The sequence below is a fragment of the Mus caroli genome, unplaced genomic scaffold (assembly GCF_978045245.1).
Source record: "Mus caroli unplaced genomic scaffold, Mus_caroli_1 scaffold_16, whole genome shotgun sequence".
Lineage (NCBI taxonomy): Eukaryota > Metazoa > Chordata > Mammalia > Rodentia > Muridae > Mus > Mus caroli.
In genome coordinates, this window is record NW_028227271.1 from 4,639,450 (window position 1) to 4,708,891 (window position 69,442).

At 50.4% G+C, this 69,442-nt stretch overlaps 2 protein-coding genes, 1 long non-coding RNA gene and 1 pseudogene across 6 annotated transcripts; 2 read left to right on the forward strand and 2 right to left on the reverse strand.

Annotated features, from left to right (window-relative positions):
* The first annotated feature begins 3,710 nt into the window (after nucleotides 1-3,710).
* On the forward strand, nucleotides 3,711-8,897 carry Bcdin3d (BCDIN3 domain containing RNA methyltransferase). Its single transcript, XM_021183937.2, has 2 exons — nucleotides 3,711-3,961; nucleotides 7,904-8,897. Exons 1-2 carry the CDS (start codon nucleotides 3,725-3,727, stop codon nucleotides 8,522-8,524), a joined length of 858 nt encoding a protein of 285 aa, XP_021039596.1. The 5' UTR covers nucleotides 3,711-3,724; the 3' UTR covers nucleotides 8,525-8,897.
* Nucleotides 5,283-19,711, reverse strand: LOC147000705 (uncharacterized). The gene is made up of 3 exons (XR_015045571.1): nucleotides 19,521-19,711; nucleotides 15,035-15,204; nucleotides 5,283-5,536 (listed from the first exon to the last, which is right to left on the reverse strand). It is a non-coding gene; the product is annotated as an uncharacterized LOC147000705 (long non-coding RNA).
* Nucleotides 19,712-19,899: 188 nt separating this feature from the next.
* On the forward strand, nucleotides 19,900-56,392 carry Nckap5l (NCK associated protein 5 like). Of its 4 annotated transcripts, XM_029470177.2 has the most exons (14): nucleotides 19,900-19,984; nucleotides 41,349-41,430; nucleotides 42,591-42,650; nucleotides 44,466-44,615; nucleotides 45,014-45,082; nucleotides 45,169-45,207; nucleotides 45,827-45,946; nucleotides 49,149-49,262; nucleotides 50,427-53,032; nucleotides 54,324-54,483; nucleotides 54,576-54,657; nucleotides 54,935-55,237; nucleotides 55,325-55,467; nucleotides 55,693-56,392. In XM_029470177.2, the coding sequence occupies exons 4-14, from the start codon at nucleotides 44,505-44,507 to the stop codon at nucleotides 55,900-55,902; spliced, it is 3,957 nt and encodes a 1,318-aa protein (XP_029326037.1). In that variant the 5' UTR covers nucleotides 19,900-19,984; nucleotides 41,349-41,430; nucleotides 42,591-42,650; nucleotides 44,466-44,504; the 3' UTR covers nucleotides 55,903-56,392. The 4 variants fall into 4 exon arrangements, with proteins under 4 accessions (XP_029326037.1, XP_021039134.1, XP_029326039.1 ...); XM_021183475.2 differs by lacking the exon at nucleotides 41,349-41,430; XM_029470179.2 differs by lacking the exon at nucleotides 41,349-41,430 and having other exon boundaries at nucleotides 42,591-42,633.
* A 9,957-nt stretch (nucleotides 56,393-66,349) lies between these two features.
* LOC110311112 (small nuclear ribonucleoprotein G pseudogene) lies at nucleotides 66,350-66,555 on the reverse strand (annotated as a pseudogene).
* Nucleotides 66,556-69,442: the final 2,887 nt, after the last annotated feature.

Below are 69,442 nucleotides of genomic sequence, written 5' to 3' on the forward strand. Positions count from 1 at the left end.
GTAAATATGAGAGTGCAGATGTCTTTTTTTTTTTTTTTGATTTTTCGAGACAGGGTTTCTCTGTGTAGCTCTGGCTGTCCTGGAACTCACTTTGTAGACCAGGCTGGCCTGGAACTCAGAAATCTGCCTGCCTCTGCCTCCCAAGTGCTGGGATTAAAGGCGTGCACCACCATGCCTGGCTGATGTCTCTTTAACATTCTGATTCCCATATATCTATATGTATATATGTAGATATATAGATATACATATGCGACACCGTGGTTCTACTTCCTGTTTGTGACAGAGTCCTGCTCTCTCGCCCACACTGACCTCACACTCACAGTGACCACCATGCTGGGATTTATGAAGCACCTCACCTGGATGAGAATTCTATTATTATTTATTTTGAGACAGGATCTCACTATGTAGTCCTGGCTGCAGTGGAACTCAGTCTGAAGACCAGGCTGGCCTCAAACTCACAGATATCCTCCTGCCTCTGACTCCCTAGTGTTGGGATTAAAAGGTGTGGACCACCACATCAGACTGAGAATTCTATTTTTAAACTCTTTAAAAATTTACTTTTTTTGAAAACGTATGTGCATGTGTGCATGTGTGTGTCGCAGCTTGTGTGTGCAAGTCAGAGGACAACCTGTGCAGTTAGCTCTCTCTTCCCACACCATGTTGGCCCTGGGGCTCAAACTGAGTTCACTGGGCTCGGAGGCAAGCACCTCAATACCTGCTGAACCCCCTCGTTGGCCCCATTCCTAACATTTTGAGCAACCGCCACACCGTTTTCCTTTATGGTGGCGATCCCTCACACTCCCACCAAGAGAGTGAGAGGTGCCGCTTCATTTAAACGGTGCTCAGTGTGTGTCCCGTGAAGAGCAAAACAGGATTCCTGTGTGGCTAGTGAAGCTCAAGCTTCGAGGTCTGTATCATCTGAGAACCTTCCAGGAGTCCTGAGATGCTCTGAAACCCACTGGGTTTTGTAAGATTTCAGAAAGCGCTGTTTTGTGGTAGTTGGTTATGGCAGCTCTTACCCCTTGCTATTTTGTTGTAGTTGGTTACAGCAGTTCTTACCCCTCGCTCATGTGTCTCCCAGGGTTGGATGGCACAGTAGTGGCCATGGGTGTTCCCGGCATCCAGTGAAGGTAAGCCAGATTGGAAATGCCCTCCACAGGGCTGTTAATACAGCATCTAGTCACAGACACAGTCACTACTCAGTGCACGTGTGTAGAAACACTTTCCTGTGTATTCGTATCCACCCATCATGTGAATCACCTGGGGCTGTGGCCTGTATGTACACATCTAGGTCAGATTAGGGCATTAAACGTGTCCAACAGCACCTAGGACTGGAAGTCTGTGGGAGTGAAGAAGAGTCAAGGTTTTAGCATACACAAAGCCAGAATCTGGACTGAAGAAACATTTCCAATCGCCAGCCACGTAAAGTTATTAACAGAGAATTCCCTTGCATACTGACGTCAATGAAAGCAAGTTTATCCTATTGACAGTATAGCACATATAATTATAATATCACTGTGTGTGTGTGTGTGTGTATCTGCATGCCTGAGCTGAACACCCAGGGTCTTATAATTGGTGAGCTAGGCTCACCCCTAAGTTAAATCCCCAACCCTTTTACTTAAGTTTGGTTTAATTGTTTAAAGATAGAAGAGGGTACAGATTTTGTCTGACCCATGTGGGGAATTCTGCCCTTGGTTCAGAACGAGTGCAAGGAAACAAGCAAAGCTGGGTGTTGGCACACACCTTTAACCCCAGAACGCAGGAGGCAGAAGCAGGCGGATCTCTGTGAGCTTGAGGCCAGCCTGGTCTACAGAGCAAGTTCCACGACAGCCAGGGCTACACAGAGAAACCCTGTCTCGAAAGGGGTGGGGAGGAAGAATGAAAAAGAAAAAAAAAAAAATTGAAACAAATCAAGCAGAGATCAAAGTATAAAAGTAAAACTTGGGAAGAAAAAAAAATAGGACATTTCTTCTCAGTTGGACATGACCTATTACCTATTATAATCCTATCATGTGGGAGGTGGAGGCAGGAAGATCAAGAGTTCAAAGCCATCCTCTGCTACGTAGGAAGTCCAAGAACAACCAGGACTACTACACGATCTTGTCCAAAAGTTAAGCCAAAGCACATTTGTGGAGGCGTGGGGACTGTCCCTAGAGACCTGTTGGAACCCTGTTGGTCCTTGTATAGATAGATGCTTCAGTCTCTTATAAAGTTTAGCAAATTTTTGGCTCAGTAGGCTGGGAGGTCTCCATAAAATGGGTTGGTCAGAACACAATGCCACGGGTTGAGTCTAACAGGCTGGGCTCTCCTCACCTCTAAACCGAACTTACTGTTTAGGCCGTGTGGTGGTTTGTATAAAAATGGCCCCCACAGGCTCATATGTCTGAATGCTTGGTCATCAGAGAGTGGCACTCTTTGAAAGGATTAGGAGGTGTGGCCTTGTTGGAGGAAGTGTGTCACCTGAGGTGGGTTTTGCGGCTTCAGAAGCCCAGGCTAAGCCTGGACTCTCTCTTTGCCTGTGGATCAGGGTCTAGCTCTCAGCTACTGTTTCCCACCATGATGATAATGGACTAAACCTCTGAAACTGTAGCAAGCCTCCAATTATTTTTTTTAATGAGTTGCCATGGTTACCTGTCTCTTCACAGCAATAGAACAGAGACTAAGGCAGGCTGACTCCTCAGTTTCTCTCCTCACCAGCTTCCCCCACCCCAGACCACATTTAAAAAACTTTTAAAGTATTACTATTTCCTAGCGTGTGTACACGTGTGTAGAGTCCAGAGGCGGATGGCAGGCATCTTCTTCGATCATTTCCACCTTATCTTTTGAGACAGAATCTCTCAGTGAGCCTGGAGCACACACCAATGCAGCTAGGCTGGCTAGCCGGCAAACTCCAGAGATCCGCTAGTCTGGGATTACAGGCATACACCATTACACCCTGCTTTTTATGTGGGTGTTTGGGATCCGAACTCAGGTCCACGAGCTTACCCAGCAAGCATTTCCTGATTGAACCATTTTTATGGTCCTCGGCCCACTTTTGGTCTTAAGTTTATCTCAACACATCTCTTTCAATTTAACTCTGTTCTCCCATTTTCTTTCTTCCCCCAAACAGATACGGCTTAGTCACTTGCATCTTGTACAGTTTTCATTCAACAAGTATTTACTGGACAACCGTGCGCCAGGATTTACAATAAATATAGGAGGTTCGCAGCTGAAAAGTATCAATGTAGCAACTCCATCTTCTGGAGTGAAGTCTATAGTTACTATGTCTGTCGGTCCCCCTGTGGCACCTCAAGTGTTCTAGAGCTTCCAGCTACCTTTTACTAAACCAGGCTCAAGTTCCTGTGTCAGTGCATCATTGTGCGACCCCGTCACAGCCCCCACCCCCCACTCCCCAGACAAGGAATCCCTCTTCTTTACAGCTCGCTTTGTGCATCTGAAAAGAAAGAAACTTGGACCAACTTCACTTTCAAGACCCCCACAAATTCCTTGCTTTGGTCAGTGGCCCAAGGTTCAACTCAACTTGGGCAAGTTCGTTAAGAGGGGACGATCGTGGCTTCCAATAGGACACCGAAAGCCCGGACTAGGCACTGGGGTCTTTTCACCTACCCAAACTCACCTTCTTTCAGACCTCTACCCTAGGCGCACGCGCGCTGGCGCAGCGCTCGCCCCCTCCCTCCGCGGGCTCCAGACTTCCGGTTCCGCCCCCACCGAGGGACAGAGCGTGATGGCGGCAGACGAGAAGTTGTCAAGAGGGGGCGTTGGAGAGGCCGTGGAGGAAGAGCATCCCGGGGCTCTGGAACCCGGGGCCGCCCCATTCGGAAATTTCCCTCATTATTCCCGCTTCCACCCTCCCGAGCAAAGGCTCCGCCTTCTGCCCCCGGAGCTTCTTCGGCAGCTCTTCCCTCCCGAGGGTCCCGAGAAGAGGCCGATCCTAGGGCTGGACGTGGGGTGTAACTCCGGGGTGAGTGACGCGGGAGGGATCGGAGCGCCGGGAGCCCAGGGATGGTCAGCCTCCGCGTCCTCCGTGGTGCTGGCCTGGGCGTGGCATCAAAACTCAAAGCCCAGAGTGGGCTTTTAAAGTATAGCGTTGACAGACACGTGCACGCCCCAGCCCTCCCTCTGGGGCCCCACCACCGAGTGAGGAATTTTGAGCAATCCACAACTCATTCCAAAATTTCCCGCCAGACCGCTGGGGAAGGAGGACCGTCTGATCTGCACTTCCGGCGTTTGCCTCCTCTTTTGCTTTGCTGGTCTTCTTGGCTGGGGAACGGGGACCCCCTTCCCTTCCCCCGGGAATCCTGATTCCTAAAAGATAAGAGCCAGGGTGACGTAATCACGGCTGAAACTTAAGGCTCTAGATACACAGTGCAGGACAGACCTGGAGCCAGGTCCTTATTTACTTAAACTTGTGCTAACAGAGGACAACGGTGAACAGTAGAGAGGGATCAAGAAAGAAAATAGATCATTCGGCCAGAGGAGGGAGCCTTAACCACCCTTCCCACCACAGAGTGTTTTCAGACATGTAATGATTAGAGTCAAACCGCAGCAAAAATAAGGAAATGACAGTCTCGCCTATTTGTAGCTAGTTAGTGGATGTCCCAGTGAAGCGGGCAGTTTTATCCCACATTGCAAATGGTTAGGACCCTCCACCATTCGCTCTACATTCCATCACCACAGAGTCCGGGGATAGAGACACCTTTTGCCCACGTGTAATTCTAGCTCTCAGAAGACAAGCATTCCCACAAGTCTGAGGCTAGCCTAGGCTACTAAGACCATGTTTCCAAAAACGACAAAAAAAGAGACATTGGTGGGTGGTGAAGACCTTTGAGGGTCTCAGTTGAGGAGAGCTTTTGGTTATAGACTACAGTAACCAGCTGGGTGTGTGTCCCTGTAAACGTCACCGTGGTATAGGAAACCAGCAGAAAGACAGAAAAGAAAACCATTTAAGAAAAAAAAAAAAGATTTTAAAATTGTAAGCAGTGTATACAGAGCCACAGTGGAAAGGACACGGTTGCAATTGACTAAGGCAGTTGTTCTCAAGTTTACTTTTGAACATTTATTTATTTATTTATGCATTTATCCACTCATTCTTGTTTTACACAAGTTCTCTCTGCCCTCAATATGGAGACCATGCCGGCCTCAAAAGCAAATCAGGGTAGGAGGAAATTTAGTGGCGTCGTGTGGGTCCTTGTGCCGTCAACTGTGACTTTGAACAACGTTAGTGTGACTGTGCAGTTTGTTAGACACACAGAATCTCAGCCTCCCCCCACCCCCTGTCTACTTAGTCAGCATCTGTATTTTAAAATGACCCCCGAGGTAACTTGTGCATTGTTAAGTTAGAGGGGGTGCTAGGGACTCAGCTCCATGCTTCAGAGCACTGTTCTTCCAGAGGACCTAAGTTCCGTTCCCAGCATCCTCGAGGGCAGCTCACAACCACCTGGAACTCCAATTCCAACAGAGCAGAAGTCTTCTTCTGGCCCCTCTGGGCATCCGTACACATATTAGCATGTGTAAGCACTAAGACTCATGCATACACCTACAAAAGATAATTTTTTTAATTAGTTAGAAAAGCCTAGTATGACTAAAAGGAACTTTGTGTAGCCGAAGTCTTATTATTAGTGGCCATGTGACTTTAGCTAACTAAGTAAATAACCTTGATCCATAATTTTTGTTTTGTTTTTCGAGACAGGGTTTCTTTGTATAGCCCTGGCTGTCCTGGAACTCACTTTGTAGACCAGGCTGACCTCGAACTCAGAAATCTGCCTGCCTCTGCCTCCCAAGTGCTGGGATTAAAGACATGCGCCACCACACCCGTCTCAATCCATAATTTTTAAAATGTGGCGTTTATCTGGAAAAACAAAAAAACAAAACAAAAAATGTGGAGTTTAATGTGTATTATTCCATATTTTCATAAAAATACATAAAACATAAGTCTGTACTTTATAAGTTATAAGGCAAACACTGTTGTGACCACTCTCATCATCAGCCCCCAAAGACCTTTATATGTCGTTTCCTATTTTAAAAGCCCCCTTTACCCACAGGCAACAGTTAGCCTGTTATTGTCTTGCTTTTGTTTAATTCTCATTTTCTTTTTAAATTTATTTTTATTTATTTATTTATTTATTTATTTATTTTTGGTTTTTTGAGACAGGGTTTCTCTGTGTAGCTCTGGCTGTCCTGGCACTCACTTTGTAGACCAGGCTGGCCTCGAACTCAGAAATCCGCCTGCCTCTGCCTCCCGAGTGCTGGGATTAAAGGCGTGCGCCACCACGCCCGGCTATTTTTATTTTTTTAAATCTTACTCATTTTCTAACCCTAAACAATATCGTTTAATTTTCCCACTTTGGGATTTTGTATAAAGGAAAATTTGTCTGACAGTAATCCCAGCACTTGGGAGGCAGAGGCAGGCGGATCTCAGAGTTCGAAGTCAGCCTGGTCTACAGAGTGAGTTCCAGGACAGCCAGGGCTACACAGAGAAACCCTGTCTCGGGAAAAAAAAAAAAAAAAAAGAAGAGACCAGTCTGGTCTATATAGACTTATTTTTTAAAAAAGGAGAAGCCGGGCGTGGTGGCGCACGCCTTTAATCCCAGCACTCGGGAGGCAGAGGCAGGCGGATTTCTGAGTTCGAGGCCAGCCTGGTCTACAAAGTGAGTTCCAGGACAGCCAGGGCTACACAGAGAAACCCTGTCTCGAAAAGTCAAAAAAAAAAAATAAATAAAAATAAAAAAATAAAAAAATAAAAATAAAAAAGGAGAAAACTTGCTATCTACTTGATTTTCCTCTTCAGCAGTATGTCTTTGAAAGTTTTTTTGTTTGTTTGTTTTTGCTTGTTTGTTTTTTGAGACAGGGTTTCTCTGTGTAGTCCTGGAACTCACTCTGTAGACCAGGCTGGCCTCGAACTAAAAAATCCATCTGCCTCTGCCTCCCAAGTGCTGGGATTAAAGGCGTGCGCTACCACTACTTGGGTGTATCAAGCCAAGCTCCTCAGCTTTATGCTGTTATCGCTAATACCCCGTTGTCATGAATGAATGACTCGTTCACACTTGAACAGCTGAGTGGTTCCCGCCATGTGTGTTCTTCACCCGTGTGAGAAGTTGCAGAGGTGACAGAGACTGCACAAAACCACGTGTTTGAATAGTTACAGTTAGAGGGAAGAGGTGGTGTTTCATTTGAGAGTCAGAAGCGTGCTAAAATGGGTGGCCGGATCAGATCATCACACTCCCGGCTAGAAAGACTCACAGAGACTTTTAAGATTGGTGGCTTCAAAGGCAGAGGCGGTTTCAGGAGGCAGTGCAAGCTCACACTGTAGAGGCAAGGCCTGGTGAGAGCTTCCTAGAGCCCAGACTTTGCCAACTTCCACAGCTTCCTGACGAGGGACACCACTCACACTTCCGGAGTACTTTCCTTTGGATATGAGACACCCAGAAAGGGATAATGAATATGCCAATATATTGTTTAAGCTGGGAAACACTGCTCTGAGCTCTTTGCTGGCCTTTGTCACATCGTTTGGTCTGTAACTTCCAAGTGTACAACTCAATCTGTTGTCAGGGTCAGGGTACAGGTAGCCAGGCACGGATAGGGAAATCAGGAATTCAGGGCTATCCTCGGCTACATAGTGAGTTTGAGTTGAGCCACTTAAGACTGATTTAAAAAGAAAGGAAGGAAGGAAGAAAAAGAAAAGGTAAAAACTGAATGTAGGGTACAGGGTGGATGCATTATACCAGCCCCTAGGGGGCGTTAAGAGTCTGCTCATGAAAAAAAAATATATCCTCTCTAGATTATTATGATAAGAGCCTCACTTCCGGTATAGGCAGAGGTCAGTGGCGGTCTCAAAGGATGAGAGGTTTCTTTTCCACGCACTGTTAGAGAGCTGCAATGACAAGGCTCTTTTGGATCCCTCTAGGATCTGAGTGTGGCTCTGTACAAACATTTCCTTTCCCCGTGCGATGGGGAGACCTGCTCCGGTGCATCCAGAGAACTGCGCATCCTCTGCTGTGATATAGATCCAGTCCTTGTGGAGAGGGCTGAAAGAGACTGTCCCTTCCCTGAGGCTTTGACCTTTATCACCCTGGACATCATGGATCAAGAGAACAGGAAGGTTCCCTTGAGTTCTTTCGTAAGCCAGTTTGGCCGTTCCGTTTTTGACATCGTCTTCTGCATGTCAGTGACCATGTGGATTCATCTGAACCACGGGGACCGTGGTCTGTGCGAGTTCCTGGCCCACATCTCCTCTCTCTGCAGCTACCTCCTCGTGGAGCCACAACCCTGGAAGTGTTACCGGGCAGCTGCAAGGCGCCTGCGCAAGCTGGGACTCCACAGTTTTGATCACTTCCGCTCGCTGGCCATCCGAGGTGACATGGCCAACCAGATCGTGCGGATCTTGACGCAGGACCACGGGATGGAGTTAGCGTGCTGTTTTGGCAACACCAGTTGGGACCGAAGCCTTCTGCTCTTCAGAGCAAAGCACACCCGCGAGACTCAGGCAATCCCTGAATCGTCAACAAAAGAGACACGGACAGATTAAGATTCCGAGGGCCATGGGACACAGACCAGTAAAGAGATACCGTGGAGTTTTAACACCGAGAATCGAGTTGGATCCCAGAGACATCAGGCAGCCTTGAGACCTGGCAGGAGCTTTTGGCAAAGTGTCTGAAGCAAGCGGCTGAAAGACACAGTCCGTGTTCCCGGTTGTTTGGAATAGCCCCCACGGGAATGAGTTCACGGGACAATGAATGAGGCAGCTGGACGGAGATTATGTTCCTAAGGAGTGAAACTGCTCTTTTGGAAGTTGTTTTGTTTGCTGAGGAGCATTTGGGTATCGGGTGTGCTGGGCAGCAAGTCTACCACCAAACCTCATCTCCAGCTCTAAGGGGTTATTTATTAAAAAAAGAAAGAATGAAAAAGGCTGTGTCGTTTCTTTGCTCTCCTTAAAATCTGATCTGGTTTCTTCCGGCATTTTCTGAGCATACTGGACCTGCCTTGAGGTAAAGCCTTACAATGAAATCTTCGTGTAATAATGAGGTGCTGGCCTGGCTACAGGAAATGGCCAGTAGAGCAGATATCTAGAGCCAGACAAGCCTTGGCACAGTACTTAACAGATACTAGAAGCTGGGTGTAGTGGCGGATGCCTGTAATCTAGGCACTTGGCAGGCAGGGGCAGGAGGATCAGGAGTTTAAGGCCAGCCTGGGCTACATGAGTCTCTGTCTTTAAAAAAAATTAAAAAAAAAAAGAAAGTAATGACAACAGATATTTATGGCTCTGGGTAAAGCTTAATCGCAGAGTATTTACCAAATTCTTACAAAGTTTGTTCCCTAGTCTTCTCATCCCCCACAATAAAGTAAAATTTAAATTATGAACCCTGAGGTAGATAGCGATTTGGGTCTGCAGTACAGCTCAGTAATCTCATTTTCCTTCTCTCTTTCCCCCTCCCCCTCTCTAAGTTTTCAGGGATCAGGCACAGCGCTGGACCCTGCAGACACTCTGCAATCACTGCCAGTGGGCTGTATCCCCAGCCTGATTCTATTGTGTTTTCCTTTTTTTGACTTTTGGGGTCTTTTTGTTTGTTTTTTAAGACAAGTTATCTATGTAGCCTTGGCTGTCTTAGTTTATATATTTCCTGTGTATTTTGTTTTGCCCATATGAATATCTATGCTCCATGTGCATGCAGTTCCCAAAGAGACCAGAAGAGGGCATCAGATCCCCTGGGACCGGAGTTAACAGATGATGGCTGTGAGCCACTACCATGTGGGTTCTTGGACTCCTGATCCTGCAAGAGCAGCCAGTGCTGTTGGCTACTGAGCCATCTCTCGAGCCCAAATGCTGGCCATTTTTAAGTATACAGTCCTATGGCATTAAGTACATTCACATTGACGGTCCTGTTTTTAGCAGGCATCTTGATTCTGACACAAGTGGATGAGACAATACTTTTGACAGCTTAGGATTCCGTCTAGCCTCCTGGAGAAAGGCCTTTTATTTCTGATCATTTAATGTATCTACACCCTACTGGCTCCTAAATATACTGGTAGCCCACCCCCAGGGTTCTGGGCCAATATTTTCCTGTTCTGTAATCATAATTCCCTCTGAAGTAGTTATCAGGCATCTTTTTTTTTTTTTTAGATTTATTTATTTATTATATGTAAGTACACTGTAGCTGTCCTCAGACACTCCAGAAGAGGGAGTCAGATCTCGTTACGGATGGTTGTGAGCCACCATGTGGTTGCTGGGATTTGAACTCTGGACCTTCGGAAGAGCAGTTGGGTGCTCTTACCCACTGAGCCATCTCACCAGCCCAAGTTATCAGGCATCTTAATGATATCATATCACCTCACATCCCAAGAGCAAACTAACCCCACTTCCACGCTTAACCTCGGCCCCACTGTGGCATTTACTTATTGCACACCCTAGGAACTGCAGTTGGCATCTTTGCACTCCCCATGCTGAAAGAGGCGCAAAGCCCAGCAAATCCTCCAGTAGCGTGTAAATCCCGTTCACTGCGTCTGTCTGTCCGTCCTTGTGGCGGCCCCTCCTTCTGACCTGTCTCTTGCCTGCCCTCACGCATAGTTTTACAACTGAGACAGCGCCCTCCCCTTCCAAAGCCCAGAAGAGCTGAAGGATGAGAAAGAACTTTGTGGAAGAATGCATTAACCAAGAACAAGGGTGCTGTTACTTGGTGACGGTGCGGTGCTCTGTCAACACGCCGCAGGCCACAACTGCGTGCTTAGTTAAGACAGACAGGAGAACCGCAAAAAATGCAAAGCTTACTGAATTATCTTTTTTTTTTTTCCAAGATAAGGAAGTGTCGCCATGTTCAGTTTGAGGGCCACCAAACATTTTAAATCAGGGTTAGGAGACAGTGGGAATGGAAGGACGGGAACAGAGGCCAGCTTTGGGCAGCCTCAGATTGATTGCAGTGGGAGACTGAGGTAAGTCTCCATGTTCTCTGCACCTTGTGGCTCTCTTTACCCTTCCTTCACCAAGGCTGTGCAGAGGCTATATTTAACACCATGACAGGCTGTATAACTGACTTCCTCATACCATCCCGATAGCAGAAGGGGCTTTGACAATGTAATTAAGGATCCTGAGACAGGGCAGGTAGCTGGGATCTCTTTTAAAAGGGAGGCAGAAGGAGATCTAGCCACAGTAGTTGTAGTAACAGAAGTTTGGATGGTAATGAGGAAGGACTGCAAAGGGAGACATGCAGACAAGGGAACCCATCCCTCCGTGATTCTCTAGAAGGCACTCAGCGCAGATACTGTAATCCTGGGTTTCTGGCTGGGATTGTAAACGTAAGCTACATTGTTTCAAAGCAAGCTTGTGATTTGTTACAGCGAGAAAGCAGTACTCATAGGAGCTTCGTACTGCAGGACCGGCTCAAAAGGTCTCAAATGGAGCCAGGTCCAAATAACTGTTTTGGTTTTGGCTTTGTTTCTGTAGCCCTGGCTGTCCTGGAACTGTCTTTAGGCCAGACTGGACTCCAACCCACAGAGATTCACTCCACTGCTTCTGCCTCCAGAGCGCTTGGATTAAAAGCATGTGCCACCATGCCCAGATGTCCCAAACAACCCAATGGCAGAAAATGGCCTTAGTGACCAAAGGATATGCAGGGGCTACACCTCCACACGTGCAATTGAGAACAAGTCAACCATGAAAGCCTTCAGGTCTGAGTCCGACCTGTTTGCTAGTGGCGAGCTACTGAATAGTTGGGTAGGAGGAACCATTTGTTGAACTTCATTACAGTCCATGTGGCTGCCAGAAGAAAATGTGCAATTAGTGCTCATAAAGATGAGGCCCTGGAACCAAGTAGACAGTGACTGCTCAATCCCCCAGGAGAGCCTTGAAGACCAAGTACATTGAACCTTTTTAGGGCTTACGACAGAGAGAGAAAATGAGCCTGGATATACTAACATTTACAAAATCATGAGCTGGGTGTAACCTCAGCACTTGGGAGGCTGAGTTTGGGGATGGTATGGATAAGCTCCAGGCCAGCCCACACTGTGTCCATCCAGACCCTGTATCCAAAAGCAGATGCCGGCTAACAGGATCACAGAGCTTCAGGAAGGGAAGCCCGCCTCCTGCAGCACATACAAGAAGGAGACTCTCAGGGGACAAGAGGTGAGAAGGTACAGAAAGGATGTGGAGTGGTGGGCAAGGGACAGTCCCCGTGAGCCTCGAACCATGTGGCCAGAGCCCACGGCACAGAACACTCAGGATGTGCTCCTAACGGGCAGGCGTCAGAACAGAAGCCAACTGTAAAGTTTGGAGTCCTGTCCACACAAGAAAATACTCAGAAGCCACAGGCAAAAAAGCAATGTATCTGACTAAAGAGGGAGAGAACAATTTCATGAGAACCAGCTAAACTTATTTTAAATAACGCCATTAATCCCAGCACTGGGAGGCAAAGGCAGGTGGATCTGTGTGAGTTCAGGGACAGCCTGTTTTACATAATGAGTTCCAGGACAGCTAGGACTACAGAGAGACTTGTCTCAAAATTTAAAAAAAGGGGGAGGGGGGAGAGATCCTGAGTTCAGTTCCCAGCAACCACATGGTGGCTCACAACCATCTGTGATGCCCTCTTCTGGTGGGTGTGTCTGAAGACAACTGCAGTGTACATAAAATAATGAAGGGAAGGAGGGAGGGAGAAAGAAAGAAGAGAGAACAGAAAGGCAGATCAACTCTGGGGGGGGGGGTATGCTTATTTTGAGGCGGGGCCTTGTGGCTGGCCTTGACTTTATTGGCAACCCTCCTGCTTCCTTCTCCCAGATGCTAAGGTTACAGTGTGAACTGCAAAGCCCGACTAGACACCTGCTCAATCTCGTTAATGACGTCACAAATAAAAACGAGTCCATCTTTGGATTAGTACAGTGCTGACAGGCTTCTGGAGTTTGTTGTTGTCTCTTACCTGATGATAAGGAGGCTGGGGAGCTCCCCAGCACAAGCTGCCTCACACAGCCAACTTCTTCTGTGGGTACCGGGCATCCAACCTCAGGTTCTCATGCTGACCGAGAGAAATCCCCACCCCTGTGTGCACTGTGTGTGTGTGTGTGTGTGTGTGTGTGTGTGGCATAAGTGTGAGTTCAGATGGGGTGTACGCAAACACAGTATGTATACATGTCCATGTGCACATGGGGCTGGGGGAGGTGGGAAGCGCTTATGGTGGCCCGAGATTGACATCAAGCGTCTTCCTCTATCTTATCTTTGGAGACACAGTCTGCGGTTGAACCTGGACCACACTGACAGACTAGGCTGGTCAGTGAGGTCCAGGGGCCCCTCAGTGCACACTGCCGGGTTACAGGTGTGCTTGTTTTCTTTCCTTTCCTTTTCTTTCTACATGGGTGCTAGCTAGTGACCTTAACTGCAGCCCTCGTATGCATGGCAGTTTATTGACTGAACCATCTCTCCAGCCCCGCATGCACGTACTTCTAAAAGATTAAATTTAAACAATTTCCTAAATTAAGCCATGCCTCCCCATAGCTGACTAAAATGGCTCTTGTGGATATCCAACTGCCTTGTGCATCTATATCTGCCTAGTCTTTCCCCTAACCACACAGCCAAGATTCTCGAAAGATCTAAGCGCTTCCTGACTCCATTACTTACTGTGTGCGTCTTTCTCAACCGTTCTGAATCTGGTCTTGCCAGTCTCCCATGACGCGTGGCTAAAGTCAACAAGAATGATTGTCCTGACCCAGCTTCTGGCTCACTGGAAACTGGCTGGTCCTTGGACATCTGGCTTGGACTCTGGCGATGGCATTCCTCTGGAGCCCCCTGTTGAATGCTTGGTACTCCACGGGGTTCTGTTCCAGCACCCCCTCTCCTCCTGCATGACTTCCTCCACCCTGGCTCAATTACCCCCAGTTTTAATGACTCATAGATTCCATTAGTCCAAATCCTCTCTTGAACCTCAAAAGTATTTATCCAAAAGCCTACATTACTGTTTCCAATCTTTTTTTTTTTTAATTATTTTTTATGGGTGTGAGTGTTTACTACATGCCTGCCTGGTGCCTGCAGGGCCAGAAGAGGGAGTCAGATCCCCTGAAACTGGAGTCACAGGTAGTAGTGAGTGCCCATCAAACCTGAATCCTCTAGAAAAGCATATATTCATTGTCCATAACGCTGGGTAACATTAAGCCAGTTCATCCTTCCACACCATCCATTCCCCATCCCTGCCAGCCTCCTCTCCCCCAGCCTCTCTCCCTCCCACTTTCATCACATGCAGCTTAGCATCCTAACCTTTCCACATCTTGGAACGCAGAGTAAATGGTGGGATTCTCTAGGCTGGATGATGCACTACAGTATATATAGACAGGAAATGTCCAGGGCAACTTGCATTGTCCTAAGGATTGAGGTTAACATGCAGTGTATCTGTAGCCTCTCCTGAGGAACAGCAGCAACTGGGAAGGGGGCACTGAGAAGGGAGCATTGTGAAGGGGACACTGGGAAGGGAGCACTGGGAAGGGGGCATTGTGAAGGGGACACTGGGAAGGGAGCACTGGGAAGGGGGCACTGAGAAGGGAGCATTGTGAAGGGGACACTGGGAAGGGAGCACTGGGAAGGGGGCATTGTGAAGGGGACACTGGGAAGGGAGCACTGGGAAGGGGGCACTGGGAAGGGGGCACTGAGAAGGGAGCATTGTGAAGGGGACACTGGGAAGGGAGCACTGGGAAGGGGGCACTGGAAAGGGGGCACTGAGAAGGGAGCATTGTGAAGGGGACACTGTGAAGGGGGCATTGGGAAGGGAGCACTGGGAAGGGCGCACTGGGAAGGGGGCACTGCAAAGGAAGCACTCAGTGTGGACAGGCAATTTCCAGTTGGATACCTTCTGGGCATTTGTTTGTTTGTTTGTTTTTGAGATAGGGTTTCTCTGTATAGCCCTGGGTGTCCTGGAACTCACTTTGTAGACCAGGCTGGCCTTGAACTCAGAAATCCGCCTGCCTCTGCCTTCCGAGTGCTGAGATTTAAAGGCGTGTGCCACCATGCCCAGCTGGGCTTTTTTTTTTTTTTTAAAGATTCATTTACTTATTTTACATATGTGAGTACCTGTAGCTGTCTTCAGACACACCAGAAGAGGGCATCGGATCCCATTACAGATGGTTGTGAGCCACCATGTGGTTGCTGGGAACTGAACCCAGGACCTCTGGAAGAGCAGTCAGTGCTCCTAACCATGTAGCCATCTCTCCAGCCCCACTTCTGGGCATTTCAGTGCCAACCTGTTTGGAAGCAAGCACACCATCTAAACCTCTTCTTCCCCAGCATCTTTTATGTCAGTGAGCAGCCCTCCTGGCTGCAAAGTCTGCCCTCTCTGCGTCCCTCCCCTTCTAACCCCAAGGTCCATTGCTTCTACAGCTATGTATGCCATTTTCTTTGTTTGGTGTTTGGTTCTTGGTTTATGGCGACATGGTAACTCTATTATGTAGCTCTGGCTGACCTGAAACTCAGAATGTAGACCAGGCTGGTCTTGAATTCCCAGAGATCCTTCCCGAGAGGTGAGATAAAGGCATGCAGCACATACCCAGCCTGCCATATTTTCTCTGTGTCTCTAATACCCATCACTCCTCTCACAGTCCTGCCCCAGACCACTCACTTTCCCTCCTTTTCCCCAATTATTATAAATCTTTCTGCCTGGTGACCCTGACTTCAGTCTCTCCAGACTGAGACAACAGCGATCCTTCCAAAATACAGATCTGAAGCCAAGTGTACTGGTGCACACCTTCGATCCAAGCACTGGGAGGCAGGCAGATCTCTCTGAGTTCAAGGACAGCCTCAACCCATGGGTCATGACCCCCTTGGGGGTTAAATGTCCCTTTCACAGGGGTCATATATCAAATATTCTGTATAGCAGATATTTACATTACAATCCATAACAGTAGCAAATTTACAGCTACAAAGTAGCAATGAAAAGAATTTTTTTTTTTTGGTTTTTCGAGACAGGGTTTCTCTGTATAGCCCTGGCTGTCCTGGAACTCACTTTGTAGACCAGGCTGGCCTTGAACTCAGAAATCCGCCTGCCTCTGCCTCCCGAGTGCTGGGATTAAAGGCGTGCGCCACCACGCCCGGCTGAAAAGAATTTTATGTTCCTCACCGGAGCATGAGGAACTGTACCAAAGGGATTGCAGCATCAGGAAGGGTTTGAACTGCTGTCATAGGGAACTCCAGGCCAGCCAGGCCTACACAATGAGACCCAATCTCAAAAACAAAACACAAAATATTAGCCTGATTATGCATCCTACCAGCTCTACCCCAGCCCTCACCTAAAGCCACGCAAGAGTCTGCTTCGCTCTTAGGATACTTCTCACATTGGTACGTCTGCAAGTCATCTCTACTACTTAGCCTGGTACTATGTTCGCAATGCCTGGCATAGAAAAAAGGCGCACTAAAAATTTGGGGGACTAAGCCCAGGACCTCACACATACTAGGCAAGTACTCTCCCACTGAGCAATATCCCCATCCCTTTATTTACTTTTTATTTTGAGATAGGGTCTCATTTAATTACCTAAACTGACCTTTGAACTCACTCTGTAACTCAGGCAGGCCTTGAATTTGTGATCTTCCTGAGTAGCAGGGTCCTTAAGCCTGGACCATTAGGTCCAACAAGAAGGAGGAGGAGGAGAAGGAGGAGGAGAAGGAGGAGGAGGAGGAGGAGAAGGAGGAGGAGAAGGAGGAGGAGAAGGAGGAGAAGGAGGAGGAGGAGAAGAAGAAGGAGGAGAAGGAGGAGGAGGAGAAGAAAGAAAGGAAGAAGAAAGGCAGGAAGACAGACAGGAAGAAGAAAGAAAGAAAGAAAGAAAGAAAGAAAGAAAGAAAGAAAGAAAGAAAGAAAGAGGAAGAGGAGGAGGAGGAGGAGAAGAAGAAGAAGAAGAAGAAGAAGAAGAAGAAGAAGAAATAATTAAAAGAAGAAGAAGAAGAAGAAGAAGAAGAAGAAATAATTAAAAGATGTGAGCAGATCCATCATATCTTACCAGTGAGAGATTTCAAAGTACATTGGCAATGGCTTACTCCTGTTGAGAAAATTAACTGAACATTAGCCAGCACCTTTCTCCTTCTTAGTAGGCAGTAGTAATATCTAGACTGTGTCCTGAAGTTGACCCAACCAAAAAAAAAAAAAAATAGGCAGGTTAGGGTATTCTGAGAAGGTAGTGAGTTACCCAACTATCTCTTAATTCCAGGAGTTCTAAACTTGGCCATCTTCTCAGCCAGTACAGCAGTAAAGTGATTCAACGCCAACCTCTGAAGAGGGAAGACAAGCGCTAAATGGTCAACCACACAGCATTAAAGCAGAGAATGTGGGAGGGCAGCTGAGTACCCCGATGCCATTGCAGAGGACCAGGGTTAAGTCTCAGCACTCACAAGGTGGCTCACAACCACCCATTATTCAGTTCCCGGGGATCTGAATCCAAATGCCACTGTGAGTAGTGAGGGCGTGGCTTTCCAGGGTCATCATCACTATATACACAGTTATGCCACACCATCACACGGGTGTGTAAACAGCAGTCTACAGCCCCAGCCCCCAAGAAGTCTAGCTTGTCTTATTACAAACAAGGAAAGGATGCGATTAGTGATGCAGACTAAGAATGGAGAATAATCAATCTTGGGGCTTCAGACTTTTAATAAATTGATTAGTAAAACTGAATCAAAACGTAGCAAGCCTCACCTAAGAAAATAACCGTGGAGCACTGCTACAGCTTCACAGTTGAAGCCTGAAGCCTATCAAAATAGCAAGTGCTCCAGGGCCCGCCAGGAGGGCAAGGCCATGGACAAATGCTCTGCCTGTGCCTACTAAATAAAGGTGAGCACATGAAAGAGACAAAACAAAACATAAAACAAACACTCTAAGCCAGGCAGTGGTGCACACCTTCAATCCCAGCACTCAGGAGAGAGGCAAAGGCAGGTAGATCTCTGAGTTCGAGGCCGCATGGTCTAGAGAGAATTCCAGTACACTCGTCTCGATAAACCAACCAACCAATCAAACAAACAAACAAACAAAAACCCTAACCAATCTAGATGTCATTTGCTTCCAAAAATTCAGTCACCTGCAAAACATTTAAAATAGTTAGAAATACCTGACAGACTTAAGATTTCCATCCCAAGGCACAAGAACAGCAGATACATCATTTGTGTTGGGCTTCAAAACCCTTTGAGGGGAGATTGTGTCTAATTATTGTTACCCCCCCGGGGTCAGCCCATTAATCCCTATCCAGTAAATACTGGATGACTGGCCAAGGATTAATCAGTCCTGTAGTGTCCAAAGGCATCCCCACAGAACATCAAGAAACAAGATGAAGAGGGAGTGGAAGGCTGTGGATTTGGCTCGGCACCAGAGTGCATGCTCAGTGTGTGCATGCTCTAGGCCTGGTGGCACACCTGCGGTCCTCACACCCAGTACATGACACCTGTGTCCTGACACAGGGGGGCAGAGCGTTAGAAGTCAGCCTGAATTACACAGCGAGACTGGAGGTTCTTCTTCTTTTTCTGTTGTTGTTGTTTAATCCAAAATGACTCCCTTATATAAATGCTCATTCTGCTTTCAGATAAAACCTCTTGCATTGCCCCCCCCTCCCCCACAAAAGAGGATTTGCTTGCTATCCCACTCCGGTAATTAGCTTCTTGCCAATCACTTATCTTTATTCCTGCCTGGGTCCTACTCAAGTTCTCCATCTTCAGACTCCTGCTCTAAAATGCCTTTTTCAGAGAGGACCCCTTAAATTCATCCCAGCCAACCTGACCACCCTACATTCTTGTACGGCATCTGTTCTTTTACTGGACTAGTTTTGCTTTAAGTCTCATTTGTACACCTATGACAGAAGCAATATTAATAAAATATACAAAGTGTCCAAAGATACCTCTGAATTCCCCTGTGTGCACATCCAGGCCAGTTAATACAGTGCAGATAGCTGAGGATTATAAGGTATCCACCGAAGAGCAAAGAAGTGTTTAAGGACCAAAATGGAGACAGAAGCTATAGGATCATGACAAGTTCAAGGTTAGCCAGGCCTATATCATGAGTTCCTGGCTAGCCAGGGTTAGAGATCCTGTCTCAACAAAACAGTAACAACAAACAGACCAAGGACAACCTTACTGAGCTCTTAAGTTGCAAAGGCCTGCAAGAGTTAGCTTGTTTCCTCCCTGTCAGTGACTGAACTGTACTTTCTTCTTCCCTGACAGAAAGTAGCTAAAAACCAACCACAGTCTCGTTTTTCTGCACTACGGATCTACCTGCCTCTGCCTCACAAGTGCGAGGATTTCTCATGAGCAACCACGCCTGGGTTTGCCTTGCTTCTTAAACCAGCACTGCTTTCTACACATGTGCCTGTTCCTCGCTTCCAGTTTCCAGATTTCTGGGAGGTCCCCGACCTAGAGATGGAAAAGAGAGGCGGGTGCATTTCAGGCCAAGGAGACACTCAAGCCTCTTCCTGTAGATTTGCACCTAACACGTATGCAGCAAATTACAAACACGCTCTCAACCACATACACGTGCACGCCCAGACCCACGGAAGCAGACGCGCATGCCCGTGGGCCCGCGCAAACCTACTTAGTTTTCTCTGTTCTAAATGCCCGGGCTCCAGTCCCACTCGGCCGGGCCTGGCATTCCGATCCCCAGCACCGGGAGCACCGGGAGCATCGGGAGCACCGGGAAGGCTTTGCAGGTCAGCTCCGGCCTGAGGTAGAGTGTTTCTCCGCAGGGGGGAGGGGAGGGGAGGCCCTGCCCACCCGGGCGGAAGCGGCGCGCGCCGGCCGGGCAGACTTAGCTTTCGTCCTGGGAACATCTGGACAGAGCTGGGAGGAGCAAGCACCCAGACTGAGCGTGGATTGGCTGAGCGGGAGGAGGGAGGCGGGGTCTGGGCGAGGGGCGGGGCTCATTGGCCCCTTTAAAGCCTTGACATCAAGAGGCGGCTCCGGTACCCCCCTTTTTCTGCACCCCCCTCGCCCTCCCGTCCCCGAGATGCGGCCATGGACCCTGTGGACCAAACCAGGCGAGCTCAGCACCTGATTTCGGTAAGTTCAGGCCTGTTTGGCATTTAACGGGCTGTGAGGTGGGGGGCCGCACGCCCCGGGCGGGGGCCGCGGAGTGTGGAGTGAAAGGCTCTCGTGGCAGCTTTGGCTGGAAGGGGCAGCGAGCGAGGCTTCCGGCCCACACCTCGACGCCTGCCGGTCCCTCGCGCTGCACTCTCCCAGGAGGGGTCCTGTAGTGACTTTGTCCACCCCCCCACCCCACCCCCTCCCGCCCCCTGCGCCATCCTCGCGCACACTCGGTGGCCCCGGAAGGGAAACTTTCGGGAGTGGGGGGATGTTCCGGTGGCGGGTGTTCCTCCCTCTTTGAAAGCACTGACCTTGCCCCCACTGCGCATCCCACCCTCCCTGTATCCCACGGTCCCGGCAGCGTTTAGCGGTGCTGGGTTGCGGAGGGAGGGGGCTCTCCCCAAGGCGCAGGCGCAGACTGCAGCCCGGGGCACCCCTTCGCACTCCTTCCAGTCCCTGTGGCCCGGGGCTGTAGGGCGTGGGGGAGGCGGGGAAAGGCGGAGTGACCGGGTCTTGGGAACCACCCTGCTGAGGCTCTGAGGGGCTGTGGGAAGAAGGGAACCCGACAACCTGCATGCTGAATAGAGGCTGAGCGAAGGAGATGGGTTGGGCTGGAGTAAGGGACAGGGCAGCCCCGACTGAAAAGGTTTCTGGGTTTGGGCTGGGGTGCTGAAAGAATGCAGAGAATTTATTTGTGTCTGACATTCCCTTGGTTTAGCAGGCCCAGGAGAGCCGCAGTTGGGACCCCAACTCCCTCTCTTTATATCCTGGGCGGAAGGCCCCTCTTGTCTCTCTAGCCTTGGCGCTGTCCCAAGGGCACAGAAGGCCTTCATCTCCTAAATCTGGTTTTCCAGAGGGCTCACATGAACCCACCCAGCCTGCCCAACAGCTGCTTTTTAAAGACCGCCTTCCTCAGGAGCCGGAGGTTTTAGGCTTGAGGACTTCCTTAGGTTTAGAGGCAATCTTTGATTTCCCTCTCCACCAGCTCTCCCGTTCTCCAGTGGGCCCTCCTGCTTAAACACAATTGTCAGCCAGAGGAAGTGGTTGGAGACAGAGGCCGGCAATCAGGACTGGTTTGAGGAACCATGGGGAAGGAGTCTCTCACTATTGTGTGCTCAGGCCTCTGAGGGGAAGTGAGCGTTGTACAATTGCTTTGTTGTAGACCCTCTTCAGTCTTACAGGACCCCCCCCCCCAAAATCTGGCCTGAAAACCTGGCTCTCAGATTTTTAAAACCTATCCCTAGTGTGTGAGCAGAGTTCCTTGTATTCCCACATAGATTGTTTGGTTTTGTTTCCAGCACCTGTGGTCTACCTAAGGTGGCTTTGGCTGTACAGTATTCTCCAGCTCTAGCCTTTGGAAGAGTTGGGCTTCAGAGAAGGGATGCACTCCACCATAAGGCAGAGAATATTCGTGTATGTGCACTGAGTTGCTGTCAGGATGGCCAGAGTCAAGAGCTCTGGGCCCTGGTCTTGCAGCCTGCGCTGTGACCTTGAGCAAGATGGTTTGCTTCTATTGAGCATAGTTTCCTTCATCTTCAGAGCTCAGCGTAGGACCAGAAAGATCTCAACCTCCCACACACACACACACACACACACACACACACACACACACACACACGGAGGTGGTGACTCGAGGGGTGAAGGGTCCTCCAGCAGGCTGGCTCCGTTAAGAGAGCTAAACTGCTGGGCTACAGTTTATTAGGATTAGCATTTTGGATTGAGAAAAACAGAACTTTGTTCCGCCTGTGAATAGGCCTTTTCTGCTCACCCCGGTGCCTTGGGGTATGAACTCCTGCTGGCTCAGGTTCGGCCCACCCATCAAAGTGAGACATCATGACTGGGCCAGTCTTTGAGTTGGGTCTTTGGGGAGGGTTTGAGAGAGGAGGAGGCAGCCAAGGGCCAGCGGGGTAGGCAGATTCCCAGCAGACAGTTTGTATCTCAGCTGTTGGGACTTGTTTTAGGATCCGAGCCAGGGAGGCCAGCACATTCATCCACCCTCTTGTGGGAAGAAGGCAAGGAGGGCCCCACTGCTGTTGCCCATCCTACCTGCTGTCTCCACACACTGCACCTCTGTACCTCCAAGCAACAGGGGGAAGCTGCCTCTGCCCTGCTTTGCCCAGCCCCCTTACCTCTTTGAGGTAGGGCTTTCTCGGGACTCTAGTGCTCCAGGTCAGGACTTGCTTTCCAGCCCAAGAACCAAACAGCTCCATGTTCTCATTTGTTTTCGTCCTTGGGCTCCCAGATGAAGGAGATGGTGGCACTTAAAAAGAGGCTCCGGGATGTGAGGCACATTCTCCTGCAATGTCCTTCACTCTCTAGCTTCCCTAGGTCCGGGGAGCCCTTTAGCCCCAGCCCTGCCAGCCTGTGTGAGTGAAGCATCAACAGAGGGCTTGTAGGTGAAACCCTAAGAAACCTCCCTCACTGGTGTGAAGCCCTCTAAGTGGATAGTGGAAACTCCCAGGGAAGTCAGTTTCCCAGAAAGCAGTTATTGGTGGAGTCCCTGTGAGAGCAAAGGGTGCAGCTGTTGCTAGGCAGAAACAGCAATCCCATCTTGAGGAATGGCTCTGAGGCGGGCAGCCCGAGGCCCTGTGAAGGAGAAAGGACAGCCTGAGTGAAGGGTGAGGGGCCCTGGTGTATAGACACGGAGTCCCCAGAGCTGTATATCTATCTCTCAGAGCAGGTTCTCCTCACCCCTGCGGCCCCTCCCCCAAGTACCCTTGCTACCCCTGTCTGCCCTGACAGCCCCTTGCCTGAACCTGGCAAGCTCCTCCAGCCTGTCTGGCTGCACTAATGGACTGATTGGATTTTCAATACTTGTAGTTTGGGCTTGGTAGGTTGTTGTTGGTAGTGGTTTTTTTTTTTTTATTGAACATGCAAATTTATGTAAATCAACCCGAGATCTGCCACCACATCAAAACAACATAGAGCTTCCACGGGCTGGAAGGAATCTGAGAGAAAAATCTAGTCCAGGGGGGCCCACCTTCAAGTCAAAATGGGGAAACTGGCCAGGAGGTGGTGGTGCACACCTTTAACCCCAGCAGAGGCAGGCGGATCTCTGAGTTCAAGGCCAACCTGGTCTACGGAGTGAGTTTCAGGACAGCCGGGGCTACACAGAGAAACCCTGTCTTGAAAAACAGAAAGAAAGAGGGTGGTGGTGGGGGGGGGGGGAAGAACGGGAAAACTGACCGGGGCATAGTGCCTCGTGCCCTTAATCCCAGCATTTAGATTTAGGAGTCAGAGGCAGGTGGATGTCTGTGAGTATGAGGCCAGCCTGGTCTACAGAGCCAGCCAGAGCTACATAGTGAGACTCTGTCTTGACAGCATGCCCCTCCCCTCCACACACACAAATGAGGAAACTGGCAATCAGGTAGGATGTGATTCAGGTGGTGATGAGGATCCCAGGTGGGAGTCCAGCCTCTGGTCTCTGCCTTCACATGGCTGCTTTCTGCCTCAGTTTCTCATTCACGAGAAACCCGATTGTGTTCACAGCAGAGAAAGCCAGTTCTTGAGCCCAGGTAGCTGTAGAGTGTTGGCCTAGGGTTCTCCAAGTGCTCTTTCTCTGGTCAGCTTTCTCACTGCCAATGGAACGTCTAATGCCCTAGACGCTGTGCTGGAGCACCAGAAGGGAAGACGGTTTCCTGGGAGTTGCAGATTTGTTCCCAGCATCGACACAGTGCCAGGCACACAGTAGGACTGTACCCGCAGGATCTTGTTATCTGCATTCCTAGTTTGAGTTCTCGCTGCTTCTCTCCCTGGGTAAAAGTGGGAAAGACCCACTGTAGGTCTCTGCCTGCCCTCTTGAACATCACGCTGTCTGGGGGATCCTCTGCAGTGTCCCACAGTAGTAACCAGACGGGCCTGGCTGTGGGAAGGATCTCATCATCTGAAAGCAGTTAGTTATTGGTGGAGTCCCTGTGAGAGTGAAGGCGGCAGCTGTTGCTAGGCAGAAGTGACAATCCTATCTTGAGGAATGGCTCTGAGGCGGGCCAGCCTGAGGGAGAGAGGAAGGTAGATAGGCTTGATCCCAAGAAATGATCTTCAGTGACATATTTCTTTTCCCCCGTGCTGGGGATTGAACAAATGGCAGGCCCTGAGCTAGTTCGGAGTCTCCCCACTTCCTGAAAGGCTCTTGCTCAGGTCCCCACACCCAGCAGCAAGTTGTGCATTCCCTGACACTCCAGTGCAGCCTCTTATACTGACTGTGCTTGTGATGTGGCAGTATCTTACCTGTGGTCTCTGAGTGCATTCTAGGGATGGCCCAGGCAGCCCTTGGCCCTGTACTCCTGGAGAGTGGAGCAGGAACTCAAAGGCCCCAGTTCCCTACCAGGGCTGTCCACCTGGTCTTGCAGTGGCCTTGTGGGGTAGCTTGGGACACACATTGGGGGGCTGTCCTTACCTTCTTCCCAGCCCACATTTGGAATGAATGCATTTGCCTTTTACATCTTCCCAAACTGCAGGGGTGGAACTGTTACCTCTAGTTCCCGACTGCCTCCCCAGCCGCTCTCCGCACCAGGACCTGGCCTCCACGGGAGCCAGATCCTTTTCCCTGGGCCTCAGTTTCCCAGCCAGTCCTCATGAATTAATAACACATCATCATTGGGGTGTGGCACCTGCTCCATAATTACCATTTTTCTCAGCTCTGGGAGTTGCGCAGATGAAAGAAGCCTGAGGAGGCCAGGCTGTTATTAAGGTGAATTATCATCGCGGTCATTACTGATTTCTTAAAAACCCAGTAGGTGCTTACAAGAACCCAGTTAGGCACAGCACCCTGAGCCTGGTGCTGCTGGTCCTTGAGCTCTGTGAGTTTGGCAGTACTCAACTGAGCCTTTTTATTTAAAAAGGAAAAATTACAGGGCCAGTGTTGCAGACCAGTAGTCAAGACTCTGAAAGGCCCTGGGTTCCATCTCAAACACACTTCAAACAAAACAAAACAAACAAAACAAAACAAAAGGCTCTTTTGGAAGGAGGTCGGATTCCATGCTGCTGTTTGTACTGTAGCCTGCAGGGCCTGGTGCGCTGTCCTGGGCTTCAGGAGCTAAGCTTCCAAAGGCTGATTCACTTCACACCAGCTGGGTTGATATAGGGGCTGTCATTGGACCTTGTGTGCAGAGATCTGTTGGGACACCCCCTAGAACCTGCCTAAGGCAACTCCAGACATTTCCAGAAGTCGGTGTCCACCTTATCCTCACCTGTATCCCCAGCTGACTCTCTAGCATCTTCCCAGGACCCACTTTCCTTCCGTCTCTTAGCTCCCAAGCGGTGTGCAGCCCGAGGGGTGGGTCTGCTTTTCCCACTGGTGACTAGGCTCTGCTGCCTCTCCAAGGGTCTACACCAGTGGTTCTCAACCTGTGGGTCGAACGACACATTCCAAAAACACGGATATATATTTACATTACCTTTCATAAGGACTGGAGAGATGGTTCAGCGGTGAAGAGCACTGGCTGCTCTTCCAGAGGTCCTGAGTTCAATTCCCAGCAACCACGTGTTGGCTCACAGTATCAGAGTTAACAGTTGTGAAGTAGCAACGAAAATAGCTTGATGGTTAGGGGCCTCCAGACACGAGGAACTGTATTAAAGGGTCACAGCCTTAGGAAGGGTAAAACCACTGCTCCCCATGAACACAGCACTTACTAAAGCAGAACTGGCTCTCGCCAGTTTCTGGGAAGTGGTGCTGCTGTTTCCACACCAGACTGGGGATATAAAAGCCTCCTCTCTCCCCAAGGGAAGAAAGGAAGTGAGGCATTGGTGTCTATGGTCAAAGTCCCCCCACAAACCGCCTCACCTGCTCCTGGGATGTTTCCTCTACCGATTCTCACAGGGCTATAGATGGACACAGCTGAGAGAAGCTTTAGAACAAACGTAGCTAGGCAGCGTGATGGTACAGGCCGGTGATTCCAGCTGGACTGTCTCAAAACGACACTTTCTGTGTAACCCAGAATGGCTTCAGTTTTGGAGTAATTCTTTAGCCTCCGAAACAGAGGGGTTACAAGTATAAGGTACTCACTCTCTGCCTAAATTATTTTTGGAGTGCTGGTGACTGGACCCAAGGCCTTAAGAACACATCCCAGACAAGGTGTGACTTTTGAGCCACGTCCAGAGAATCCTTGAGACAGGGTCCCTCCATGTTGCCCTGCTTGTCCTGTAACTCTGTAGGCTGTGCTGTCCTCGAACTCAAGAGATCTGTCTGCCTCGGCCTCCCTCCCAAATGCTGGGATTAAAGGCATGTGCCCAACCTCAGACTCCTTCTAACATTTCATAAGTTATTTTAGCCAGGCATGGTGACATACGTCATTATTCTCAAAAAAAAAAAAAAAGAAATATTACAGCAAGTGTCTTCTTCTCTTCTTCCTCTTCCTCCTCCTCTTCTTCTCTCTTGTCCTCTTCTTCTTCTCCTCCTCCTTCTTTCTCTTCTTCCTCTCCCTCCTCCTCCTCCTTCTCCTCTTCCCCCTTCTTTTTTCCTCTTTTGAGGAAGGACCGACCTCACTGTAGAGCCAGCCAGTCTAGCCTGATCTGGAAATAGAACTGTCCTGCCTCAACTTTCCAAGTGTTAGCTGATCGCCATGTGTCGCCATGCTTGCCCCTGGAGTTTCTTCATACAAATTCTTTTTCCTCCCTCTTTCTAAAAGACAATGCCACCTGTACTGTCCACCTTACCTGTTGGCAACCCAAGTGTTGGAGAGATTTCCCAAGCCTACCAGCTTCAGGCTGCTGTAGCAAAACCCCATGAACTTCAGATGTTAGCAGCAACGGATAATAACTCCAGACAGCTCCAGAAGCTGAGGAGACCAAAGCCAAGCCTGTGACACATTCACTGTCTTGCGAGGGACTGACAGATTTCAGGTTCAAAGACAGGGCCCACTCATTGTACTCTCCTGTGCTAGAAGGTGTCAAGAGGTTTCTCTAGGAGTTACACAGATGAGAGGGGAAAGGTCTGAGGGGCCAGGCTGTAATTAAGCTCTCTGTGTTTTGTTTTTGTTCTTGCTCAAAACAGATCTCACAATGTATTCTAGGCTGATATCTCTCTCTCTCTCTCTCTCTCTCTCTCTCTCTCTCTCTCTCTCCCCCCTAAGTATTGAAGTTGCAGGCATGAGTGACCATAATCAGCTTGTGGACTCTTTTTGTTTTTCTTTAGCATTTATTTATTTTATGTGTATGTATACACTGTAGCTGTCTTTAGACACACCAGAAGAGTACATTGGATCTCATTGCAGATGGTTGTGAGCCACCATGTGGTTGCTGGGAATTGAACTCGGGACTTCTGGAAGAGCAGTCAGTGCTCTTAACCACTGAGCTATCTCCCCAGCCCCAGGACTTTGTGGCCTCTTTTTTTTATAAGGGCACTTATTTCATCCCAAAGGGCGCCACCCCTGACCGCATCACTCTTCAGTGAGCCTGACTCGTTTACTATCATGTTGAAAGTGAGTGTTTCACAGGGAGTGGCTCACAGATATTCCAGCCACAGCATCTATCTCAGGTTCCAGTACTGGAGTGCAAAGCCCTGTCAGAATTCATTCTCCAAATGCTGCTCCTCCCTCAGATGCCAGAATCCATGCCCAACCCAGCTGCTGGGGAGTTTCTAAGCTCTGCAAGGCCACTCATGAAGCAAGCAGATATTTTGGAACTTCCTATCCAGAAAGTCCGCATTTATCAAGCAACAGAACAGTTGTAAATAGCAAGCGCAGCTGAGATAAGGGCTGCAGAGAGAGGCCCAGGCAGCCTTGATGCGATTGTCACACCCTGCACTGAATTATGATACCATAAGTCATTACAAATCCATGTCAGCTTTAAAGAAAACACAGGTACTTGAGGAGTGGGCACTCACAGGGCCTGCCCCCAGCTTGGTGTGCGTTCACGCGAGTGAGCGAGCGAGCGAGTGGAGGCGCGTGCTGAGCTGTGTGGCTGGGCACTGCTGGAATAGGGCTGCTGGCCAAGGCTGAAGACAGGCACCACGTGAGCTTCAGTGCTGGCTTCCACAGCCTGGCTTAGTAGTTCTGTTCTCTTTGCTTCCCAAGTGTGGGGATGTCCCAGGCCCTTGAGTTCTTTTGTGTCCAAGGCAAAGACTGCCCCTTCTCTGACAGATGGTGCTAAAGGTGCCTCCTTCCCTTTTTCCCACCCTGGGCTGTACCTTATGTTTCCTCAACCCTGGGCCCACTGTTCTGCCAAAGCTGAAACCTGCTTCCCCTCCCTGCGTCTGGAGGGAAGTTTGGGGGGGTGCTTGCTTCTCATTTCCTGTGTAGACAGCACCTCACTTCCTGTGCCCCCTCCCCAGAAGAAGGCTAACACTCTTGGCTCTGCAGTCCCTTCCTCTCCTCCCCGACCGATTTCCTGGAAAGCCTTCAGGCCCTGAGAACAGCAACATCAAAGGAGATGGCTAGTTCCCAAGGGCACCATGAGTGCTGCACAGACCACACCACCACCCTCTGTAGCCGGGAGGCTCTAACCAATTGTAGATCTCTCCATGATACCGTCTGTCCTTCTGTGCCCTGCTGGCAGAGATGTCAACGCACGCTTACTCCCATTTTACAGAGAATAAAATTGAGGCCCAGAGGAGTTGATAGACTTTCTCAGTCTCTCCTCAGGTCAGGCTCTAGCCAGAATCAGAATCTAGAAATCACACTTCCGTTTGTAGACTGAAGGGGAAAAGCCTCAGAGAGAAAGCCGGTGAAGTAGATCTGCTGCCTCTCCCAGGTCGGAGCCGGCCACTTAGGAGGACATCTGGGCTTGCCCTGCTGGAGCTGCCTGGGACAAGGCTGACCAGAGCCTGTTCCTGTTAGAAGAGACCTAGGTATAAAGCTTGGAGGATCGGGGCCTGGGGTCCAGGGTGGGGAGTTGGAGGGGTACCTGGCTGCTTCCCTGGGACTGCGCGTGAGCCTGGGCCAGCCTCAGAGCAGCCGTCCTGGCTTCTGTCACCTATCTAAGCAGTGACCCTTGTTTGTTCCACCAGTCAGCTCTGCCATGTATCACCTCCAGGGCCTCCGACTTTCCTGAAAGCCCCAGCATGTCTCTGATTACACCAGTATCTCCCCTCACCCCATTTTTATATGTTTGGTGTGTGTGTGCACATACGTGCGGGCATGCATGTGGCCTGCCTATCACTGTCTCTCCCTTCATTCCTTGAGACATATTCTCTCACTAAACCTGAAGCTCACTGGTTCTGGCTAGTCTGACTGGCCAGTGAGCTCCTGGGATCTACCTGTCCCTGCTTCCCCAATGCTGGAGTCACAAGCAGAGGCAGCCTACCTGGTTTATGTGTGTCTTGGGGATACGAACACAGATAGTGTCTACCCTAGATCAGAACATGAAAAATACTAACCTTTGGATGCCCTTGGGTCTATCCCTGCTGAATCTTTCTGTTTGCACATGCACCCAAAATTTCCTGCCTCCTTCCTTCTGTGTGTGCACTTCTGTGTGTGCACTTCTGTGTGTGCACTTCTGTGTGCACTTCTCTGTGTGCACTTCTCTGTGTGCACTTCTCTGTGTGCACTTCTCTGTGTGCACTTCTGTCCCTGGAAACTAGTCAGGTGTAAGTCACAATTTCATTTGCTTGCTTGGTTGTTTGTTTTGAATTTGTTTGGCTTGGTTTTTGGTTTCTTTGAGATAAGAGTTTCTATGTGTAGCCCTGGTTCTCCTGGAACTTGCTCTGTAGACCAAGCTGGCTTTAAACTCAGAGATCCACCAGTCTTTGCCTACAAAGTGCTAGGGTTATAGGCATACACCACCACCTCCTGGTTTACAATGTATTTGTTATTGTTTGGGTTTTGTTATTGTTGTTGTAATAGGGATTAAATCTAGGGCCTTACCAAGTTACCCAGGGTAGCCATAAACTCTTTTTGCAGGTCAGAACAGCCTTGAACTTCAAATCCTCCTGCCTCATCCTCCCGAATAGTTGAAATTACAGGACTGTGCCAGCAAGCCCAGCCAGCCTAACTAACATGATGGTTTGGTATGTTTTCAGATATGCTAAGTCAAGCTGACTAGCATATATGTTGCCTCTCATGTAACTGCAATTTTGTATACCTCAACCCGTGTGGTTCCACCAGAAAACCCTAGCCCCTGGTAACTGCCATTTTGTTCTGAACTCTCTGGAGTCCACCTTTTCCAATGTCACACATGAAGGAGAGTGCTTTACGCACCTGTTTATTTACCCCGACTCCTTCTCCTGGCTGTTGTGTATGGTGTGCAGTTAACTCAGGCACAGGTAGTCCTTGGCCAATCATTTCATGTCCTTTGGCTGCAGGCTCAGAATAGAATTGCTCGGACATCGGTTATTACTACTTAATATTTTGACGAGCTTTGAACTACTTCTGCTAAGTGTGACATCGTCTACATCCGTGCCAGCCGCATCCCCTCTTCCGTGTGTTGCCAGCACTTGCCGGCTTTCACCCTTTCATAGAGCTGTTACAGCAGGTGGGTGGTGATCTCTTATTGTGGTTTGGATTTCTATTTCCCTGATGGTTAGTGATGGTGAGTAATATTCATACGTTTACTGGCCTTTTGCACATCTTCTGAGAAAAGTCATTTTAGGCTGTCTTTTTTTTTCAAGACAGAGTTTCTCTGTAGCTCTGGCTGTCCTGAAACTCACTCTACAGATCAGGCTGGCCTTGAACTCAGAGTTCTACCTGCCTCTGCGTCCCAAACCTTTTTAACTTTTTGTTAAGGTTTAAACTTTTTTTCATGAGTTTACGAGGTTTGAACTTGTGGAGGGTAAGTGGTTGAGACAAGAGTCTCACTGGGTGTCCTGACTGGCCTGGAATGCACAGGGATCCACTTGCCTTTTTTTTTTTTTTTCCTTTAACTTTTAAAAATAATTTAGTTATGTTATGTGCATTGGTGTTTTGCCTGCATGTGTGTCTGTGTGAGGGTGTTGGAGCCTGGAGTTACAGGGAGCTGGGAGCTGCCATGTGGGTGCTGGTAGGATGTGAGGAAGTGAATACATTCTGTCATTTCATCTTCTAAAAATTGTTCTGCTTAAAGAAAAATATACACGTGGAAACTTGCTACTCTATCTTTTAAGAACACACACACGCCGGGCGTGGTGGCACACGCCTTTAATCCCAGCACTCGAGAGGCAGAGGCAGGCGGATTTCTGAGTTCGAGGCCAGCCTGGTCTACAAAGTGAGTTCCAGGACAGCCAGGGCTACACAGAGAAACCCTGTCTCGAAAAACCAAAAAAAAAAAAAAAAAAAGAACACACACACACACAAACAGATCACAAATACACACACAGACGAGAGGGGGTGGGGGAAGAAGTCAGAAAGCTGAGAAAAATCCAGGACCAAAAAAATCCCCTCAGCCGGGTGTGGTGGCGCACGCCTTTAATCCCAGCACTCGGGAGGTAGAGGCAGGTGGATTTCTGAGTTCGAGGCCAGCCTGGTCTACAAAGTGAGTTCCAGGACAGCCAGGGCTATACAGAGAAACCCTGTCTCGAAAAACCAAAAAAAAAAAAAAAAAAAAAATCCCCTCAAGGAAGTTACCTGTTCTCCCACAGAATGCAGTGAGTTTCTATGGACTAAGAGGCTTATCTTCAGAACTTGTGAAGAATCCTGATTTCTGTCTAGAAAACCCAATTTGAAAATGGCCAGAGAATCAAACAAACATTTCTCCAAGTAAAACTTTAAAAATGGGGGGCTGGAGAGGTGGCTGTTGAGAGCACCGGCTAATGGTCCAGAGGACCTGGGTTCAGTTCCCAGCACCCACGTGGTGGCTCACAACCATCTGTACCTGTAGTCCCAGAGGATCTGACTGCCCCTTCTGACCTCCCTGGGCATTCCACACATACAACATACACACTGAACATGCCAGAAAAAAAAAAAAAAAACACCCATGTACATAAAATAAAAAGAAATTAAATCCCAGGGCAGCAGGAAAACTCTAAATAATGGCCAACATTGTAAATCATCTGGGAATTATAAACCAAAAGCACGTGACCTGGTATGGTGGTATGCATATATAATCCTAGCACTCAGAAGGCAGACGGATCTCTGTAAACGCAAGGCTAGGGTCTTATGTAGACATAGCAAGTTCCAGGCCAGCCAGAGCTGTATAGTGAGACTCTCAAAACCAGACCACGGTGAGTCCTGCTTCACACAGTTAAGAGCGTCTAGGATCAGAAAAGCAGGTAACAACACAAGCGGTGAAGGTGTATGAGTTCCAGGACAGCCAAGGCTATACAGAGAAACCTTGTCTTGAAAAATTAAAAAGAAGAAAGAAAGAAAGAAAGAAAGAAAGAAAGAAAGAAAGAAAGAAAGAAAGAAAGAGAAAAAGAGAGAGAAAGACCACAGCCCTCAGACTTTGTTGGTAAAATGGTAACTGTTTCAGCTTTGGAAGGCAGTCTGGTGCTTCCTTGAACAACTGGAAATAGGTCACATGATCCCTCAGTCCTACTCATAGATCCCTAAGAGAATTGAAGACATGCAGCTATTCACACACGTGCCCATAGATGATATGATTGTAATAGCCCCAAGGTGCAGACAGCCTGAGTGTACACCTTCAGGGAGCGGATAAACAGAATGTGGGCTGTGCACACAGGCTTAGCCGTGAAGAATGAACAGTAATAAAGTTACAGCACGGTGAACTCTGAACAGACTGTAACGGGGTGAAAGGAGCCAGTCACAGGAGGCCACTTACTGTGTGATTCCATTCAAACAAAACGTCCGGAATAAAGAAACATACGAAGACAGAAGCTACACAGTGGTCCCTTGGGCTAGCTGGGTGGAAGCTGCTAAGGAAAAGGCAGGAGTAAACGATCTAAGATTGATGCAATTGGCCACTTAGCTGAGTATAGTGAGATCCACTGAATTGTCTGAGTTCCTCTGTATCTTGTAGATGTGCTTTAAGGCCAGGTCTCACGTATCCCAAGCTGGCCTTCAGCGTGAGAGCCTCTCACCTGCGCCTGAGCATGCTCAGATGGTGTGACACCATACCCAGCATATACACTTTAATCAGGTGGATGGTACCGGATAGGGATTCTGCTCTGAATCCTGCTGAAGTAAGTGCAGGTAGAAGGAATTCCTGGAGCCAAGAGAGGCCAGCAAAGACTGGGAAGTGTGGCTTGGATTTACTGCTGTGGCAGTGACCTGCCGCTTGGGACAGGAATAAGGAAGGGGTGAGACCGAAGCACTCTATCCATATAAGTTTCATTCTTTAGGGTTTTTTTGGTTTTAATTAATTCTTCGTGAATTTTACCTCTTATACCCCAATCCCACTCGTCTCTCCATCCCTTCATATCCACCCTCCACTCCACCCTTGCAATCTCCCCCCCCCCAACCAAAGAAAACAAAAAAGAAAAGAAAACATCTCTCAGTAGAAGCTGCAGTGTGTCACAGTGTCACCCTTTTCCCAAACAGTTCACTAGCAAATGTTCACTGCCATGAGTCGTTGGTCTGTGTCTTAGTCAGGGTTTCTATTCCTGCACAAACATCATGACCAAGAAGCAAGTTGGGGAGGAAAGGGTTTATTCGGCTTACACTTCCATACTGCTGTTCATCACCAAAGGAAGTCAGGACTGGAACTCAAGCAGGTCAGGGAGCAGGAGCTGATGCAGAGGCCATGGAGGGATGTTCTTTACTGGCTTGCCTCCCCTGGCTTGCTCAGCCTGCTCTCTTATAGAACCCAAGATTACCAGCCCAGAGATGGTCCAACCCACAGGGGCCTTTCCCCCTTGATCATTAATTGAGAAAATGCCTTACAGTTGGATCTCATGGAGGCATTTCCTCAACTGAAGCTCCTTTCTCTGTGATAACGCCAGCTGTGTCAAGTTGACACAAAACTAGCCAGTACAGTCTGGTTCATGGCCTCTGGCTTCTCCTACCTATCAGTACCAGGGCTCCCCCTAGTTATCGTGGTGTTGCCCTGTGTCATGGAGATCCTGCAGCGTTGGGGGTATAGGAGCAGCCCCTTCAAAGGCTCCAGCAGTGCATAGGGGGTGTGTGTTGGGTTGGTCAACTCAAAACCCTGGGTCTGGGCCTAGGTGGAAGTGAGTTGGTCAGCCCGACAGCTCTCCTACACCTGAGCCTCCAGGGTCAGTTCTCCCGACTTGCAAGCACTCACGCCTGAGGGCGGCTCCTTTGGGATTTTTCTATTTTGTATTGTTTGCTTTATGCTCGTTTTCTTTTGTTTTTCTTTTTTTTTTAAAGATTTATTTATTTATTATATGTAAGTACACTGTAGCTGTCTTCAGACACCCTAGAAGAGGGCATCAGATCTCATTACAGATGGTTGTGAGCCACCATGTGGTTGCTGGGATTTGAACTCAGGACCTTCAGAAGAGGAGTCAGTGCTCTTAACCGCTGAACCATCTTTCCAGCCCCTTGTTTTTCTTCGTTTTTGAGACCTTTGGTGATGTGTGACAAAACTTTTTCTGGGGAGACAACACATACATATACTCTAGATAAGGGAGCCCAGAACAGACCAAGGTATGGATAACAGCAAAGTCCACTTGGTGAACTGTTCAGTTTTTTTTTTTTTTTTTGGTTTTTCGAGACAGGGTTTCTCTGTGTAACCCTGGCTGTCCTGGAACTCACTTTGTAGACCAGGCTGGCCTCGAACTCAGAAATCCGCCTGCCTCTGCCTCCCGAGTGCTGGGATTAAAGGTGTGCGCCACCACGCCCGGCGAACTGTTCAGTTTTATTGAAGTTACTTACAGGAGCAGAAATGACTGAGAGATGGCTTCATCACCAAAGGGAGACGCCAGTGTGAGTGACCGTTGACACAGCTGGGAACCTGGAGCTCACGGCTCAGCAGGCTGCAGAATGTCCTTTCCCGGTGCTCTGAGGATTTTAAACCTTGCCAAGCAGCTCTGCTGGCCTTGGAAGTCCTCTCTGTAAGCTTTTCCCCTCTGAGAGTCTTCATCACAGTGCAGTTTTCTTGGTCTGAGAGGGACCCTCAGCTCTTACTTCACACTCTGCCGGCAAGGGGCCTAGTGAATCCGGTCAGTTTCAGGGACTTCCGGAAGCTATTGTGAGTTGCTCACCTTCCTGTTTAAGGAATTTCCCTGCAGACTGGAATGTTTCAGCCTCACAGGAAACTACCACATCTTAAAATTGCAGAAGTTTTTGAGCGGATGCTTAGCATGCTCGAGGCTCTGAGAGTAACTCCTAGCACGTTAAAAAAAAAAAGTGAATGGGAAAAATGCCTTCAGAAGGTAGATACCAAAACCAGGCAGGGATGTGTCAGTCATAACGAACTGGCCTGGGCAGGGAAGAGACAGCTCGCTGCTCTAACGGGTGATGAGCAGGGATGGAAGATTTGTTTTTATGGCTCATTTTGAGACAGCGTCTCACCATGTAGCCCAGGCTGGCCTCGAATTCATAGAGATCCACCTGCCTCTGCCTCTGTGCTGAGTGCTGAGATTAAACATGTGTGCCCCTAAGCCTGATGAGAAGATTCTTATAGGGGAAAAGCCAGCCGCTGGAATCTCCCTCTGGGGAGATGGGGTGGGTAGCTGAGAGGGAATCATGGTTTCAAGATTGGAGGAGTAGCTCTGGCTGGAGGCCTTGATGGAGAGCCGGTGGGACACTTGGCACAGGTGACCCCTGGGTTAACACAGAAAAAGTGAGAAAAGTAGGTAAACAAAAGCTGGGGACAGGAGTGAGTGTCCGTCCTTTGTCTTTCCCTCTCCCATTCCCTGCAGAAAGGATATGCCAGAGGACCTGGGGGTCTCCGGCCACCAGATACGGTGGCTCTTCAAAACTGGGTTCCATCTGGACTTGGCTTGTGCTTCCCTGGAATCCCTCAGCTAGGGAAGTGGGAAAGTAGGATATGGAGTTCAGGCTAGCCTCAGCTACTGGAGATGATTGATAGATAGATAGATAGATTAATTGATTATAAATAGATGGTAGATAGATACATAAATGGGTGATAAAGATAGATATATAGATACATAAATATATGGATTATAAAGATAGATTGATTATATAGATGATAGACACATAGATGGATGATACAGACAGATAGATGATAGATAGATAGATAGATAGATAGATAGATAGATAGATAGATAGATAGATAAATGATGGGTGATTGATAGATGATAGATAGAGGATAGATGGATTGATAAGCAGAAAGAGTGTAGCTTCTCAGTTGGATTAGCCATCTTTCCCACCTGTAGGTAGTGGTAACAGTGATAAACTGAACTTTCCCTCTGTGCCCTGGACGGCTGTTCTGGACAGGGGATCCTCGGACTCTGCAGTAGCCTGGTTGGTAGAGGGTTCATCCCTTGGCCTGATCCCGGGACTGCAAAAACAAAACTAAAAGCCAACCAAGCGTGATTCTCAACCAGGCATGATTCTCCAGCCTTTTGATATCTGAACTCTATGCTGTCTTTCTAGGGAAAGATTTATTTAGTCTGTATTTTCATAGGCTTCAAACCATTGCCTTAGGCCTGTGGCAAGACAGAAACGTGGTAGCCAGGAAGCCACAGGGAAGAGGCCTCTCTGCCCTCTGGCTACCCTTCCTATGCTGTGTTAGAACTGAGAGTTTTAAATGTTGATTCTGTTCTCTTAAAGGTCAATGAGATGGCTTATCCTGGTAAAGGCATTTGACACTGAGCCTGACAGCATCTGGAGTTTGACCTCCAGAGACCTTAGGGTGAAGGAGAGAGACGACTCCCAAGAATCGTCCTCTGACTTCCACACATGCACCTTCGTGTGCATGCACAGACAGACAGTTAGTCAGGCAGGTGTAAAAACAGGTATATTGAGATGGTTTAGTAGGCAATCACTTGCCACCAAGCCTGATGGCCTGAGTTTGACACCCAGGACTAGAAAGGAGAGAGAAACAACTTTTGGTAGTCAGTTCTGACCTTCATACATGCACCAAAATGAGAACATGTGTACATGCATACTCACACACACACATTGTCGTTGTCATGTTATAATTATACTAACCTAGTTGTGCCCTTAATTCCAGTACTCAAGAATCAGGTAGCTCTCTGAGTTCAAGGCCAGCCTGGTCTACATAGCAAATTCCAAGCTAGCCAAGGCTATATATTGAGGCCCAGTCTCAAAACAAACAGACAAACAAACAATACAGTGAAATAGAAATGTTAGAAATAATAATAACCGTGATGACGTATCTTATGAAAATAATTATATGTCCTAAAACAAAAGAGTGGCAAATGCCCGTGTTCTTACTGCTTGCAAATCTGGTGTCTGACATTGTAGAGAGCAGAGAGATCCTCTTATCTGCTTCTGCGTCGTGGGAAGGGCCCCTGGAGAAGGCGGCGAGAAATGGGGGTAGACAGTGTCATTACTGGGGTCCCCAGGCCACTCCGTGAGAGTTACTCTTTTAGAACAATCTCCACATAGTGGGAAGGAACCTCTTTCTGAGAGACTGACTTGCCTGAAGTCACACGGCAGCTCAGTTGTGGAGTGGGCTAGGCCTTACCTCTCTCTCAGCCTTCTGGTCTCGTATTTTTTTCCATCTCCTTAGCTGGGCTGGCTAAGCTCTTGGCCGGCCTTTTGGGAGTGGGGCCTCGGCTGCTTGGCTGCTGAGCCCCTGGTGTGTAGTCCTACAAATAAACCCATTGTGTGGAAACCCCTTCCCTCTCCCCACCTCCAGCAGCTGTTACCCTTGGACAGGGAACAGGAGATCTCTGAGCGCTGAGATGAGGGAGGTTGTAATTCAGACGTCTTCCAGGGGCTTGGATACTACACTGTAGGAGAAGCCCGGTCCTGCTCTTAGTTGGTTTGGAAGAACCTGCAGTCTGTGGTGGGTTCTTGGGGTACCCTTGAATGGAGCTGGAGGGAGGATCCAGTAGGCATTACTGTAGAAGGGCCATTGTGTCTATGGACCAGCTTGGGGGACGGCCACACTTTCTTGGCTTCTTTCCCCGTGGAAGGAGTGAATCCAGTTGGAATCCTTAGCTACTTTGAGCCAGAAATTAAGTGGGCTCTCTCAGGTCCCACCCTGTGATGCTCACACTCTCTGCAAACCGGGGCCACTCTTAGCTTGCTCTGTGTCTGCTGTGGGTGCGAAGGTTGCTGTTTATAAGTGGACCCCTGGGTGTGACAGGCTGGGATTCCAGGGAGCAGCTGGCCAGGGAGCTGAACTGGCTGGTGTCACAGATGACTCTTTAATTTAAGTAAGCCCCCATCCCTTCCTCCCTGCAGCTGCTCACTCCTCCCCCACCCCCTGCCCCTGGCTTTTCTCCCAGGAGGACTGTTCAGGGAACAGCTGGGGAGTGAGGGGCTCCTCAGGGCCAGAAGGCCTTGGCTGATGGCCCAGGTGAGGAGAGAGAGAGAGACCAGGCAACCATGCTTCTCACACACACACACACACACACACACACACACACACACACACACTGGAGAGGAGGGGCTGGGAGCACTCCTTGGCTGACTCAAGGTCAGTATGGCAAGATCTGTGTTTGAGGTGCAGAAACTTCTGTCTGTCCTAGCCTTCTAGATTTAAGGGGGTGCAGGGCTGAGGGCTCAGTGCTTTGCATGCACAAGACCTGGCTTTGGGTTGGGGAGATAAAGGCATTTTTCTGTTGGCTTGTGATAGGGTCTACTGTAGTCCGGACTGGCCCAGTTCTCCTGCCTCCCCCTTCCTATCCCTGGATTACAGGCATGAGCCACCAGACTTTGGAGTTTAAATTTTTACTCTGTTATTTTGTTTTGTTTTGTTTTGTTTTGTTTTTTAAGGTTTATTTATTTATTTTATGTATGTGAGTACACTGTCTCTGTCTTCAGACACATCTGAAGAGGACATCAGATCCCATTACAGATGGTTATGAGCCAACATGTGGTTGCTGGGAATTGAACTTGGGTCCTCTGGAAGAGCAGCCAGCGCTCTTTAACTACTAAGCCATCTCTCAGCCCTAAAGTTTTTAAAGTTTTACTGTTTATTCGGGTTTTCTTCTTTCTTTCTTCTTTCTTTCTTTCTTTCTTTCTTTCTTTCTTTCTCTCTTTCCTTTTTCTTTTATTTTCTTCCTTCCTCTCTTTCTGTCTCTTTTTTTCCCTTTCTTTTCTTTTCTCCTTTCTTTTTTTAAGTTTTTCAAGACAGGGTTTCTCTGTGTAGCCATGGCTGTCCTGGGACTCTGTTTACCAGACTGGCCTCGAATTCCCAAGTGCTAGGATTAAAGGCGTGCTCTGAAGGCCTGTTTCTTAGGCTACTTTAGGGGAATATGTTCCTTACCCTTCTGTCTTGTTTTTTAAAGACAGGCTCTTGCTCTAATCCAAGCTGGTGTGTCATATCTCACCACATAAGTCCTCCTGCCTCAGCATCAAGATCACAGGTGCAAGCCACAGGCCTGACTGGCCAGACACTTCTCAGCAGTTTTCTCTTCCTGTCTCCCTGCTGCCTGAGAGCTTTCTGCTTGTCCTCCCTCCCCCTCCACACACAACTAAAGTCACTTCCCTGTGAATCAGGCCCCTTATGAAGGGAGGAGCCTCTTGCTTGCCATTCTAGTAGAAGCTTCCAGTCACATTAAGAGTTTCCAGAGCCAGCCTCTTCCCCAGCCTGGCTGGCAAGGAGTTCTCTGATCCAACCTTTCTGATGCGCTGTGGAACCACACAGGAATGTTTGAAACCGGGGCCATCCTGGGATCCAAGCCTGGGTTTTCCCCAGCGACTGGTGCGACGAAGCCCCAAGGGAGGAGGAGGAGAATGCCTGGCCGAGGCTCAGCGACATCCCACATGTTCAGCCTCTGGGGAAAAGACTTCTGCAGACTTCATTTAATGTAGCCCATTGTCAGGAGATCCAGGTGACCCTGTCACTGTGCACCCTGGTGTTCCCTAGAGGGCCACAGAAAAGTTTTCGAAAAATCTTTAACATTTTTTTCAAGACTAAATAACTATCCCCAGGCTGGCTTTGAACTCATGACAGTTCTACCTAAGCTCCTAAGTGTCCCAGGCTTGTGCCAGCACATCTACCTTCTCAATAAACCTTCAGCTTCCTAGGATGTAAAGTTGCTACCCACCATGCCTGCCAATCTAGGCCCACGTGGTAGAAGGAGAGAACCAACTGCTTCAAGTTACCTGCAGAGCTGACTTCCATGCGTGTGACGTGGCATATGCTCAGGCACACAAACACCCAAATGTAATACATACACATAGATGTTGATGCACACAGACACACAAATGTAATACCTAGACATAGATGTAGCTGTGCCCCTCCCCAGCACCAGTTTAAGTGTGGGGCTTTTCCTTTGACCCCTCTCCTGTGTAGCTGACAGCTTCTTGCTCTCTGCTAGTGGCAGCCTGCAGACTCCACCCTGGGTTGGCCACGGCCTCTGGAGCAGGGTGCTGTAGCGTCTCTCCCACAGTGGGAATGACTCAAAAATTTCCTCGAGGCAGCCATTGCAGAGAGCACTGCAGGAGCGACCGTTACTCTCACATAGCCTAGACACGTCAAGGTCTCCAGTGCATCCCCACGGGACTTGACCTCAAGCTCTGTCCCTCACGCCTGCCTGGCATGCTTTTTATTGGTTTTATGACGAGACATCCTGGTAAATGACCTCTATGCTGTTTTGGGGTTTTATCTTGGGTAAAGAGCTGCTAAGCTTCCCTTGTCTCAAGTTTTATAATTTCCAGGCGCTGGGCCTTGCCCTGTGTATCCCAGTCACCTTCCCAGGGCGCAGATGTTTGCACACCTGCCAACTGCTCTTCCCTGGGGGTTGCTGGTGTGTGTGTGTGTGTGAGTGCAGAATGTAGCGTTGAGGGGAAAGCTGATGGTCCCTGGTCATCGGGAGCCGCAGCATGGAGCTGGGGATGATAGGCAGACAGTGTTGGAGTGAGAGCAGATCTGTGAATGTAACCTGAAGCCTTTACATCTGCGTGTGGGAAGGGAAACAAACTTCTTAAAATTGTTTTCATTTTTTCCCAGGCCCCCATTTCTAAATATATCAAATGAGATGATGTCGGGAACAAATCAAGTTAGACCGAGCTCACTTTACAATGTTAAAATAACAAAGGTCTTTAACTTAGAAAAGATTTATTGTATTTATTTTATGTGTGTGAGTGGTTTGCCTGCACTGTGTAAATGCACCATGTCTTTGCAATGCCTTAGAGGGCAGGAGAAGGTGATGAACCCCCTGGAGCTGGCGTTACAGGTGCTTGTGAGCTGCCACGTGGGTGCTGGGAACTGAACCCTAGTCTTCTACAGGAGCAGAAAGTGAGCCATCTCTCCAACTGCCAGGACTATATGTTTTTGTGGAGTGTTAAAAATTAGTATTAAGCCAGACAGTGGTAGTACACACCTTTAGTCCTAGGCAAGCCTATCCCTGAGTTCGAGGCCAGCCTGGTCTACAGAGTGAGTTTCAGAACGGCCAGGGCTACACAGAGAAACCATGTCTCAAAAATATTTATATATTACATAGTTCTCCCTTTTCTGCTTTCAGAGGCCCGTACCCACTGTGGAATGCATACATACACCAAGAAGGAAGACCTCAGTGGCAGAATGTTTGCCTGGCATGCCATAAGGTCAGGTCCCTGTCTCACACACACACACACACACACACACACACACACACACACCAGAAAGGCTTCTCTCCTTTGCCTGTTTCCCTGGCCTCAGAACTTCTAGCTGACTCCTTTTGAGTGTTTGAGGAGACTGGGCTTGCCCTGTGCTGACAGGGTAGAGGCCTGAAAGGAAGGTCCTCAAGGTCAGAGCAGGCCAGGCTAGGCAGTGCCTAAGACATGTAGATGCCCTGCATCTAAGACTCCAGTATGGGGGGGGGGGGTCTAGAACTCAGGTTCACTATGAACCCAAGACCACCGCCAGCTTTGTACTGATCAAACGTGTCCAGTGAGCTCAGGCTAAACACTGTTACCTCAGTGCGTCCCCCGCCTGCCCTTTGCACTGAGTAAGCTTACCCATTTCTCAAGCCAGGAAAGTCACTTCCCCGGAGTCAGGGTCCTAACCCAAGTCTGACCAGCTGTAAAGATCTGGGGTTCCATCCATCAAGCTCTGCCTACCGTGGCCTCAGGGGTGGGCAGAGCTTGCATATAAGCTGCTGGATGTAGCTAATGGATGTGTGCAGCTGAGGCCATAGAGCAGGGGGCATCCGCGCCTGTCCCAGTGTGCTGTGTGAACCAGCCATGGGATTGCAGCAAGGTCCTTTACCCCAGCCAGCATGGTTAGAGACATTAATGCAGGGGCACAGAAAAGCCTTCTGACACTAAACGCACACAGGGTAGATTCCGTGTTTGCTAGAGTTACTATTCCTTACTTTGCTCTAAATGCAAGCATTGATTATAGCATTTATCTCCTCCTGTGATGGGAAGATTAGAGGCAGTGTGGGTTTGGAAGGGCACTGAAGTCTCACCTGGGAGGCAAATGACGTCTGGCTGGAATCTGGAGACCTCTGTGGGGCAAGCGGAACCATGTGCGGAACCATGTCACCAGACAAAAACCGGGAAGGTTGAACGGATTTAAAGGCTGCCACTGGCTCTTTGCTCTGCCTTTCGGGGGTTTCCTCTCAACCCTGTGCGGGCCTCTGCCTGCTGTCAGAGCTTAGCGCTGTCTCCCTTGTCCGTTAAGTAGAAGCTTTGAAAGCAAAACGGCAGGGCTCTGGGCTTACTCCAGACCTACTATGCACTGAGGGAATGCTGCACTAACACTGTTCCTCTGTCCTTTACAGGTGAGGTGACCCATCTGGCTACCAGAGTGAACGAGCCAGCCTGGTGAGGATCAGAGACCGGTGAGGGACCTGGGGCCTGTGCATGCTGGGATTGGGGAAGGAGCTGGGGCTGAGAGAGGCCACACTGTGCCTCACAGCAGAGGAGTGAGGGTTAGGTACTGAGAGAGAGACTTCCCCTTCTCTGATCCACAATTTCTAATTCTCTTTTATGGGGCCTTTAACTGGGAAGGACGAAGCAGAGAGGCCCTTGGTGGAGGCTAAGGGGCATGCACCCCTCGGCACAAAGGTTCCACACTGCAATGTAGTCATTGTTCTTGTGTGCCCAAAATACCTGACAGAAATAACATTTTTGTTGTTGTTTTTAAAAAAAGCCAGACTTTTTTTTTTTTTTTGGCTCTTGGCAAGGAAGGCAGTGTTAAAGTGTCTTCGTCTGTAGTGGCAAAAGTCTGAGGTAAAAACTGTTAGCAACTACTGGTCAGGAAGCTGCCAGCCGGGAGCTTAGAGACTGAGCTATATCCTCCAAAGGTCCTAAAGACTGCTGCTCAGGAAACGGGGGCTCAAGATGAGCCCGAGGGGGCCTGGAGTGAGTGGGTGGCAGGAGGAGGTGGGGATCGAGCAGGGCCCGGAGCAAGCAGGCCAGAGCAATGGGATTTCTCCAGGATTTCCCCGGGGCAGGGTGGGGGTGGAAGATGAGCCCGTGGGGGACATTTCAGATTCGAGCTGAGCCATACATAACACAAAGGGTCTCAGATGAAAAACGAAGACTTGTCATTTCAAGCCAACAGCAACGGCAGGAGCCTCATTGATGGGAAAGACACAGCACAGTGCCAGTCAGAGCCCTGCTGTGCTCCTGTGTGTCCAGGGTAGACTAGTCTCTGGTCTTCAGTGTGTGTCCTGCATGGCAGATTACACAGGAAGAGTGAGTTTGGTCAGGGAAGTGAGTACTGTGTCCTGTGCCCTGTGCTGAGAAGCTGACAGCCTTGGTCGGGGGTGGGAGTGGGGTGGAGTGGAGGGGACCATTATAGAACTGCTGAGAACAGCACACCAAGCACAAATAGAGCTCGAGGGCCTGTGGAACAATAGAAAGACCTGGCTGCGCTGCAAGGCAGGTGGCATCAAGAGGCACCAGCAGAGAGGTCAGCGTGTGCAAAGCCCCCAGCCCACTGGGACCTCGGCGGCAGTGTTTTAAGCCCTCTCAGAGTGCCTGGATCATTTGGAGCCAGAAGAGGGAGTGTGGGAGGCACAAAGGATGCTTCATGGTGTGTCCAAGAGGAGACAAAGCATATCTGTGGTGTGGGTGCTGGGAATTGAACCTGGGTCCTCGGGAAGAGCAGGCAGCCCTCTTACCTGCTGAGCCATAGGTTGAGCCCATCTTTACTTTTCAAATCCCCTTGGTGCCTGGCGTGGTTGGTGCACACTTTCAGTCCTCAGGAGATGGAGTTAGACCAATCTCTGTGAGTTCAAGGCCAGACTGGTCTACAGAGTGAGTCCAGGACAGCCAGGGCTTGTTACACAGTGGAACCCTGTCTTAAATAAATAAATAAATAAATATCCCTTGGCAGACTTAAGTTTTATGTGTCAACAGTGAGTGACATTAGTTGAAGTTGGTGTTACTTTCTAAACAGGGACGTTGAGTCACAGGGCAGCTGGTTGACCAGCAAAGAATTCGGGCTCTAGGCCCCCATGCAGGGTGTGTGTGAGCAATGGGGTTCCTATAGGCACAGCCTCGACCTCAGGATGGGAAGAGTAAACAAGAGTCACCCAGCCTAACCTTGAGCTGTTGCGTTATCACCAGTGTAGCAGAGGTCACTAGAGAGTTTTGTCACCCTCCTCCTGCCTTCTCTCCTTGCCTGTTCCTGGTCTGCCTGGGAGTAGCCTGCCAGGCCTCATTCCCAGAGCCTGACTCCCAAGGCCATGGACCAGCCGGCCGGAGGCACCGGAAAGCTGAGGGCAGCGGCTGGCGAGGACGGCAGCATGGAGCTCAGCACCTGCCAGGAGCTTCTGCACCGACTTCGGGAGCTGGAGGTACACGGTGGCAGGCAGGGCAGGGCAGGGCACGGGGAGTCAGGGCTGCCCACCGTGGAGCTCAATGTGGAGAAGGCTTGCCAGACAGGAGAGGGCTGGACGGTTCTTTATTAAAGCTCCCCTGGGTCAGCCCTGGTTCCTCTTCACTCTCCAGCTCGGGTGACAGTGAAGGGTACATAGCTGTCCTATGCCACGAGTGTCTCTTCCCCACCCTCACCCCACCTTTACGACCCGGCTGGTTCCGAGGACAGTGATATCCATAGAGGCTACTGGGTAAAACGGTCAGATAACCCTGGTCCAGGAGTTTGATGGACAGGGCAAAGCCTGTCCACTCTGCCACCCTCGCTCCCAGGGTACAAATGAGCCTCAACGATTCCCCTTTCCACCTCACCCTACAGGCAGAGAACTCGGCGCTTGCGCAGGCCAATGAGAACCAGAGGGAGACTTACGAACGCTGTCTGGATGAGGTCTGTGGGGTTTGCCGAAGGACAGGGCTGGGGACGGGGGAGGGTGGGCAAAACGCCAGCTCAGCTCCCGGACTTTGTGCCCCCAGGTTGCCAACCACGTGGTACAGGCTCTACTAAACCAGAAGGTGAGTGGATTCAGGACTGTCTCACACCCACCTAACTGCTGCAGGATAGACCCGGGGTATAGACAGGAGGTATAGCCCTGGGACTCCAGAGACCTACTCAACTAAGTCTCTGCCACCATGGAGTGGCCTAGGTGGAGCTCCCTATTGGCCCACTTGGCCCATACCACTACCTCTGATTGGCCCTTTATTCTCTACCGGGAAGCAGAGTGAGTTGGTAAGGCCAGGTCTCTGAACCATGGGAACTTTGATATGGACTAGAATGCCTTCTCTTACCCGGAGCCCAGCTGACTTCTCTATCGCCTTCAAAACACTACCAACGTCATGAGCCTCAAAGGCCTTGAAGTGTTTTCTTCAGATCGCTGTGACATGGGCCACTTAGACTTCAGGGTTCTCCCACGCCTTAGATGCCCCTCCCTTTTGACATGGCTTCTAGGAGGGAGGAAGCCAGCTGCAGAAATGGTGGACATGACAGAGACTGGCCTTTACCGTTCATTAGGGTAGCAAACCTAGAGAGCTCATCCCCAGAGGCTGTAGGTGTGAGCACAGCTGGCGGGGGCGGGAAGTCGCTGTCCCTCTCCTGCCTCCTCACCTTTGCTTCCTGTCCTTCCTGGGTGGACAGGACCTGCGGGAAGAGTGTATCAAACTGAAGAAGAGGGTGTTTGACCTGGAGCGGCAGAATCAGGTGTTGAGTGCACTGCTGCAGCAGAAACTACAGCTCACGGCCAACTCCCTCCCTCAGGTGGGCATAGCATTCTCCTGTGGTCCCCGTCAGCATCAGCTTGCGCTTCTGTTCACCTCATAGGAGCAGGGTGTCGGCTGTCCTCAACACAGGGCCTGTGGCCTTGAGGGGAAGGTATACTTGGACTAACAGACTTGCATTTTAGCTGAAAGAAAACTTCCCGAGTCCCCATAGACTCATCTGTCACGCCGTTCCCAGGTTCTCCCTACTCAACCAGGCAGTATCTTCAGTTGTTGTTGTTGGAGGAGGAGGAGGGGGAGGACAGGGTCTCACTCTACATCCCTGGCTGGACTTACACTCAGGCAGTCCTCCTGCCTCACTACCCAAGCACTAAGAGGAGAAGCATGGCCCTCACTCCTAGTGTGCCCCTTCTTATAACAGAGAACGTTGGGATTCACCCTGCCCTGTGTAGGGAGTTGGTCGGGTGGAGACTGCAAATGCAGTTATTTCCAGTTCCCTAGAGGCCCCTGTGGCCACTGACGTGGCTTCTTCCTGGCCAGGGCCAGGGCAGGGCTAAGCAAAAGGAGCCCAGAGCTGCATGTCACAGAGAGGACAAGAACGGCACTTCACCCCGTTCACTGGATGTGGGTGGCTGCACATACGAGGTTTGAACGTTCACAGGCACTGGTTTCTACTGGCAGGCTGGACCCTGCCTGCCCTGGGAACAGTGTGGGGGTATGGGTGGGGCGCTGGTTCGGGGAATGAGTCCTGGGATCAGTTGTCACGGATGTCACTCTGTCAGGAGCCCCAAGGATGGAAGAAGACACAGAGATAAGAGCAGTCTGGAAGTCAAGGAGAATAGCAGGTTGCCTCTGAGGGCAGCCAGCCCCTGCCCCCCTTTTGACAATGAAAGCAGCTTTATCAGGGTGGAGCTGAGCCATGTCTGTCTGAACATGTGTGTTTGTCCAAATGATCCAACCTGGTATCTGATTCCCCGTGAACTGAATCTCAGGCAGCAGTGGATAGTCTGCAGTTGCCCCTGCAGCTGTTGTGCCTCTGCAGGGACCCCTGAGGCCTAGCTGTCACCAGCCTTCCCCCATCCCAGTGAACAACCCACAGTCACTTTTTTAAAAACCTGAATGGACTGTGGGATCACCGAGGATTGGTCCAGTCGATCTCTCGCCCAAGTTCCCATGATGCAATGGAAAATTACAAGCATTAAATGTTGGCCTCAAGTAAACTGGGGTTGGGTTTCTAACTGAACTGCTTTTTAGCTAAGTGTGGCCTTGGGCAAAGTATCAAACTATATAAATGTTAGGTTTTTCCCTTACAAATGGCACAAAAACACTGGCATTACACATCCTTGCGAGGATTAAATGAGGTAATATATGGTGGTCGGCTCGCTGACAGTCGGTGAATGGCAGCAGTTTAGTAGTATTAACGTGACTCCCAGGGTGAGCTTCGCTGGGTTGAAAGCCCCATTACGCAGACACTAATTAAGCTTCCCTTGGAAGCCATGCCTTTGCCAAGGCCTGAGGAACCCATCTCAAGACCCTGTGGGTGTTACATCCTGTGCACGGTGTGTTTCTGGACAGCTGAGACTGCTTAGAGGCAGTCCATGGACAACCATGCTAGGGTCAAGTATGGCAGCTCTGCTTGTCCCAGGGTGCAGGATAGGGGCAGCTAGCCCTTGGAGGACTGGGAGGCCTACGGGTCGGCTTGCTCAGTGGTAAAGGACTTGTCATGCAAACATTAGGGCTTGTGCGTAGTTCCCCAGCACCCCATGTCAAAAGCTGGACATGATGCTCTGTGCTTACAATCCAGGCTCTGAGGTGGAGGCAGGGAGATCCCGGTGGTTCACTGGCCAGCCAGCTGAGCCCACTCTGTGAGCCCCAGATCTCGGTGTTGAGCCCTGTTTTTAAGAAACAAGGCAGGTGACTCCTGAGGAGCAGTGTTCAAGAGTGTGCATGTGTGTGTGCGTGCATGCACGTATGCACACACATGCACATGTTCACACAGACTTAAGGAAGTTCCCGCAAGGAAATGACATTGGACCTGTGCGCCGGGTGGAAAGGAGTCTGACAGTCTGTAGATGGCTGCGGAGAAGGAAGTCCCCGTGGAAGGAGCACCCAGAGGGTGGCACACTTTCAGCTTGGGTAGATGAAGGATGTGTGACAGGAAGTGAGGAGGAGGAGGGGCAGGAGCTGCTTGAGGGATCCACAGCCCGGAGGGGACCGTGGCCAGGGGAAGAGGCCTCACAGCACAGAAGCACTTTAGGAAAAAGTCACTTTAGCTTCCTTGTGCAAGACTAAAAGCCACTGAATGGGGTCACGGGGTCAAGGGGATTGGAATACCAAGCACTGTCGGGCCAGAAGTGCAGATCTGGGCTGCAGATGGCCAAGGGCAAGGCCTAGATGCTACAGGGATTTTAAGGCTGTGGGGGATGGGGGGGGCTAGGGGGGCAGCAATGAGGTGAGTGAAGGGTTAAAGCTGATGCATCCCCATTCAACATGCAAGAAGAACTCTCAAGGACCAAGAGAGTCAGCAAAATAGGACCTGGGGTACATGCTCCTTGTACAGTCTAGAGAGTAGATATCTCCCATGAGACCGGGGGAACACAGTGATAGCTCGCTGCCTTTCATGTGTGCACTAGAGACACGGGAAAGGAAGAGGGCCTGTTGCTGGCCCCTTGCTAGCTGCAGGCTGAAGTGAACTGTGCAGGCCTCTGTGCCTAGCTTTTGGGGAGAAGGGATGTGGGGGTGCGTTTGGATTTTTTTTTTTTTTGAGACAGGTTTTCTCCGTGTGGCCCTGGCTGTCCTGGAACCTGTGCTGTACTATAGTCCAGGCTGGCCTCAAACTCACAGGGATCCACCAGCCTCTGCCTTCCAAGTGCCACCACCACCTGGCGTGACTTTGTTTTCTTAGCTCCTAGGTGGTCAGAATAGGAAGGGGCCTTCATGGTAGTGCTCTTTTTCTAAGCGACAAAGCAGAGTAGTTCTGGAGCCGAGCTAGGCGCACTTGGTTAGACCTGCCGCGGTCTGCTGTGCCCTGCACATGTCCCCCAACCCAGTCCCTTTGCTCTAGTCTGCTTTCATGTCACCCAGACCTGTACTGTCTTCAGACTGTCCCCTGTGTTTAGCTTGCCTTATCAGCAAAAGGACAATGGTAAGAGCCGTACGGTAGGCCAGGGGCCATCCCTGGAGGGGCACAGTGGGGCTGCCTGGCTCCGAGAGGGGTGGATAACACTGCGTTCTCTCTGCAGATCCCACTCACACCACTCCAGCCACCATCAGAACGGCCAGCCTCCCCATCCCCAAATGCTACTGAGGGACCAGCCACCTCACTGCCTTCAGGACACTGCGCTGGGCAAAGAGAGGTAGGAGGAGTGGACACTGGGTTTGTGTCTTACTGGCTAGAGGCTCCACCGTGGGTTCTTAACGAGTCTCAGGGACAGGCTGCTTCTCCTGCAGGCTCCTGTCCAGGACGGACGTGTGAGCCCTCAGCTGTCAGCCTCATACCAAGAAAAACAGGCTCCCTACCCCCCACCCCCCAGTCATGGCCTGCACGCGAATGTGTAAAGTCAAGCAGCAGGAGTCACCGCACATGCTTGCAGACCTTGCATTCTGTGCTGGGCACCAACTATGCAGGACACCTCAGTCAGGCTCTTACTTTATGGGGCTAAAAAATCATTGTCTCATTTTGCAGTTGACACGATGACACTTAGAGGTCAAACGACTTGCTGAAGGTCACGTGAAAGAGGTAGACATGGGCTTGATACCCTGACTCCAGAGCACATGTAGTTAAGCTCTGTGCAGGACAGGGCTGAGTAACAGAGATTTGCATGGGGCCATCCCCAGGCCTGCTGCCACTGCTGCCTGCCGCTCAGCTCTCTGAGCGGACAAGGCCCATGCTTGCCTGCCGTGAGTGACTGAGGTCTCGGTTGTGATACACCCTCTTCTTGAACTTCTGTACTTTCTGAAGCCAGAACACAGGCAGGCCTCCCTCCATCTTAGAACAAGCACAGGCCAGCACTGTAACTGCTCAGGCTAGCAATGTGGGAAAAAAAAAAAAAAAAAAAAGAGTAGTGGGAGGTGGGGCTGGAGAGATGGCTCAGCGGTTAAGAGCCCTGGCTGCTCTTCTGGAGGTCCTGAGTTCAAGTCCCAGCAACCACATGGTGGCTCACAACCATCTGTAATGAGATCTGATGCCCTTTTCTGGTGTGTCTGAAGACAGCTACTGTGTGCTTACATATAAAATAAATAAACCTTTGAAGAAAAAAATCTGTTTTCTAAAAAAAAGAGTAGTGGGGATAGGAGACTGGACATGGGGTACCCAGTCTACTCCGAGTGTGAGGTACAACAGCCCAGCTCCGCAGGCCTCAGCAGTGCTTGAGGAAGCCAGGGCATCCCATCCCAAGAGCGGTGGATTTGGATGTAGGTGTGATAGCTTGTCCCTGGGATACCTCTATGAACTGTTTACCTTAAGGCCTAGGCACCAGCCACACCATCTCTCCTCCTCCTCACGCCTTCTCTCCTCCCAGGTGTGTTGGGAGCAGCAGTTACGGCCAGGCGGTCCAGGTCCCCCGGCCACTCCACCCCCGGCGCTGGATGCCCTGTCCCCATTTCTTCGGAAGAAAGCTCAGATTTTAGAGGTGCTGCGAGCCTTGGAAGAGACGGACCCTTTGCTTTTGTGCTCACCTGCCACCCCCTGGAGACCCACAGGCCAAGGCCCTGGCTCCCCAGAGCCCATCAATGGCGAGCCCTGTGGCCCACCGCAGCCTGAACCCTCACCCTGGGCACCCTACCTGCTGCTCGGTCCTGGGAGCCTGGGGGCACTGCTGCACTGGGAACGGGTCTTAGGGGGCCCTGGGGAAGAAGAAGGCATCCGGCAACCCTGGGCTTCTAGCAGGGCCCCACCGCCAGCCCAGGGCCCCAGCTCCGGCCCACACTGTGCTCCAGGCAGCAGCTCCTCATCTTCTTCTGATGAAGCAGGAGACCCCAATGAGGCCCCCAGCCCCGACACCCTGCTTGGTGCCCTGGCCCGCAAGCAGTTAAATCTGGGCCAGCTCCTTGGAGACACAGAGACTTACCTCCAAGCTTTCCTGGCTGGGGCGACAGGCCCCCTCAGTGCTGACCAGCCAGGCCCTGGGAAGCCAAACTCACCAGATCCAGGACCTCCAAAGTCCAAAGGCCTCCCAAAGTCAGCTTGGGGTGCAAGTACCCCAGAGGCCACCAGGCTGGGCTTTGGTGCTACCTCAGAGGGCCAGGGGCCCCTTCCCTTCCTCAGCATGTTCATGGGGGCAGGGGATGCCCCGCTGGGCTCCCGGCCTGGCCATTCCCACTCCTCATCTCAGGTGAAAAGCAAGCTCCAGATTGGGCCCCCCTCTCCCGGGGACGCCCAGGGACCCCTTCTGCCCTCTCCAGCCAGAGGTCTCAAGTTTCTCAAGCTGCCTCCAGCCTCAGAGAAGGTCCCCAGCCCAGGAGGTCCCCAACTCAGTCCCCAGCTTCCCCGGAGCTCTCGAATCCCTTGTCGCAACAGTGGCTCAGATGGCAGCCCCTCCCCATTGCTGGCTCGAAGGGGTCTGGGTGGAGGAGAGCTGTCCCCAGAGGGGGCACAGGGCCTGCCCAGCAGCCCTCTGCCCTGCTCCGCAATGCCAGACTCTGCGCAGCTCAGACCCTCCCAGTCGGCTGTGTCCACTGCTCTGTCTCCAGGACCGGTAGTGTCTCCCTGCTTTGAAAACATCCTGGACCTTTCCAGGAGCACCTTTAGGGGTTCTTCCCCAGAACCACCTCCTTCCCCGCTGCAGGTGCCCACCTACCCACAATTGACTCTGGAGGTGCCCCAGACCCCTGAGGTCCTCAGGAGCCCTGGAGCCCCCAGCCCTGGCCTCCCAGAATCCTGTCCCTACAGCAGCCCCCAGGAGAAGAGCATGGACAGGGCAGGCTCTGAGTCTCCCCATGCCAGCCGCAGGACCCCGGGTGGCTCATCCAAGAAGCCTGGCCAGGGATCTGGGCGACGACCTGGTGATCCTAGCCACACACCTCTGCGAGACAGATTAGCAGCACTTGGGAAACTGAAGACAGGCCCCGAGGGGCCTCTGGGTCCAGAAAAGAATGGGGTGCCAGCCCGGTCTAGCGCTGAGAAGGCCAGGGCACTAGTGCGGTCTGGTGAGTGTGCTGGAGACATGCCGCCCAGCGCAAGACCTCTGGAGCAGCCAGAAGCTAAGGGTATCTTTCGGGGAGCAGTGGCCTTGGGCACAAGCAGCCTGAAGCAGCAGGAACCTGGACTTACAGATCCTGGTGCCAGAGTCTACTCCTCTCATTCCATGGGAGCTCGAGTGGACCTGGAGCCCATCTCACCGAGGAGCTGCCTCACCAAAGTGGAGCTGGCCAAGAGTCGGCTAGCAGGGGCTCTGTGTCCCCAGATGCCCCGCACACCTGCAAAAGTGCCAACCTCAGCCCCTAGCCTGGGCAAACCCAAAAGCCCTCACAGCAGCCCGACAAAGCTACCCTCCAAGTCCCCCACCAAGGTGGTTCCCCGCCCTGTGGCACCCTTAGGCACCAAGGAGCCCCCCAAGCCTGACAAAGTGAAGGGTCCACCCTGGGCAGATTGTGGCAGCACAGTTGGCCAGCCTACATCCCCAGTACCTGGCCCCGCCGACCCAAGCCAGGGTTCGGAAGGGCCAGCCCCACACTCGGCCATCGAGGAGAAGGTGATGAAGGGCATTGAGGAGAACGTGCTGCGCCTTCAAGGTCAGGAACGGACTCCGGGCTCCGAAGCCAAACACCGCAACACCAGCAGCATCGCCAGCTGGTTTGGCCTTAAAAAGAGCAAGCTGCCGGCTCTGAACCGCCGCACAGAGGCTACCAAAAACAAGGACGGGGCCGGTGGGGGCTCCCCACTCCGGAAAGAAGTCAAGACGGAAGCCCGGAAGCTGGAGGCTGAGAGCCTCAACATCTCTAAGCTGATGGCGAAGGCGGAAGACCTGCGCCGAGCCCTAGAGGAAGAGAAGGCATACCTGAGCAGAGCCCGCCCACGGCCTGGGGGCCCAGCCACTGTGCCCAGCCCTGGTCTGGGGCAGGCTCAAGGCCAGCTAGCCGGCATGTATCAGGGTGCAGACACCTTCATGCAACAGCTACTGAACAGGTGAGGCCTGGGACCAGGGGTCAGATACTCAGTGGGCTGCGGCCACCCTGGGAGTTTAAGCTTCCCAGAAGTTGAGAGGAATACAGTGCCAGGGAGACACCTGGGAGCTGGTGACCTGGCCAAGACCGAAGTTAGGACTCATAAAATGGGGTTAACTACCCTGTCCTCCCCACTGGCTGGCTGGTGTTAGCTCATTGAGACTAGCTCTCATTTGCTGTATTACCTTTCCCGGATCCCTGCCTCCTGCAGCCCCTCAGTTACCTATATAAGGACACAAATACTGGTTCCTAGCCAGTCTGAGGAAAGTCTACATTGGGGAAGGGACAAGAAGGCTCCCCTTTGACTCCTGCCACTGTGGTGTTGTAGTTTAGAGAAGGGGACCACGTTCAGTGTTTACTCTGTCTAGGCCATCTGGGTAAAAAAGCTGAAGAACTCAGGCCCCGAAAAAGGCATTCATTTTGGGATACCCTGTTCTCAGAAATCCCAAGGCAGCAGGCCAGGACTGTAGTGCGTCGTCCTAGGTGTGAACTGGTCTGTTAGTGAGCTAGGCACAGTGACCCTGGGGAGGTGGGCTCCCGGGATCTTCCCTGCCCCTCCTGTCTGCTTGCCCCTCCACCCACCCTGCCTTTCCTAAGCTTCAGGAGGTGTTGAAGAGAGCATACACAGGCCCCTCTCCCCAGGATGGGCAGCAGTGAACACCTCTCTAGGGCCAGCAGTGTTGGAGGGCTTGCGGCTGGTGCGTGGGTCTGTTTTGTATCGCTAATTAAATGTGTCTCTAAGACAAACTACTTTTATAAAGGAGGGGATGGTGGGAAGTCACTGTGGCCATGGTTTCTAGAGATCTAGGGGCCACATCTGGTGATTGCCTTCTGCTTGCAGAGTCCTGTGGCAACCCAGAGTGTCATGGGACGAGGCACGGAGTGTGGTGCTTGGCATCTGCCTCGTGAAAAGCCACCAGTCACAGGGGTCTGTGTCCTCATGACCATGACTAATCCTGGTTGCTTCCTGAGAGATTCTGCCTCTGAAAGCATTTCCATCTTGTGTGCTTGTGTGAGACAGGGTCTGAATAGGTAGGCTGGCCTGAAACACTCTGCGTAGACCAGGCTGGCCTCAAATTCAGAGCCCGACCTGCCTCTGCCCGGCACTGCCCAAAAGCATCGCTATCCTGATGCCTCCTTAGGAACTTTACAATACCTAAAGCCTTGACGGACACTCCGGCTAAGCCTGGACCTTAGCATGCTAGGCATGGGAAGCTGGGCCTCCCTCACACCCATCGCACTCTTGTTCCTAGGGTGGATGGCAAGGAGCTGCCCCCCAAGAGCTGGCGGGAGCCCAAGCCTGAGTATGGGGATTTCCAGCCAGTGTCCACTGACCCCAAGAGCCCCTGGCCTGCCTGTGGGCCTCGGAATGGCCTGGTAGGCCCACTCCAGGGCTGCGGAAAACCCGGGAAGGTAAGTTCTCGCTCAGAGCCTGCGCAGTGGGGGGGTGGGGGGGAGCTCGGGAGGCTCTGGAATGGACACTCAGGTCTCCTGTACCCACACAGCCCAGCAGTGAGCCAGGAAGGCGGGAAGAGATGCCCTCGGAAGACAGCCTGGCAGAGCCAGTTTCCACCGCGCACTTCACAGGTCAGCGGGGTTCCCTTCTCTCCTCATTCCCTGTCCCCCCAGCAGTGCCAGGTCCTGGGTAGCATCTTAGTGCTCAGCCATGACTGTTGGGGATGTAGATCTTGGTGGCAGTGGAGGAATGATTCTCCCTGCCCTGAGGGGCACCTGTACGAAGCTGAGGAGGAGTTGCGGGGGTGGGGTGAGTTCTGCAGGAGGAGCCTTTTGGGCCAGGAAAACCCTGAGTGGGCTGGCCTGAGCCTGAGCTTGAGCCCCGTTCTGTGTGCCCTCTCCTCCACAGCCTCCTTGACTCGAACCTTGGACAGTGGCATTGGAACCTTCCCACCCCCAGATCACAGCAGCAGCGGAACCCCCAGCAAAAATCTCCCCAAGACCAAGTCACTGCGTCTGGATCCCCCGCCAGGGGCACCCCCAGCTCGGCCTCCAGGCCTCACCAAAGTCCCCCGCCGTGCCCACACACTAGAGCGGGAGGTGCCGGGCATAGAGGAGCTGCTGGTGAGTGGGAGACACCCCAGCATGCCAGCCTTCCCTGGACTGCTCACAGCTCCCCCAGGCCACCGAAGCCATCAGACCTGTCCCGATGGTGAGTGTCCCCTCAAGTGGTAGGGCATCCCTAAGAGGCTCCTTGGAGCCGGACCGACGCGTCCACTTCCCCCTTCTTCCTGGACAGATCCCTGTGAAGACCCAGGCCCTCCCCCACCTGTCCAGCTGGCCAAGAACTGGACCTTCCCCAACACCAGAACAGCTGGCAGCTCCAGCGACCCCTTCCTGTGCCCACCCCGACAACTGGAGGGACTGCCTAGAACCCCCATGGTAAGGCTACAGAAGGGAGAAGAGAGGCCTGGGTGCCTGGAGGGAGAGACTGGGAGATGGATGTCTCTGAGCTGTGTACAGCCAGCCAGCACCTCCTCCGGAGGTGAGGATAAGTTCGCCCACCCATTCCATTTTGGAAGAAGGCTTCCATTATTCCTGCCTCTGTGGACCCCCACAGCAGTCAGGGTGGGTACGATTCCTCTCTGAGCAGTACCTCTCCTCTAGGCCCTACCCGTAGACCGGAAACAGAGCCTGGATCCCAGCCGCACATCTACGCCTCAGGGCCCAGCATTTGGAGGCAGTCGTACCCCCAGCACGTCGGACATGGGCGAGGAAGGCCGAGTGGCCAGCGGGGGCGCCCCTGGGCTGGAGACCTCAGAATCCCTAAGTGACTCCCTCTATGACTCGCTATCCTCCTGTGGGAGTCAGGGTTGAGGGACCACACCCACTACAGTTCCTCTGGAGCTAGGGACCCTCAACGACCTGCTTCTGTGCTCCACACCCCACGCCTTTGGGCCGGTGAAGCTTGACCTGAAGGGACCAAGGAGAAAGAGGATAAGAAGGCGATGGGGGTCCCTGGCATATGCCACTGCTGCTGTGGATGCGACAACCATGCTCAGCTCAGGGAGAGACCTCACCCCCAGTCCCTCTACTCCCCCAGAGTAAGGCTCTGCTCTCCGGGACCGGGGGCTCCAGGCTGCTTTGTCCCAGCTCCCACTTGCGGTGCTAGGCTTCCTGCCCGCCAGCTGTGCCACCTCTGCCCAACCTGGCTGCAACCCTGCCCCAAAGCCCCCATGGGGCTGATTTTGGAAGCCCCAGGCTTATGGAGTTTGGGGGTGAGGGGGACAAGTCGCCTTCTGTCTGCCCTGGTCCTCCCTGCTGTCTGAATGGTGCTGCCTCCCTTCCCCACATCGTGGGGTCTGTTTGTCTGTCTTCATCTTTGTTTTTATATATATATATATATATATATATATATATAAAAGCGCCTGGCCCAGTCCCCACCCCTACCCGCACTGCGGTTAATTTATCTGTTGTTGAAAAGCAGCTCTGCTTCTGCGGCATCCCTAATAAAACGTGGAGGCCTCTCCCCACCGTGACTGTTGTGTGGCGGCATCCCCCTTTGTGCTTGCTGGTTTCAGGTGGACTGGTGGGTAGGTCCAGGGACCCTCGGGTGCTCTTATGAGGCTCTCTGCCCTTCCCCGGAGGAGCTGGCTAGAAGGTGACTTAGAGTGACCTGCTTAGATCTGAAGCCCAGAGGATGTCACTGACCAGGGAGCACACAAGGCCATGCAGCCTTGGTGAGAAAGATGGGGAAGAGGCCTGTGATGATGCGCTCAAGCCTCTCCGTGCTCCAGGTTGGGGACAGGCCAGTTCGGAGCAGTTCCACTGGCTTTGCGTATAGACACAGGACAGTCAGTGACTACCCAAGCCGAGAGGGGAAGAGCCTGATAGGACTACCCTCACACCGGCACACCATGCTGTCTCTCTCCCCACTTCCTCGTGCCTTATAAGCCATCTCTATAGGACTTGGGAGCACTAGAAGCCAAGGATATTTATCACCAGAGCTGGCATTCCAAAAAAACTCTATCACTACAAACCTTGGTTTTCCTCATCTGTATATTAGACTTCGAGGCCAGGTACCCCCCACCCCGCGCCCCCCCCCTCAGCAGCCTGAGGCCAGGCAACCCCACCCCTGTCAGCAGCCTTCTCCTTCACGCTCTGAACTCCGCGCACATCTGCCATCTTCCCTTAGCTGACATCATCACTGAAGCCCTCAGCTGACGCCATCACTGAAGAAATTAACAAGACCAGAACAGGGTCTGACAATGCAGTTTTGTCCCTGCCCCTTCCTAGGTGTACTAAAGGAAGTCGGCATCTTGGTTTCTGACCAACTCCTGACTGGTTTCTTGACCTGTTATTGGCCCGAGCCCTGATGCATTACATCACTTCCTGTTAGAACTGCTTTGGCCTCCTAGATTCCATTCCTTCCTGGAAAGGAGTTTGGCATGGTGGGCTTGACGCTCATCTCCTTCACTTCAAAGCTAAGACCAAAATCCATGTTCTCGACAGGGTCTGCTCCGTATGCTGGGAATTTGAAAATACCAGGTGCCACCTCGGTCCCTGGGTCAGAATGAATTGACTGGAGAATTGTCCCAGGGCAGGATAAGCTGCAGGGACCATAGGGGTCCCTGGAGGCAGCCCTGCCCACCATGGTCAGCCATAGCCCACATGACCATCTTCCCCCTCCCCCAACTCCTGCCTGAACCCAGTCAGCCATAGCCCACATGACAATGGCCCCCCTCCCCGGACCCAGGGCTGGGTTCCAACTGAAAGAATTTGAGGGCGGGAGCATGTGGGTGAGTTTATTGATACTCCAGGGAGCCCAGTTTCTTGGCGGTCAAGGAAAGCTTTGCTGAAAGCCTCCTTGATCATGGCTGGGGCAAAACACTTGGTGTCTCGGTTTGCAACAGCTGCTTGTAAAGTTGCTGTGACCTCACTCTCCTCAAGAACAATGGGCGAATGTTCATGTAAGACCTCAGCTGGGTTTCCCAAACACAGGAAGTTCAGACTGCCAGACAGCTGCCCTCCCCCAAAAGGCTCCGCACACTGGCACCTCTCCTTTTGCAGGAAGCCCCCGCCCGCCCCCGCCCCGCCCCCGCCCCCGTCCCCGCCCCCGCCCCCACTCCGGGCGCGCGCGCGCAGGCGCGTGCACACACACACAAAGAAAGAAAAAGAAAAAAAAAAATAGTCTCTCTAAGGCAGCCAGGGGTTTATTTTATTTCCTTTTTTCTACTTTTTTCCCCCCACAAATAGTATGTTTTGTTTCCTTTTTTAAAAAAAAAAGTTTAAAAAAAGAAAACATGCTCTGTAGCAAATCCTAGCCCTAGATCCCCGCCCTTATTCTCTGGGGTAATTCAAGTGTATAAATAAATCTCTTAAAGCCAAAAGTTCACCGGTAAGTACTTGTGGGGTCGTCTGTGATTTTAGGGGAGGGGACCAGCTTTTTTTTTTTTAAGATTTATTTATTATTATATCTAAGTACACTGTAGCTGTCTTCAGACACACCAGAAGAGGGTGTCAGATCTCATTAGGATGGTTGTGAGCCACCATGTTGCTGGGGTTTGAACTCAGGACCTTCGGCTCGGAAGAGCAGTCAGTGCTCTTAACCACTGAGCCATCTCTCCAGCCCCGGGGACCAGCTTTTTAAAAACGTTTTAATTATTAAAGACCTACAAATCTGGGCTGATTCACAGCCCTCTGTCCAGTTTCAGGGTCCGGTTCTTGCTTGTGGGAACATGAACCCTAGTTTCAAATAGCTGGCACCTACATAAAAGCCAGGCTTGAAGGTGTGTGTCTGTAACCCCAGTACTTGGGGGCGAGGGAGGGGGGCAAGCCAGGTGGACATCAGGGCTTGATAAGTAGCCAGTTGAGTCAAATGGTAAATCTTAGGTTCAATAATAGATTGTCGTACTAAGAAAGCAAGGCCCAGTGTGGTGGTTCACACTGTTGCTCCTAGCCCTTAGGAGGCAGAGGCAGGCAGATCTATGAGTTCGAGGCCAGCCTGGTCTTCAGGGTGAGTTCTAGGACAGCCAGGCCTACACAAAGAAACCCTGTTTCAAAAAAAAAAAAAAAAAAAAAGAAAGAAAGAAATGGTCTTTTGAAAGCCAGGTGTGAGGTGTTGACACCTGTCAGCACTTGGGAGACAGGAGGCCAGACCTTCCTGAGCTGCAGAATGTAGTAGCCTCAGCTACAGAAGACCCTGTTTCAAAAACAGTCAGACCCCTTGTTGCAGTCAACAAAGATGAAAAATGAGTGGAGATCTGAAGACTGCTTTGACATCAGCCATGGAGATGCAGAGTTTGGAGTTTGCCCAGCTGGTTTCCTGCCTTGCTTTGGCGATTACAGTTAATTAAGTTGAATGAATCTCAGAAGAGTCCTTGAACTTTGGACTTTTAACATTGTTGCGACTGCTATAGACTATGAGGACTTTGAAAGTTGGACTACATGCATTTTGCATTATGCTATGTTTAAGTATGGCCCCCATAGACTCATGTTTTTTAACAAGTCTATGGGGACCAGGGAGTGGAATGTGATGGTTTGTATATCCTTGGACCAGGGAGTGGCACCATCTGAAGGTGTGGCCTTGTTGGAATAGGTGTGGCCTGGTTGGAATGGGTGTGTCACTATGGGTGTGGGTATAAGACCCCACTCCCAGTACCAACTTCTGTCTTAGTTAGGGTTTTACTGCTGTGAACAGACACCATGACCAAGGTAATTAAGTCTTATAAAAAACAACATTTAATTGGGGCTGGCTTACAGGTTCAGAGGTTCAGTCCAAACCACCATTCATGGACTGACAGAATGCCTTATCTATCGTCATGGTATTCCACACAGTATTGCTTCTGACCAAGGAACTCATTTCACAGCCAGAGAAGTACGACAGTGGGCCCACGATCATGGAATTCACTGGTCTTACCACATTCCCCATCATCCTGAAGCAGCTGGCCTGATAGAAAGATGGAATGGCCTTTTGAAGACGCAGTTACAGCGCCAATTAGGTGGTAACAGCTTGGAAGGCTGGGGTAGAGTTCTTCAGAAGGCAGTATATGCTTTGAATCAGCGCTCCATATATGGTACAGTTTCACCCATAGCCAGGATTCATGGGTCCAGGAATCAAGGGGTGGAAAAGGGAATAGTTCCACTTACTATCACTCCTAATGACCCTCTAGGAAAATTTTTGCTTCCTGTCCCCATAACTCTAGGTTCTGCTGGCTTAGAAGTTTTAGCTCCAGAGAGGGGAGTGCTCCTACCAGGAGCTACAACAAACATTCCATTGAATTGGAAGCTCAGACTTCCCCCTGGTCATTTTGGGCTTCTAATGCCCTTAAACCAACAGGCTAAAAAAGGAATAACCGTGTTAGGAGGAGTGATAGATCCAGATTACCATGGGGAAATTGGACTACCTCTTCACAATGGAGGTAAGCAAGATTATGTCTGGAGTGTAGGAGATCCCTTAGGGCGTCTCCTAGTACTACCATGTCCTGTGATTAAAGTCAATGGGAAACTACAACAGCCTAATCCTAGCAGGATGACAAAGGACGCAGACCCATCAGGAATGAAGGTATGGGTCAATCCTCCAGGAAAAGAGCCAAGACCTGCTGAGGTGCTGGCCGAAGGTGAAGGAAATACAGAATGGGTAGTAGAGGAAGGTAGTTATAAATATCAATTAAGGCCACGTAACCAGTTGCAGGAGGAGCCGAGAATTCTATGTCTTCATCCAAAGGCTGCTAGTGCAAGACTGACTTCCAGGCAACTAGGGTAGGGTCTTATACCCACACCCATAGTGACACACCCATTCCAACCAGGCCACACCTATTCCAACAAGGCCACACCTTCAGATGGTGCCACTCCCTGGTCCAAGGATATACAAACCATCACACCCCTGTACAGACTCAGGGGTAAAAGGCCCTTGCCACCAAGCCTGACCACCTGAATTCACTTCTCCAGGCCCACATGGTGGAAGGAGAGAACAGACACCCATCGGTTGTCCTCTGACTTCTGTGTGCTACGGACTTGCTCACACATAAATATATTTAATTAAAATAAAATATGTAAGTATATATGTTTTATAAGAATATATGGGGCTGGGCAGATGGATGGCTCAGTGGTTAAGAGCATTTTGCTCTTCCAGAGGTCCTGAGTTCAATTCGCAGCAACCACACTGTGGCTCACAACCATCCGTAATGGGGTCCGATGCCCTCTTCTGGTGTGTGAAGACAGTTTAATTATAGACAGTGTACTCACATGAAATAAATAATATCTAAATAAAAAATATAATATATATTTATAAGAAATATATAGAAGTCAGGCGTGGTGGCGCACAACTTTAGTCCCAGCACTTGGGAGGCAGAGGCAGGCGGATTTCTGAGTTCGAGGCCAGCCTAGTCTACAAAGTGAGTTCCAGGGTAGTGGTGGTCTACACCTCTAATCCCTGGTCTACAACACAAGTTCCAGGACAGTCAGGGCTACCCAGTAAGACCCTGTCCAAAAGGGAAAAGAAAGTAATGTGGTCTGAGTATTTTTAAGACTTTAGTTTAGATGCTTATTAGTTTTTTGAGACACAGTCGTGCTGTGTAGCTCAGGCCTGACTCAGACGTGCCATCCCCCTGCCTCTGCTTTACCAGTGTGAGGCTCACAGGTGTGTATCACTAAGTTGTGTTTCTTTCTTTCTTTCTTTTTTTTTTTTTTTTTTTTTGGTTTTTCGAGACAGAGTTTCTCTGTGTAGCCCTGACTGTCCTGGAACTCATTCTGTAGACCAGGCTGGCCTCGAACTCAGAAATCCGCCTTCCTCTGCCTCCCGTGTGCTGGGATTAAAGGCGTGTGCCACCACTCCCGGCTCTAAGTTGTGTTTCTGAAGCGATGGCTTGTATGTTTCCAGTGTGGTACCATCTTGTCACTCTGCCACCTCAGGGGCAATCATGTTTACAGTTTGCCCAGCAGACACTTTAAGCCTTTGACTTCATCCCTCAAGGGTAGAGGGTGTGGAGGGGATGGAGTTTTGGGGATACTGCCATCCCATCTTCACGGGACTGGAGCCAGTGGAGGACGGAGGATGGGCGTCTCTGACACCAGACTTCAGAGAAAATGGGTTTTTGTGAGAGAGTATAGCAGGGGCACACACTGGTTTCAGGTCTAGAAAAGGAAAGTTGTAGGCTTAACCCAAGGGAAGCATTGCTGGGGTGGCGAGTGGAGGGCCAGTGGCAGTGATCTCTGGCTCCAGGGATAATATACAAGAACACTCACTCTTGACAGTACACCAGCACTACCTCGTCCCTGTGTGGATACTCAGCTAATCCTCTATACAACCTCTTCATGTGGGTGATCCTGTTACCCGGGTTTGATAGGGTAGGGAGAGCCAGCCGTGATTCAAGCCCAGACAAGCCGGCTCCAGAGCACACTCAAAAGGACACCAGATAACACTTGGGGGACTGAGGTGAGAGGATGGAGAGAGCTCCAAACCAGCCACAACTACAAAGCCAGAGCAAGACCCGCCCCACCCCGCCCGGCCCCACCCACCACCAGAGCCGGAGAGATGGGTCAGTAGTGCAGACTGAAGAGGCTCTTCCAGGAGACTCAATGAGTCTGGTACACACGCTGGATGACTCCAGCTCTGGGGGAATCTGACACCTCTAGCCTCTCTAAGCACCTACACCCACGAGGAGCACCCATCCACCCCCACACACATATTGGGGTAGTCACTCAGTGGTAGAATATTTGTTTAGCAACAAAGTCCCGAGTTTGAAAAATGAAGAAGGAAGCCGGGCGTGATGGCACAAGCCTTTAATTCCAGCACTCGGGAGGCAGAAGCAAGCGGATTTCTGAGTTCGAAGCCAGCCTGGTCTACAAAGTGAGTTCCAGGACAGCCAGGGCTACATAGAGAAACCCTGTCTCGAAAAAAACAAAAACAAAAACAAAGAAAGGAAGGAAGGAAGGAAGGAAGGAAAGGAAAGGAAAGGAAAGGAAAGGAAAGGAAAGGAAAGGAAAGGAAAGGAAAGAAAAGAAAAGAAAAATGAAGGAGAGGAAGGAAGAAAAGAAAGCTTAGGCTGGGCTCCCACCCAGCCCTCACCCATCACCCAACAAGCAAAGTGCCGGTGAGGAGAGACTGGGTGGTGAGCCAGAAGGATGAGGTGTGTCGTTAGCGGTGGAGTCTTGCCCATCTCATGCCAATGAAATGAGGCAGAGGTAAGAGCTGTCAAGGGGAACGTGGGGGTGGGGGGTGGGGGGTGGGGTGTCACAAAGTGATGTGTGGAGGAGGAGCAACTGTGTGGGCCGAGGGAAAGCAGCTAGGGTCTTAGGGTGGAAGAGCCATCAAGAAATTAAATTTATCTTTTGTTTGTTTTGTTTTGTTTTGATACAGCGTCTCACTATGTAGCCGAGGATAGCTTTGAGTTTATAACAATCTTCCTGTCCCTACTGTGGCCTCTCCATGTCTGAAAGTGTTGGGTCGCCATATCAAGCCTTCCATTCTTTAAGCCAAAATAAAAAAACTCCTTTCCTTCCACTTGAGAAAATGTTGCCAGTAGATGGCGCGTGGGAGGCAGCTTCACGGTTTGCGGGGCTGCACTGCCCTCATGTGGCTATAAGAAGAAATACAGGGTGTCCTCCACCTCTTGACAGCTTTGGGTGAAGCCAGAGAATATGAATACCCTGTCCATCCCTGCCAGTTCTCCCCATCAGCCTTGCTTCCCGGGAGACACATTTCCTACTGCCAGTCTCAATGTAGACGGGCTGTCAAGGCAGCTGAACTACTCTGAGCAAATTCTCGTGAAGGCATGACATCAGCGGGTGACCAGCCCATATCTGTCCTTCATCCCTGTCCAGTCTACAACAAACATTCACAGGGCACCCAATAGATGGGAAGCACCCGGCAGCCTGTAGTGGACACTGAATGTGAATGGCGTTGTGGACCAGCGTGTGTGGGGGGGGGCGGGGGGGGGAAGGGGGCTCAAGTGGTGAGATTCTGTCCCTCTGCTTTCCCCTCCCAAGTGCCCTCACTTTCTGGAAACCATAGGACAGAAATGCCTTCGGACGCATCTGAGTTGTTGCATATGACATGGTTAATTTCCACACTGAAGATGTGCAGATGGTTTATTCAGTCAACAATGGAAGAGTAACTGAATTGTTCCCAGTTTGGGGCTAATTAGAACTAAAACTGGAGCTGTGTTCACGAGGTAGAACCCCTGTCTAAAATGCACAAAGCCTGACCTGGGTTCAGTTTCCAACCCTGCCTAAAAAAAACGAGATGAGGTTGGCAAGTGCCTGTGATTCCAGAACTGGCCAGAAGGGGGCAGGAAGGTCAGAAGTTTAAAGTCATCCTTAGCTACATAGTAAGTTTGAGGCTAGCCTGGTCTATATGAGACTTCGTATCAAAATGAAAATAAGGAGCTGGAGTGGCTGGAAAGGTTGCTCAGCGGTTAAGAGCACTGACTGCTCTTCCAGAGGTCCTGAGTTCAAATCCCAGCAACCACATGGAGGCTCACAACCATCTGATATGCAGATAGAGCACTAATATACATGAGAGAGAGAGAGAGAGAGAGAGAGAGAGAGAGAGAGAGAGAGAGAGAGAGAGAGAGAGAGAGAGAAAGGGAAGAAAAGAAAAGAAAGAGTTAGAGAGATAACTCAGCAGTTAAAAGAACACACTGTTCTTGCAGAGGACTTGAGTTCAACGTCTAATTTAAATTTGAGTTTATAAGAAGCTACCGAATAGTGCTGCAGAGGCTGCACCTTCCTCCTGTTACCAGTGAGGGGCATGTTCCTCCACCCTTCCAGCAGCACTCAGTGTTATCAATACCTACATATATGTACACTCATACACACACACACATATAATATATACACATTATATACATGTATTACATATACGTATTTGTGTAATAAATTCATATATATTATAATATATGTATGTCCTATCCATATTTTATGCCTGCTTTAATTTACATCTCCCCAGTGTTTGATGAGCTAATTTACCATGACACCTAGACTGGCCTTGCTCCTAATCTCTGGCCTCCCTCCACCTCCCAAGTGCTGGATTTACAATTCAGGCTAGCCTAGACCTTACTGAATAGCTCAGGATGGCCCCAAGCCCCTGGCAGTTCCTCTGAATTACCTGCCTCAATGCTTTAGTTACAGGCATGAGCAACCAGATCTGGCTAAAATTTTGTCTTTTTTAAATTATTTTAATTTTTTTTTTCAGTTCAAAATTGAATTCAGGGTATTACACAGCCTAGGCAAGGGTTGTACCACTGAACTCCATTCCAAACCCTAAAATTAATTTTAATTGGCAGATAAATTATATCACAGTATGTGTCTACATTGTAAAACCAAGTCATATCACATAATATACTGGAGATCAAGCCTTCAGCCTCACCCTAGGCATCTTTTTTTTTTTAAGATTTATTTATTTTTATTATATGTAAGTACACTGCAGCTGTCTTCAGACACTCCAGAAGAGGGCTCCAGATCTCGTTACGGATGGTTGTGAGCCACCATGTGGTTGCTGGGATTTGAACCTCGGACCTTTGGAAGAGCAGTCGGGTGCTCTTACCCACTGAGCCATCTCACCAGCCCCCCACCCTAGGCATCTTAGGCAGCTGCTCTGCCACCAAACACATGTCCAACGCCCCCAGTGTTCTTAGTGTTCCACTAAGTGCCTTTACATTTTTTATTTATTTATTTATTTATTTATTTATTTATTTATTTATTTATTTATTTATTTGAGAGAGTTTTTCTGTGTAGCTCTGGTTGTCCTGGAACTCGCTCTGTAGAACATGCTGGTCTTGAACTCACAGAGATCCTCCTGCCTCTGCCTCCTGAGTGCTGGGATTAAAGGCCTCCACCACCTGGCATATTTTCTTTTTAATTATGTGTATCTGTATATTTGTGTGTGGGTGGGTGTACATGAGTACAGTGCCCACAGAGACCCGAAGAGGGCGTCAGAGCTATGGGAACTGTATTGTGAGTGCTGGACGGTGACGGTAGAAAGGAGCCCAGGTCTTCCGGAGCAGAAGGAAGTGCTAGCTACAGCTGAGCCTGCCTCCACAGCACACCGCGGCGTTCCTGGTTTTTACTTGTTACATCCTCTGGATGAAGCAGAACACTAAGAGGTACTGGATGTTCCGGTAAATGGTACTTAAACGTTAGAACTTCCGGTGATCCAGATTTCTTATTCACAAAACACAACGACAAACTTTTCTTTCTTCTTCTGAGTATCACAAAAGTTTATTTAGCAAAAGGTTTCATAAGATGTCCATGACCCAATTCACAATCAGACAGGCCCTTTGGGGAGGGAGGGAGGTGGGCATCTCTGCTGAGCAGCCATTGTTTAGACTCTTTCCAAGGCTTCTAAGGTGGTGATGCTGTTTCCTGTGTGACCGAGGTTAGTTCCAATGCTATTCTGTTGCCCAGGAGTTCCTGCCTCCACCCACTCACCGGTCACAGGAATCATAAGGGGAGCGAAGCTCCTTAGCATTCCCTGTGCATGTCTGCCACTTTCAATGATAGCTTCTCGTCCATAAACTTACTTTCAGGAGGGTGGTGACTTTACTTATGGTGACTCCTCAGCGGGCTCCAATAACAAACTTTTATCGGCAGTGTTAACTGCTCTGCCTGGAGGTGCATAATGTTACATTGTTTCTATTAAGATGACACTACCGCCTGCTACCATCACCTGTCTTCAGACAGGTTTTCAAATTAAGGATACATTAATACCGATAATTCCTTCATCCCTCGGTGAGGATATCTCTGTGGAGGGAAATACTTGCCCATTTCCCCCCCCCCCCCCTCCAATAAAGTTAGAATAGAAAAGGAAGGCTAAAATGCTGTTTCCCTTTCCGGGTATTTAGAGTGGCTGGTTGCTAGTTTCCTCCAAAGGTGGTGAGAGATGAGAGAGTGGCAAATGCTTGGGAGGTGCCTGCTGGAGCGTCAGAAGATCAAGGCCACCCTATGCTATTGAGCAAGTTAGAGCAAGTAAATCCAGTTCCTAGTGTTTCCAGTGGCTTCTAGTGACATCCATTGACACCGGATACGTATATGGTGCACACACATACATACACACAGGCAACATATTCATATACATAAACGAAATGTAAAATGAAGTAAAATAAGACAGGCAGAATGCCGTCATCCCGTTGTGAGGATACCCAAAACGAATGAATAAAAACAAAAAACAATTTTCTTTTTAGTTGTTTTTTTCCATTATAATTCTTAGTGATCGTTAAATTGTTCCGTGTTGAGCGAGCCTCGTTTCCCTAGGTTTGCCTTGGAGTCCTCTTGACTGGTACCACTTGTCTTTGATAAAGAGTTCATTATGGTCGGGTAGTGGTGGCGCACGCCTTTAATCCCAGCACTTGGGAGGCAGAGGCAGGCGGATTTCTGAGTTCGAGGCCAGCCTGGTCTACAGAGTGAGTTCCAGGACAGCCAGAGATACACAGAGAAACCCTGTCTCAACAAAAAACAAAATAGGTTCATTATGTAGCCTAAGCTGGCCCCTACCTCTACTAGGTGGGGGTGGGGGTGGGGGCGGGGGCGGGGGCGCTGAGCTTGCTTCAGATGGAGCATCCCAGACTCATTTCCTGCATCTCTTGTCACAGACTTCTCAGCATCAACGCAGACAGATCTGATTCATTCCAGCCGGAAACAGGGAGTCCGAGAAACACGGCCTTTAGCCTGCCAGTCCTCAGGGTAGAAATTCAAGCCTAACCTTTTTCTGGCTTTTGGATCCCTCAGTTGCCTGCAGGAAAGTCTACTCATTAGTGCCTCCCACTGGAGTCCTTAGTAAGCGATGGCCTACTTACTAATTATAACCCTAATTCCCATTACCAGCTGTTCTAAATCCTGCAAAACCTGTGCTTGCCAGGCTGAGTTTAAAGCCTGCAAAACCCGTGCTTGCCAGGCTGAGTTGTGTGCGCACGCATGCGCCTTGCTTCACGTCATTTCCTTAGCTGCAGCCTACGTTCCACTGCCTTCCTTATCTCTTCACTGTCTCAGGTGGAGAAGCTGCCCCAGTCCTCCTCCACCAACCTTCAGGATTCAGCCTTAACTCATCTCAGATGAGCATCCCAGATCCAGCGGGACTGTCTCCCAATGCTATCTCAACCCCACAGTGTGTGTGTGTGTCCGGGGATTCCATGACTGCCTCCCAGGAGCTGCCCCGGCCAATTCTACTTTTCCAAGAGGTCTGAGGGCCTGAACTGCAGCCTGCTTGCACTGCAAGCACTGACACACTGAGCCTCCTAAACATGTAATATTTTCATGCAGCTCGCCTGTGCTACTGGACAACGACTGCCCATAATGAATCACCTTACTAGATCTCCACATTGGGAGAATAAACACCCCTAGTCCCAACATTGTATTAGGATCGTCTTTCCAGAGCAGAAGCATGCGTCGCTGCAGCCTGGCTTCCTCCCTCTGGCTCTGGCGAATGTTAACTGAGGTACGGTGAAGAGCGTTTGCTCTTGTAGCTCACACTAGCTACAAAGATCTGGGGTGAAGAGAGTTTGCTGAAATTGGTGTACCTTTCCCTCTCGCTCAAAGGGCAACATTAACCCCAGGGCAGAAAGGATGACCGTCTCTGCAACTCTCCTCAGCATTGCCTGCACACACCAAGACCAGGGACCCTGGCATCAGTGTCGCCTGGTATGCCACCGGAAGTTAACAGCTGCTTTAGTAAATTCACTGGCCTTCCCCGGTTATTAAGACTACATAAAGCAGGGTGGTGAGATGCTCACTGGGTAAAGGAGACCTAAGTTAGATCCCTGGAACCCACGGAAAAGTGGAGAAGCTGCCCCAGTCCTCCTCTGACTCCCCCCCCCCCTCCGAGCTTGTGCTGTGGTCCCCACCCTGCACCCACCCTCACAAGCAAACTCATAATGGTCAAAATGAAGGAAATGGTGTTTTAAACCGCCTCACAGGTGCAGTTACGAGTCACTTTGGAGTGCCTGCCATTTGTAAGCAGTCAAATCCAGTGTGCTAGAGAGACACTTCTGCAGTAGAGGCCCCAAGTTCAATTCCCAGCATCCACTGGCAAGCAGTTAAAACTGCTCCAGGGACTTCAATTCTGAAAAGGGCTCTCTCACAGCGCATCATTTTTACTGAAGCCAGCTCCAGGGACTCATTCTGTACCTCCCTCCCACACAAGGATAAATACGCCTTCCCTCAGTTGAGAAAAGCGGTTGTCTTTAGCTGGGATAGCCTGTGGTGGTTTGAACATTCTAACACTTGGCCCTTCCTTGGTGGAGCCAGGTGTGTCATGGAGGTAGGCTTTGAGTTAGACATGAGTTACAGCATTTTCTGTAAGTACCCTCCCTCCTCCATGGCACCCTGGTCTAATCTACAATCTACACTATGGCTAACCATGGTTGTATCAGCTGAACAGGGTGAGCAGAGTAGACTGAAGTCATCTCACACGAGCACTCAC

Bases quoted from the DNA above. Each gene is read 5' to 3' on its own strand.
- Bcdin3d (XM_021183937.2), top strand. From the start codon at position 3,725: ATGGCGGCAGACGAGAAGTTGTCAAGAGGGGGCGTTGGAGAGGCCGTG. The intron at 3,962-7,903 runs GTGAGTGACGCG...GGATCCCTCTAG, and splicing joins ACGTGGGGTGTAACTCCGGG to GATCTGAGTGTGGCTCTGTA.
- Nckap5l (XM_029470177.2), top strand. From the start codon at position 44,505: ATGGACCAGCCGGCCGGAGGCACCGGAAAGCTGAGGGCAGCGGCTGGC. The intron at 44,616-45,013 runs GTACACGGTGGC...CTCACCCTACAG, and splicing joins ACCGACTTCGGGAGCTGGAG to GCAGAGAACTCGGCGCTTGC. The intron at 54,658-54,934 runs GTCAGCGGGGTT...TCTCCTCCACAG, and splicing joins TTCCACCGCGCACTTCACAG to CCTCCTTGACTCGAACCTTG.